A 72,089-nucleotide genomic window follows, 5' to 3' on the forward strand; every position below is an offset into this window, starting at 1 on the left:
GGGAGGATTGAAGACTGGCTGAAGATGGGGAACATGCAAGGAAACGCTTCGTCATCTGGACCGAAGAAATCCTTTGGTAATGACCAGCACAAGGATGAGGGTGAATCGAGTGCTGTACATGCCCAGAGAGGACACGGTAGGGGTCGTTACTACCAGCACACTGCTGCTGTAACTATCCCTGCTGGTAAACAGTCAGTCCGACAGCAACCTCAGACAACTCCACAGAAGATACAGGGAGCTGGGAGTCAAGTGAAAGGAAAGGGGGTTGATCGTCATTTTGACAAGCCACCCATGACGTATGCTCTTCTGTTTAAAAAGTTGATGGATCTGGGGATGGTTCAGCCAAGGATGTTAGCTCCATTGAGGTCAGATCAGAGGCCACCTAACTATAATGAGAACGCCAGGTGTGAATTTCATTCTGGTGCGCCTGGGCATAACATTGAGGGTTGTAGAGCCTTCAAGCATACTGTCCAAGATCTGGTGGATTCCAAGGCCCTCAATTTTACATTGTCATTGAATGCTGATGCCAATCCCATGCCGGCGCATGGTCAGACGATGGTGAATGCAATTGCTGAAAATTCAGATCGCGTCTGTGCGATGGGTGAAGAGATTGACAGTAACTGCAAGTTCAATAGTTGGATAAAGTCGTGCGTACCAAGAAGCTGGAAGGCTTAAACAGATCAGCACTGTTACTCATCTGGAAGAGTAATATTTTCTTGTTTTCAGTTTATTTGCATGAAAGCCATACGTGTTGCCCGACACGTAATGGTTCATTGTAAGGGCCACCTCATGTTCATAAATTTGCATTTTCTGCATCATGAATAAAAGGATGTTTTTCAGTCAAAAAAGCGGTGTTCCCTGTTTTTCATTTATTTTTGCAGTTTAAAAACAGATAAAAATGGCAATGTTTATTTTCATTTTTCCTTTTTGATTTGTCTCGTCCCGAATTCAAAAATATTCTCCGGATCTCTTTGATAACAATTTGGTTACACCTCATATGACTTCGACAAACCAATCTATCGTGCCGAAGAAGAAGACGAAGAAGATTGTGATCTGCTGGAATTAGCCAGGTTGTTGAAACAAGAGGAGAAGGTGATTCAGCCGCACGAGGAGCGGGTTGAGGTTGTTATTCCGAGCACCGCCGAGGTCAGGAAGTGAAATTAGGGCCGCTTCAGAGGCAAGCCGAGAGCAGAATGGTAGCCTTGTTGAAGGAGTATGTGGATACCTTCACCTGGTCGTGTCAGGATATGCCAGGGTCGGATACCGATGTCGTTGTGCACAAGCTACCATGGAAAGGAGACTGTCCTCTAGAGATGCGGAACGCCGATGCTACTTATCAGAGAGCCATGGTGACTTTGTTTCATGATATGATTCATCATGAAATTGAATGCTATGTTGATGACATGATAGCAAAGTCCCAAGCAGAAGAGGGGCATCTGGTGGATCTGACCAAGCTGAGTAAACTAGTGGAGACAATTCAAACTGAGGTTGAATTCAGATAAGTGCACTATCAGAGTGTAGGCCGGTTGTAGCGGTGTATTCGTCGCCATATGATTTATCAATTAAACCATAAGCAAAGCATACAATGAAGTTTCGAGTCGCCACCGCACTTTTATTTATCCAAAGGACTGGCTAAAAAGCGAACAAAAGCCTAAGAAGTTTTACACGTAGAAAACTAATAAAAGATCAGAGATTCCGGGTAAGGGGTAAGTTACGCAATGGGAAGGTGTTAGGCACCCACTACGTCCTAGGTACTCCTAGGGAGCCCTTTTCACACTTGTTGTAAAAGATTGTTATTTGTTAAGACATATGCATTGTGCAAACATGAGTGAGATGATGAGGAAAGAATGTACAAGTTTTATTGGGTTTGAGCGGATGAACCCGCTGCCTACGTACCTTCCATCAAAGGTAAGGATCAAAACACCGTAGTTCGGCTAAAAGATTTCCAAAAGTGAGTTGGATTCAATTTTAAACAATAGCACTGAGGCTTTTCATTATCAATGGGAGAACACTCGACCAAAACCAACATCCACCATGCGAGGATAGCTTCGACGTACGAGAGGGGTTAACCCTATTTTCGGTACGGAAGTCTTACTGTCAACTCACTAAAGATAAGGTGAGGTTTACATCAACCACAATGATAATTGAAACCTACGGCTAATGCATGAAAAGATTAATGGACATGGCCAAAACAAGTGAATGAGTGAAGTTAATTGATTGTGATTATGGAAGTGAAGTCAAAGTATGATTAAGATTAATTCAAAAAAAGTATTATGAAATGGAGTTTGAAAAAAAGTCAAGGACTTGAGTCCAGGTTTTTAGTTTGAAAACATGAAGAAGTTTGCACAATGTCTATGTCAAGTTTAAGATCGAAGTGTGAAAAGGTTCTAGGACACAATGAGGATGAATGAGTGAGGATGGAAAGTAAAGCTTCTCAGGAGGTTCACTTCTTGAGATCATATAGAGGATGATTCAAGGGTGTCCTTTGGAATGGAAAGTAAGTAAAGATAAAATAAACAAACAAATGATACCGGATGCCACTCAATGGTCTTACTCCAATCTCCCAAACAAAAGCGGATATCGGATACCAATAGCTGGGTTTACACCAATCTCCTAAAACAGAAACTGGATATCAGAGGCCACTCAATGGTCTTACACTAATCTCCTCAAAAAGAAAACAATGAAGAAATATGGAAGTCAACTGCCAGCTTGTGGGACTTAGGTTAACTCCACATATGATCATAGGAAAGCAAATGCCAACTTGTGGGACTTACAATTGCATCCTCTCACAAACAAAGAAAGCAGAACAGAGATGTCAGATGCCAACTTGTGGGACTTACTCTAACACACAGTATGATCTTAGGAAAACAACTGCCAACTTGTGGGACTTACAATTGTATCCCCACATACAAACAATACAACAAGCAAAGATAAGATGAGTGGCCAATGTGATGGACTTATACTCACCTCCATATCATAGGAACAAATGCCAACTCGTGGGACTTACAATTGTCCTCAATGGGTAAACAACAATGATGATGTCAAACAGACAAAAGAGATGCTCATGCATTAATGACAATTGATGGTGATAAATGCATAACATATAGGCAAGCAAATGCACATAGAGCAAGCAATCAGTCAATGAATAGCAAACAGCACACTCTATAGCCAAACAATTGGGGGCTCACACAAGAGGGTTTGACTTTGAAAGTCCACTGTAATGGGTGAAGGTCGCTCTTAACCTGGCCATTGAGGGGCTCAGGTGAAGCAGATGAATAGGAGATGAGGGGTGTGCCTCATTGCTTCTATCTCAGATAAGAGAGAGCATCAAATAGAAAGTGGGGGAGTTCAGAAAGATGGAACTCTTTCCCCATTATTGACTCGATCGGATCTTGGGTATTTATCTCAATGCTTCAACCAGGTACTGGGAGCAAAGAGAGGACACACTGAATAGTGGGGGATAGATTGCTTATCCCTACCTTCCACCAATTGCCTTACTTGAAGGACTTTTCCTGCTTAGGACAAATTTAAACAAACACAGGCATTGCCTCTTAAGGAGGACTTCAGACAGTTTGCCCGGTCAAATAACAGACCGGGTCTCCAGACTACATGAAGAAGAAGTAATTATACCTCAAAGCAAATGCTAAAAAAGCAAAGCAAGCAAGTTCAAAGAACTTAGGCAACTAAAGTACCTGAAAAAAGTCAAACTCATTAGTAAACAAGTCAACAGTCAAAATCAAAAGAAATGGATAAACAGTCAACCACAGGAGGTCAACTGTGCAAAGCAAGACTCAAGTTACATGAGTCACCTACAAAACAAAAGGTTAGCACAATATAGACAAACAAACATCAATCAAATTGGTATGATCTTGGAAGCACTATGCTCAACCTGAAACAGATAAACTCAACATAAGTCCAAAGGACCACTAGGACTAGCCTAGGGTCAAACATGAAAGAAAAAGTCAAGGCAGCAAGGAAAAGTCAACTCAAAGTCAAAGTCAACCAATTAGAAAGCAATCACAATTGGGCCCACAATCATATCATGCATTATGATCATTTCATGAACATTTGAAGTCAAAACAAAGCAAAGGATAGCATACAAAAGTCAACAGAATGACTTGCATCAAAAGTCAACCCAAACAATTCCAAAAAACATGAAATAAATCACACTCAATCCTAACATCTAACATGGTAGACATGTAAAATTTCATGGCATTTGGATGAGAGGAAGGCAGTCAATGAAATTCATGAAGTCAAACCAAATTCAAGTAAGCATGGTGAAAGTCAACAAGCATAGGTCAACTTCAAAAAATCATATCAATTTGAAAACAGAAGAGAAATGAATGAGATTAACACCAATGCAAAGCTCAAAGAGTCTAGTTATCACATATGAAATTTCATGGATATACAATGTGATTTGAGAATTTCACAAAGGATTTGGCAAGGCATGGCACAAAAAGTCAACAAATGACCAAGCATGGAAGAAAATTCACAATCAAATGGAAAACAGCAAGATTAATTCCAAGAAAATTCATACATCAACTAGACATACAAGGGATCATTCATGCAAAATTTGGGGTCATTTGGATGAGAGGAAGCATGTGAACAAAAATTGGGAAAATACATGATCATGGTATAGCACCAAATGTAACACATGACTTCAAAAATTCATAACCAACAAACCACAAATGGGAAATCCACAAACTTTATACCAAAATGAAGGCGAACATGTCTAGTTTCATCACAAAAAAAATTCAAAGTCATAGGATGCAACATGAGTATTTCACAATTGAAATGGTAAGATGTATCATTTATGCACACATGTTGGGAAAATAATTACCATAAAAAATTCAGCCAATGGAAAAATAAATAAAAATCACAATCAAAAACTAGACACATTTGTGATCATGATGGAAAAAGAATCAGAATTTTTGGATGAAAAGTGAATTGGAAATTAATTTGTGAAGTTAGATGAAAAATTGGATGAAGCATGAAACAATAGGCATGGCAATTGGTCAACACAAGTCAACAGAATGGCATTTCAGTAAATATTCTTTTCATTAATCAAAACGACACAGTTTTGGAGGGACACGGGAAATGTTCCTATTGGCTGTTGCCAATGGAACAGTGAACTTTGGCCAATAGCAAACAAAATTCTGGGTTCTCACGTACATGAACTAGGGTTTGGCAACATGTTCCTGGTATTTCCAACATCAAATACAAAATCCGACCGGCACAACAGCAACATGATAATAGTACAGGCAACAACAATGTTCATATTCTGGGTTTCTCATGCATAAGCTAGGGTTTGGCAATGGCATTCATCATCATCCGAGCAATCAATCGAAACAACATCAAATAAGTAACAGCATGCAAAACATTGATCATACAACAACCCAGCCTCCATGTCAGACATAACAACATCAACATATGAATTTAGGCAATGTTCAGAAGGTTGCAAACTGCAGCAAGGTTCGTGGTTCAACCATCACAACAACAGCATAGTATTTGGTTCATGCAACATTATCCAGCTACTAATAAACATGAGCATGAAAAGAAATTCTGGACAGGTTTTAAGCAGCAACAGCATGCATCATGCAATCGACCAAAAGTGGACTCCAACAAAAGCACTCAAACAGCAGGACATTGGCATTGCGAACACTCAACAACACAAGAGCTTGGCCAACAATTACAACAGCATAGCATAATTATGGACAAAGTGTTTGGTTTAATCAACAGCAGCCTTCATCATCCACATGTTATCATCATGAACAAAAGCAAACAACCAGCATGGTATTCACCATGGTATTACCAACACAAGATCACTTAGCATGGTACACAACAAGGTTCATGTAACTAGGGTTTGGCAATGACAGCATGCATTCATGGTATCTTCATGCAACATGAGCAAACACAACAGCCAATGTTCATGCAGCAAGAGTTTTAACAAAAGGCAGGGCAATCATGTAATGTCCATACAGCAATCAAACAACAGCAACATATATCAATTCCACTCCAAGGTTCATCAACATCAAACAAAATTCGAGCAAAAACACATAATAACATGGCACTGGTACAGGTTTGTTTATATGACCAACATCATGAGAAAATCAATCTCAACCAAAAGGCCCAATTTGCCTGGCAACTAAACATCATCTCCAAATGGCATTAAACAGAAAAGCAGACACAGTTCAAGGAGATATTCTAGGCAGATCTAATGGATTTAAGAAACAGCAGGCATGAACATTTTCATCGAAGCTCAGCATCAACCTATAGCATGGTCAGCAGCATAGCAGCAACAACATGATTATGCAGATACACGTAAAAACAGCAGGGGCACTTCATGGTATCTCCAAACATTCATCATTAATCAAGGAATTCAATAGCAGCATGCAGACACATGACATATGGTGTAGTAACCTCATGCACCAAATCCACACGGCTCATGCAAATTTGGACAAACCTAGGGCTTCTAGCTACAGGGTTTTAGGGAGCAATGCTTCATCATTCAATTTCATGATTGATCAAAATGAAATCATAAGCACACAAACAAACATGGCAATAAGCATCATCATCATGCAATCATCAATTGATATTTCAACCATATGGTAACAGCATGGCTCATGGAGTTTTCATCAAATGACATGATTCGACCAAGCACACAACAGCAGGGTATTGACATACTTCATGCAACATGAACAGAAACAATAGCCAATCTCTACAAGAACATGATTTCTGGAAAAGCCAGGTTTTGGTAGTAATGGTACCATGTATTTATCAACATCCAAACAAACAACAGCATATAGACAACATTCATTATCCAAGCAAAATCAAACCTCGTGGCAAGCAAACCTGGCAATGAAACAGTATGCCCATGCACATCTAAACAGCAACACACTAATACAACATTCAACCAAAATTCTGGACAGGACAGGTAGTTTAACAGCAGCAGGGTGTGAAATTCATGTTCATCAAAATCATCATCATTCTATAGCATGGCTGTCAGCATAAACAACAACCAACCATACACATTCATGTGGAAATTCTGGCAAGCTCTAGGATTTAAAACAGCAAGGCTCATCATTAACATCAACCAACAATTGTGAGCAAACAAAACAAAAACAGAATCCTCAATAATCCTGACCTATGAAACATTACTAGCATGTACATTGACTGACAACAATCCAAGCATAATCATGAGCTCATGTACTAGGCAGGGTAGGGTTTCAAGACAGCAGCAAACATTTACCATCATGCATTCGACCAAGAACAAAAATCCCAAAATCAAAAATCAAACGTGTGAATAGCATCAACAAACCTTCAGTATCACAATCATGGCATCAATTTTCAACAAATCATCATAACCAAGCTAAACCAACGAAAAATGCATTTGTTCACCAAAATGTAACTCAAGATTTCAGACGGCATACTCGACCATTTTAGTTCATTCAAAGCTTAAACCAACCTACTAAACAAGATGTACATGGAACATGGCATGGCTTTGGCTAATAAGGAATTCGAAAAAATACCAATGATGGAGCAAGTTGATGATGCAGTACAAAAGGAGGTGCTCCAGTCGACAAATGATGCTCAAAAGCACTCCCAAACAATACTTGGATGATGGAGGAAGCAAAGGTTGCTCGTGTTTTTTGGTGGTCTTCTCAGAATTTTCCAAATGCCAATTTGCAAGAAGAGAGTGAGAGTGTGTTCTGCTTGATAGGCTGTGTAAAATTAGGGCTCATTTGTGCAGAAATGAATCTTTATATCCTCTGTTTAAAGTCCTCTAATTAATTGGTAAGCTGGTTTAGTGGTAATGCTCCCATTTGCTAATTGTGTACAAGTGAAGTGGAGGTGTGATGGTTGTACGATTTGGGCCTGGACAGGCTGCCAACAGACTGTTCCAATTGCTGTTTTGTGCTGTACCTCAAAGGCTGTATCTTGCTTTGTTTACATGAAGCCAATTTGCAAAGTTTCCAATTTTGTACAAATGAAGTGGGGGGGTATGAAGTCTGGTCGAATGGGCCTTCAACAGGCTGTAAATGCTTTGCCAAATGCTATTTTGCTGTTGCTGCAGAATGCTGTACTTTGCCTTGCTTAATGTATTTCCATTTGCAACATTTTGCCAACTTGCATTTTGATTCAACAATGGAGTGTAATGGTGTTATGGACATGCTTTTAAGCTTGAGACAAGTCACAAATATGGTTTAAAACATTTCCCACTTGGCCAAGTCAAGAAAAAGTCAAAGAAGCAAAAAGTCAAAGTTTGGTCAAACTTTGAATTTTAAAGGAATAGGTCCAAAAATGCCATTTTGATTGGCAAGGTTTTAGATCATGAAATTTATATTTTTGGAAAGAGGATGAAAAATGTGGTTTGTAGGAAAAAACCCCACCAAATTTGGCTTTATGGTTTGGGAGATATGGCCCTTTGAAGTTCACAAATTGATGAAAATGATTTGATCATATCTTGACAACCACACATGGGATTTGAGAGTTCTTGGACTTTTTGAAAATGGGAGAACAAGATCTTCAACTTTCATGTTGGGCAAAAATTCATTTGAAGCTTGTATCATGATGCAAGTTGAGGATCAAGAAGTTTCTATTTTTTGCAGTTAAAATTACAGGTCCAGTTTCTATTTTGGGAAATCTTCTGATTTGCTTCAAATTCTTCAAATGATGTCCCAAGACATATGAACTCTTGATCATTGACCATGGTGCCCAAATTCCACAAGAATGGCCACCATCCACTGCTTTGATTGACTGTTGACTATCTAGGGTTTCTGACCTGGCTTTGCATTGATTGATAACATCTGAGCCTTCAACCCTTGACTTGAACATTTCAAATGATACTCCAAGACATGTGAACTTGTAGGACAAACCCTAGGACCTTTGCTCCTTGAGAAACAACTTTGCTTGGTTGGTTGACTGACCTCCTGATCAGTTTGACCTAATTCCTGCTTGCTTGCTCTTGAGGCAACTGGGGACAATGCAAATGCTATGCAATGTATCATGATATGTTATGACCTAATATGAGATGGTATGCACAATGATAGGTGCAAATTTGAGGTGCTACAGCTGCCCCTATTCAATCAGCTGGGAACCCGAACGGATGATAGCAACGGCTGTCAGACTTTCAGGGTAAACAGGGATTGAATACCGAAGAACCGTAGAATTTGCACAGACTGGAAATGACACAAAAGGAACCACGTCATTTACTGATGACGAACTGCATGACAGCTTCAGAAAAGCAAAACCATTTACCGATGGTGGAAGAACGGGAATCTCGATATTTACCGATATCAGCTTCAGCCCGACCATTTACCGATGGTGGCTGGGGAGAACAAACCTCTGAAAAACAAACCATTTACCGATGGTTAAAACTTTGATATTTACCGATATCAACTTCAGCACGACCATTTACCGATGGCTACTGGGAAATAGTTTGATGTTGAAAAGGAAGCAAAACCATTTACCGATGGTGGCTTCAAAGAAACTGGACATTTACCGATGGCTGCCGCAACTGGGAATTCGATATTTACCGATATCGAAGAAAACTGGGCCATTTACCGATGGCATCTCCGCTGGGGACTCGATATTTACCGATATCGAAAGAAAACTGGGCCATTTACCGATGGCATCTTTGCTTGGGGAGGAACAAAATCTTTGTGGTGATACCAGACAAACCGTTTACCGACGACTTCTGGGGATTTTGATTTTATTAGCAAGAGAACAAAGAATGACCAGACATTTACCGATGACTGGGATGAGACATGATGTTTACCGACATCGAAAGATGATGTTTACCGACATCAAAAAGAATGACCAGACATTTACCGATGACTGGGGTGAGACACGATGTTTACCGACATCGAAAGATGATGTTTACCGACATCAAAAGAAATGACCAGACATTTACCGATGACTGGGATGAGAAATTTATTGGTGAGAGACAGACGAATATTTGCAACTGAAAACCAGATAGGACATTTACAGATGACTCTACTGGGGATTTCTGTTGGGAATTATCAGACATTTACCGATGACTGAGGGAAAGACTCGATGTTTACTGACACCGAAACAATGGTGTTTACCGACACCAAAAAAATGACCAGACATTTACCGATGACTGGGTGGAACTCGATGTTTACCGACACCGAAACAATGGCGTTTACCGACACCAAAAAGAATGAGAAACACACGCGGGTACTGATATGACACTTACTGATATCACAAGAATAGAATCTGGGATATGTTGAAGCAAGGCTGATCTCTTGCGGGGGTCTCACTGGGGAGAAACAAATTTCTGTCACCATCGGGTGAGGAAATAAACCTCTGTCACCATCGGGTGAGGAAATAAACCTCTGTGGGGATAATCAAATTCTGAATGCTGTCGAAGCAACTGTAGCAGACTGGGTGCTGATGTTGGACAAAAATGATCCGCCTCTGCCGGGGGATACGATCTGATGTGGTTTCGAACACATGAATGCATATGTTTGAATTTTTCTATGGCGTAATGCTCCATATGGAATGGAAATGCTACGCAATTTTTGAGGATGCAATGATTACTATATGCGATGCAACATGATGAGAACTCTGCGGGGAGAAATACACAGGACGACTGTGCTGAGGAAATCTTCAAGACAAATCCACTAGGGAAAAAGAGGGCAACTGCTGGGGAGCCAACAATACAAATCCACTAGGGGAAAGCAAAGCAACACGCTGGGGAGCAATGAATCAACTCTGCTGGGGAAAACAGAGGGAAACCTACTGGGGATAGCCCAATCGATCCACAAAAATTCCGCTTGGGGAAATAAAAACTCCGCTGGGGAAGCTAAATCAGGCGACTCTTTGGGGATGAGGCTTCATGCAAACCTCAGATAAAACAGACTGCTTTGGGGAATAACTGCTACTCCGCCGGGGACGACCCACAATATTCACGAGTAGAAATCAACTCAGCTGGGGATGCGGATATCGATCTGCCACGATAACTCATCCAATCCTCTGGTAGGATAATCTCCGCTGGAGAAATGACTGCTTCGCTGGGGAAGGCTTGAACAATCCATAGACTAGGGTAATGATTCTGTCTGGGGAAAGCACTGCTGGAGAGTGCTCACAGGCGACGACCTTACCGGGGAGAATACTCACAGGTGACGACCTGCGAATCGGAACGACAGATGCCCCAGGGAGTACATGGACAAGATACGCTCAAGTGTCCTCAACATTCAAAATGATTTTCAAATGTTTTAATCTTTCTGCACGTCATTGTTTAGCCTTCATGTTTTTAGATGCAATGTTTATCAAAAATTCGGACGTTTTTTGCAAACAAAACAGTAAAAGTAAAAACAGGAGAGCAATTTATCTGAATAACGACTTTTATTGATTGAAAATGTGCCTGAAGAGGCAAATACATTGGGAAGCAATTCCTAGAAAGAGGTAATTGCGCACAAAAGGAAAATAAACTATCCTAATGGCAATGTGAACACGGCATCCACTATTTCCCAACTCTGTTATAACTCATAGATCATCAGTTTCCTCCCAATTCCTTGCTTTCTGAGAAGACTGACTGGACCGATCACATCTGTCGAGATGGTAGCTGACGAAGCATGACGAAGTACAGATAACTCAGACTGTAGTCTTCGCTTTAATCCCTCTTTTGCCTGGATCGCCCTTTCGGGTTTTCAATCCACCGGGATACCCATTTTTGCCTAAGCCGCCCTTGCGGGTTTTCGACTTACCGGGTGTACGTTTTTCATTTTTATCCCTAACTTTTGCCCGAACCTTTTCTTTCTGTTTTTTGGTTCGCCGGGATGCCCATTTTTGCCTGGACTATTTTGTTCTTTTTGTCCAGCGGGTCAATTTACGCGAAGTATTTTTTGACTACGTCTGAGTTGACAGGGGAAGGACAATCTTCACCGTCCATAGTTGTAAGCATCAAGGCTCCACCGGAGAAAACCTTCTTTACAACATATGGACCTTCGTAATTAGGAGTCCACTTGCCCCTGTTATCTGTACCGGGAGGAAGGATCCTCTTCAAAACTAGATCGCCAGTTTGAAATGTCCGAGGACGCACTTTCTGATCAAAGGCTCGCTTCATCCTTCTCTGATACAACTGCCCATGGCATACAGCTGCTAACCGTCTTTCTTCGATAAGGCTTAACTCGTTAAACCTTGTACGAATCCACTCGGCTTCGTCCAGTTTGACGTCCAATAGTACCCTCAGAGAAGGGATCTCCACTTCAACTGGTAGGACTGCTTCCATACCATACACAAGGGAGTAGGGGGTTGCCCCGGTCGACGTACGCACTGAGGTACGGTATCCATGCAACGCGAAAGGCAACATCTCATGCCAATCCTTGTACGTAACGACCATCTTCTGCACAATCTTCTTGATATTCTTGTTAGCTGCCTCTACAGCACCATTCATCTTTGGTCTGTAAGGAGAAGAATTGTGATGTTCAATCTTGAAATCTCTGCATAAGTCTTTCATCATTTTGTTATTGAGATTCGAACCGTTGTCAGTGATGATTCTCTCAGGAACTCCATATCGACAGATGATTTCTTTCTTGATGAACCGGGCAACCACTTGTTTGGTGACGTTGGCATAAGAAGCTGCTTCCACCCACTTTGTGAAGTAATCGATCGCAACCAAGATGAAGCGATGTCCATTCGAAGCAGTTGGTTCAATCCTCCCAATCATGTCAATGCCCCACATGGCAAACGGCCAAGGCGAGTTCATGACATTCAATGGGCTTGGTGGTACATGCACCTTATCAGCATAGATTTGACACTTATGGCATTTCCGAGCGTATTTGAAGCAATCGGATTCCATAGTCATCCAATAATATCCGGCTCTCAGCAATTTCTTCGACATTGCATGACCACCAGCGTGGGTACCAAACGAACCCTCGTGCACTTCTTGCATTAACATGTCTGCTTCGTGTCTATCCACGCATCTGAGCAGAACCATGTCAAAGTTCCTCTTGTATAGCACATCATCCTGATTCAGATAAAAGCTTCCAGCTAGCCTTCTCAGGGTCTTCTTATCGTTCTTCGACGCACCCTCAGGATACTCTTGAGTCTTAAGGAAGTTCTTGATGTCATAATACCACGGTTTATCATCAATGGCATTAACAGACTCGGCTGCAAACACGTATGCAGGCCTCTCAAGTCGATTTACAGCAACGTGTGGCACATGATTCCACCAATGAACCTTTATCATAGAGGATAAAGTAGCCAAGGCATCAGCCATCTGATTCTCGTCCCGGGGGACATGATACAACTTTACCTTCTTGAAGAACGTCAGTATTCTTCTGGTGTAATCTCTATACGGAATCAGATGTGGCTGGTTTGTATTCCAATCTCCATTGACCTGATTGATCACTAGAGCTGAATCTCCAAATATGTCGAGTGTTTTGATCCTCAGATCAATGGCTTCTTCTATCCCCATGATACAAGCCTCGTACTCAGCTTCATTGTTGGTGACGTCGAATGTCAATCTGGCAGAAAAAGGTATATGAGCACCTTTGGGATTGATCAACACTGCACCAACACCGTTACCGTTCATATTCACGGCCCCATCGAACATCAGTGTCCACTTGTCATCAGGATCCGGTCCTTCCTCGACAAGCGGTTCTTCACAGTCTTTCGTCTTTAGGTACATGATGTCTTCATCAGGGAATTCAAACATCATAGGCTGATAATCGTCGATCGGTTGTTCGGCAAGATAGTCTGACAGAATACTACCTTTGATGGCCTTCTGAGACGTGTACTGAATGTCGTACTCTGTTAAGATCATTTGCCAACGGGCAACACGTCCGGTGAGAGCTGGCTTCTCAAAGATGTATTTCACAGGATCCATCCTAGAAATCAACAGAGTAGTATGGTTCAACATATACTGCCTTAGTCGGCGAGCAGCCCAGGCCAAAGCACAGCAAGTTTTCTCGAGCAGTGAATATCTTGTTTCACAGTCGGTAAACTTTTTGCTCAGGTAGTATATGGCATGCTCTTTTCGACCAGACTCGTCATGCTGACCCAATACACACCCCATCGAAGTCTCGGTGACTGATAGGTACATGATCAGTGGTCTCCCAGGAACTGGAGGAATAAGGATTGGAGGGTTTTGCAAGTATTCTTTGATTTTGTCAAAAGCTTCCTGACAGTCATCATTCCATTTGATTGCCTGATTTTTTCTGAGCAGTTTGAAAATTGGTTCACATGTAGCAGTTAGATGAGATATGAACCTTGCAATGTAGTTCAACCTCCCTAAAAACCCACGGACTTGCTTTTCCGTCTTCGGTTCAGGCATCTCTTGAATAGCTTTGACTTTAGCTGGATCTACCTCAATCCCTTTCTCACTGACAATGAAGCCTAAGAGCTTCCCGGATCTCACTCCAAACGTGCACTTGTTCGGATTCAGCCTCAGTTTGAACTTGACCAGTCTGTCAAACAACTTCTGCAGATTTACCAGGTGCTCCTCTTCCGTCTGCGACTTCGCAATCATATCATCCACGTACACTTCGATTTCGTTGTGCATCATGTCATGAAAGAGAGTCGTCATTGCCCTCTGATAGGTAGCACCGGCATTCTTCAGCCCAAATGGCATAACCTTATAGCAGAACGTGCCCCAAGGTGTAATGAATGTCGTCTTTTCCATGTCCTCTGGCGCCATCTTGATCTGGTTGTAGCCTGAGAAACCGTCCATGAAAGAGAATACCGAGGACTGAGCCGTATTATCCACCAATACATCGATGTGAGGTAATGGGAAATCATCTTTCGGACTCGCCCTGTTCAGATCCCGGTAATCGACACACATTCTGACTTTGCCATCCTTCTTTGGCACTGGAACGATGTTGGCAACCCAAGGTGGGTAACTTGTAACAGCCAGGAAACCTGCGTCCCACTGCTTTTGAACCTCTTCTTTGATCTTGACAGCCATATCAGGACTAGTTCTGCGAAGCTTCTGCTTGACCGACGGGCATTCTTCTCTGAGAGGTAACCGATGCACCACAATGTCTGTATCCAAACCCGGCATATCTTGGTATGACCAGGCGAATATTTCCACATATTCTTTCAGCATCTCGATTAGCCTCCTCTTGACAGAGTCTTCTAAAGCGGCCCCGATCTTGATCTCTCTTCTGGCGTCCTCAGTACCCAGATTGACAATTTCCAACTCTTCCTGGTGAGGTTGGATGACCCTTTCCTCTTGCTTCAGCAGTCTGACCAATTCTGCAGGGAGTTCACAGTCTTCCTCACTCTCCTCTTCAGCTTGGTAGATGGGATTGTTGAAATCATACTGAGCCATAACAGAGTCGTTCACAGTGGATGCCAAAAGATCACTTCTGCATGTTTAATGTTTTGTTTTTAGAAAAAGATTTCAATAAAGTCACAAAAAAACAAAAACATTGCCATTTATTGTTTTGAAAAAAAAAAAAGTGGAAAACGGAAAATAGAAAGACAGAGATCTCAAAATTTGATTGAAAAAACGTCCTTTATTTATAAACATTGAGAACATGATGTGGCCCTACAATGAACCACTACGCCCTGGGCGGAACGTAGGGTTTTCATGCAAAATGATAAACAAAAGAAAATTACTCTGTCAGTAGAGTAACTTGGACCACATCTTCTGCTGTCCAGTTGTTGATAACCTCGCCTGGTGCACAAGGGCGGACCCAGACGTCTAAATCATGATCACTGTCTTCACTATCAGTAGCAAAGACGTCTCCATGGTTCATCAGCCCAGCGCTGGTGAAGGTGCTCGGACCTGCTTGTATGCTCTGCCCTGCTGCGAGAGGCTCGTACCCAATGCCGAATTTGTCTTCTTTTACAGGCAAGTCAACCATCTTGCCCCAGCCTTCAGCCTTACCGGAGTCAACAACCTCTTTGGCTTGCTTGTACGATGATATTGAAGCACCTGGCTTCCTCTGCTCTGCACAAGCTACACCTTCTAATGCCACAGTCTCGAATGCCTGGCACAGGGTTTCGTGAATCTCGCCATCCACCTCAACATACTTGAAAGAGGAAAGATGGCTCACCAGAATCTCCTCTTCACCGCAGACGGTCACAATCTGACCGTTCCAGACATACTTGAGTTTCTGATGGAGAGTCGACGAGACTGCTCCAGCGGCGTGAATCCAAGGACGCCCCAACAAACAGCTGTAAGCAGGCTGAATGTCCATCACATAAAACACGATGTCGAAGACTTCTGGACCTATCTTTACTGGCAAAGTGACTTCACCAAACACAGACCGTTTGGATCCATCGAATGCACGCACAATCAGGTCACTGGGAGTGAGCACGACTCCCTCAACATCGATTTTCTTTAGGATCTGCTTCGGAAGGACATTCAGGGACGACCCGGTGTCCACTAGCACGTGAGATAATACTGCGCCCTTGCACTCCATAGTGATGTGCAAGGCCTTGTTGTGATTACGACCCTCAGGTGTTAGGTCTAGGTCAGTGAAACCTACACCGTGCCTGGTACTCACATTTGCTAGAACACCCTCCAGCTGGTTGACCGATATCTCTTGCGGGACGTATGCCATATTCAGCATCTTGAGCAAAGCGTCCCGATGTGCCTCAGAACACATCAGCAAAGAGAGTATCGAGATTTTCGAAGGAGTCTGGTTGAGTTGATCAACAATCTTGTAATCGCTCTTCTTGATGATCTTCATGAACTCCTCAACATCTTTCTGAAAAGAACCCTCAGCCTCCTTCTGAGCCGGTTCTTCGTCAACCACTGCCTGTTTGCCCTTAGCTCTTGCGGATGACTCAGCAGCAGCATCCCTCACAGGCTGAGGCGCAAACAGTCGTCCACTCCTTGTGAAGCCTCCCTGTCCTCCGACATTGTCCACCACAGGACTTGTAACAGCAGGGATCCTCACAGGAGCACTGATCGTGACTGGAGCTTGGTTAACTGGCCTTGTCTGGTTACCAGCCCTCCTATCTCGGCGATAGGCATTGTCATAACTCCAGGGCACAGCTCTACTATTTTCATTCTGCCTTCTGCCAGGCGCAACAATAGTAGCAGGTGCTCTGATGGTTACCGGAGCAGAAATGGTAACCGGAGTATTGCTGGTGGTGGGTGTACTGACAGCCCCACGTCCTCTTCCTTCAGCCGGCTTATAAAAAATGGTGACAGTAGACACTGCCCCATTATCTCTGGTAGCACGGCTAAACTGTAGACAGCCTTCGTCCATTAACCTCTGAATACCAGCCTTCAACTGGTCACAACCATTGGTAGATTCTGAACAACCCACACAATCTTCATCGCAGCCCGGGTCAACACCCCCCTTCAACAATCGGCCCTTGACGATCAGTAAGGAAGTCTGGACATCTTCAACATTCACAACCAGATCTTCAGCTTCTCCATCTTCAATGTTATTAACCCTATGCCCTCCATGTTGTGGCATAGGATTGTTTACCACATTCGGAACCGGAGAGAAGTTGATTGTCTTGGAATCAATCAGATCCTGAACCTTGTGCTGAAACGCCCGACATCTTTCGGTATGGTGGCCTGGTGCCCCAGAGTGAAAGTCACATCTTACATTTGCATCGTAACCGGGTGGCAGTACGGTAGGAGTTGCCATCGTACGCAACTCTACAAACCCTAACCGGAGTAGTTCGGGTAGTAGCTCTGCGTAAGACATAGGTAAAGGATCAAATCTTCTATCAGGATTCAACCTCTGTCTCTGCTGAGGCTGGAAAGGACGTTGTTGTTGTTGCTGTTGTTGAGGTCGTTGCGGTTGTTGTTGCTGAACCCTTTGTTGTTGTTGTGGACGTGGTTGTGGTGCAGGAATGGTCACTGCAGCTATTGGACGGTACTGGTCCCTGTTTGTATTAGCTCTGTAACACCCCCTCTGTGCTGTACAGCATTGGTTTCTCCTTCTCTACGGCGAGGTGCCCCAGAGAAGGGTTTCTTTGATGACGACGAGGAACCAGTATCGTGGATCCTCCCAGCCTTGATCAGGCTCTCAGTTCTTTCGCCGCAGATTACGACGTCAGAAAAGCTTCCGAATGGGCAGCTTCCCATCCGGTCCATGTAGACACCTTGTAGAGTGCTAATGAACATGTCAGTCAACTCCCTTTCCAGCATAGGGGGTTGAACTCTCGCAGCTAGTTCGCGCCATCTCTGGGCGTACTCTTTAAAACTTTCATTGTTCTTCTGACATAAACTTTGTAACTGAGTTCTGGTTGGAGCCATGTCCATATTGTGCTTATACTGCCTGAGGAACGCCTCACCCAGGTCTCTCCAGCACCGAATTGAATCCCGCTTCAATTCCATGTACCAATCCAAGGATGCCCCAGATAGACTATCCTGGAAGAAATACATCCACATCTTCTCATCGTCAGTGTATGCGGATATCTTTCGGTAATACGCCTGCACATGGGTGCGAGGGCAAGAGGTACCGTTGTATTTGTCGAATGACGGCGCCTTGAATTTATGCGGGATCCTAAGTCCTTCAACTAATCCCATGTTTGTAACATCAAAACCGAGGGAGTTTTGACATTCCATTGCCCGGATTTTCTCAGCTAGGGCCTCTACTTTGCGATCTCTCGCATCATTTCTACCCAACATGTTGTCGTCTTCACTGAGCATTGTAAACAAATCCTCTTGTCTGTCAACAATTGGAATTCTATTACGGACCGGAGCATGGATGACTCTGGGACTAACAGCATCTGGAGCAATCGGTTGACCGTCGACTCGGATACCCCTCAACTCTTCACCCACAGCGTAGTTGTTGACGGGAATAGCAGCGGCAGGGACCTCGGGAACTGGGTTTCCTTCTTGCAGAGGCTGGTTGGGCGGGGGCAATGTAGCTTCTTGCCTCTGGACCATTGCTCGGAGTTCTTCTTGGCCTTGTGCGACCCCTTGCATCATGTGAATGAATTGGGCCATGCTAGCCCTCATCTCTGCCAACTCGGCTTGTACTTGGTCCATGTTACGTTGATGGTTGAGCCTCGTTGAGTAGCGGTGCGGCCTTTGGTCAGCTATCCTGTCTGGACACAGGAATCAAAGTGAGAAGATGGCCTGAGAACACCTGTTATGCAAATGAGATGAGTATGATGCATGCAATGCTTGTGCAAATGCTTTGTTTTCAAGGAACCCTTAGGGTATTGTTTGCAATATTTTGAATATTTAGACATTTTTGTTTGCTCACGGAAATATTTCATTCAATATATTTTGAGACAAAAAAATACAGCGTTTCTGATTCATTACAAAGAGAAAAGGTAAATAACATCCTATGGATCCCTAGAAGCTCGGGATGCTGGAAGACGGGAAGTGCACAACTTCTTGATCTCCCTCTCATAGGCAGCCTCCATGTCAGCTTTCTCTTTGGCAAGTCGATCATACTTCCTCTTCCAGAATTTGGATGACTGAGGAAGCAGAGAAGTCCAAGTGTCGTTCGGATCGTCGATCACTCGGTGCTCGAGAAATTCAATCATAGCATCCTTCTCCTTGAGCTGCTGCAGCAATTCCTCCCTCTCACGGATCCAGGCACGCGAAAGGTCCTCCTCTCTCAACTCCTCTACACGTTGGGTAGGGAGGGTTGAAGGCCCAGCCACATCCAACAGTGCAGGTCCTGGATGATCGTACGGCATCAGGTAGGTTGCAGCTCTCTGTCTGACCCAAGAAGTATAGGGCTCCAAAGCAATGCAGTTCTTTGGACCCAATTCATTCCTACTTTTCTTGTGAATACTGCGCCAAGCACGGACAAATCTGGCTTTCAGGCCTTGGGGATCTTTACCCTCCTGAAAGAACGCGCCTTCTAACAGAATGTTATTAGGTTTATCCTTCAGGGGGAACCCAAGCTGACGTCGTGCAAGAATAGGATTGTAGGTAATCCCACCACATGTACCAAGAAGAGGCACATTAGGGAATTCCCCACAATAGTCGATGATCTGAACGGTATCGTACACGCGATCATACCAGGTGATATCATCATTGGTGAGAGACATGAGTCTCTGAGACCACCGTAGACATCCCTTGTTCTCCTTGAAAGCAACAGTCTGCGGCAAGTGCGAAATAAACCACTTGTACAGCAGGGGTAAACAGCAGACAATAACTCCTCCATTCTTCATATTCCTCAAGTGCACGGAGACATATGTATCACCCAACAAGGTCGGAACTGGATTAAGGACTGCAAAGATCCTAATGGCGTTCATGTCCACGAACTTGTCGAAGTTGGGGAACAGCACCAACCCATAGATGAGTAGCACAAACAGAGCCTCAAAGGCGTCCTCACTCATGGCTTTCCCATAGAAGGTAGCTTGGGAAATGAGGAACTCGGAAGGAAAACCCTGAATTCCGCCTTTGGTAGTCAGATTAGCTCTAATCAGATCTTCATCTATGTGCAACAGACTAGCAATCTCTCGAGCAGATGGAATACTCTCTAGGCCACTGAACGGCACTTGATCCAGAATCGGAATCCCAATGAGGTGAGAGTATTCTTCCAAAGTCGGCAACAGCTGGAAGTCCGGAAATAAGAAGCAACGATGCAACGGATCGTAGAACTGAGCCAAAGTGCTCATCAATCCTTCGTCAACCTGAGTGGTGAGCAGAGGCAGAAGCTTCCCATAGCGAGCTTTGAAACCCAAAGGATCTAATACATATGATGTCAGATTCCTTAACTCTTTTACATCAGGCTGCTTGAAGCTGTATTTCTTTGTATGTCTTTTTGGTTTTTCCATTGTCTGAAAAGTTTGCAAATAAACCCTTTAAGTTCCTTGAACATTTTCTTTTTCTGATGATGACATGTATGCGGATGAGTGCATGAATGTATGAATGCAACAAACACACTCAAGAATCAAGCAAGTCACACCAAGCAAAGGTCGTGGGAAAGCTCTGTGTATCCCTAATATCAATCATCCATTTTGGTGGATTTAGGTTTTCACCCTATCGACACCCAAGTTCCATTGATATTAACGGTACATGAACCGGTTCAAACATCCCTAATATCAACCAGCCGCTTTGGTGGATTTTAGGTTTTGCACCTGATCCGGGATCCATTGATATTAACGGTGTTTGAACGACTCAACCACGAATCAAGGGTTTGTTGAGAGTCACGAGCATGGAGTCTCGGTTAAGAATCACCCAACGGGAGTGTACTAGGGTTTAAACCTGCCAGACATGTTCTATCAGAGGTTCCCATAATCATCGTTCCATCTTTCGAATATTATCGGAGGAACGAATACTCGTATTCCAAGAATATTCTCAAGAGAAACTCTTATGAGTGTAGTATCGCGTGACAATCGCATCAGAACTGACATCTGAACGACCTCCGCACTACGGTCCTAAAAAAAGGCCATGATGGGTTTGGTAAACTAAGGTCCTTGGCTTCTGCGGAACATGATTGAAAGAATAATGCCTAACCACAAATAACTTGTGTGACATTATTAGTTCAACATGACCTCCACCAAGTGAATGGGCTCGCAAGTCAACTGGCTAAGGAATACTTCACACCAGTCGACAAGACTATGCCATTCTCCTATCCTAGAGTGCACTCGAGTTCGGGTACAGAACTCATCTCACAGATCACCCAAACAAACAGCAATGTATGTCAAGCAATTCACACATTACAATCAATACAGTGATCCCAAATGGTACAAGAATAAATCAAATAACAAACAACAATATATCACAACAAAGGTGAAAAGTAGGCACTACCGCCAAGGAAACTAGTTTCCCCAGCAGAGTCGCCACTTTTCTGTAGCGGTGTATTCGTCGCCATATGATTTATCAATTAAACCATAAGCAAAGCATACAATGAAGTTTCGAGTCGCCACCGCACTTTTATTTATCCAAAGGACTGGCTAAAAAGCGAACAAAAGCCTAAGAAGTTTTACACGTAGAAAACTAATAAAAGATCAGAGATTCCGGGTAAGGGGTAAGTTACGCAATGGGAAGGTGTTAGGCACCCACTACGTCCTAGGTACTCCTAGGGAGCCCTTTTCACACTTGTTGTAAAAGATTGTTATTTGTTAAGACATATGCATTGTGCAAACATGAGTGAGATGATGAGGAAAGAATGTACAAGTTTTATTGGGTTTGAGCGGATGAACCCGCTGCCTACGTACCTTCCATCAAAGGTAAGGATCAAAACACCGTAGTTCGGCTAAAAGATTTCCAAAAGTGAGTTGGATTCAATTTTAAACAATAGCACTGAGGCTTTTCATTATCAATGGGAGAACACTCGACCAAAACCAACATCCACCATGCGAGGATAGCTTCGACGTACGAGAGGGGTTAACCCTATTTTCGGTACGGAAGTCTTACTGTCAACTCACTAAAGATAAGGTGAGGTTTACATCAACCACAATGATAATTGAAACCTACGGCTAATGCATGAAAAGATTAATGGACATGGCCAAAACAAGTGAATGAGTGAAGTTAATTGATTGTGATTATGGAAGTGAAGTCAAAGTATGATTAAGATTAATTCAAAAAAAGTATTATGAAATGGAGTTTGAAAAAAAGTCAAGGACTTGAGTCCAGGTTTTTAGTTTGAAAACATGAAGAAGTTTGCACAATGTCTATGTCAAGTTTAAGATCGAAGTGTGAAAAGGTTCTAGGACACAATGAGGATGAATGAGTGAGGATGGAAAGTAAAGCTTCTCAGGAGGTTCACTTCTTGAGATCATATAGAGGATGATTCAAGGGTGTCCTTTGGAATGGAAAGTAAGTAAAGATAAAATAAACAAACAAATGATACCGGATGCCACTCAATGGTCTTACTCCAATCTCCCAAACAAAAGCGGATATCGGATACCAATAGCTGGGTTTACACCAATCTCCTAAAACAGAAACTGGATATCAGAGGCCACTCAATGGTCTTACACTAATCTCCTCAAAAAGAAAACAATGAAGAAATATGGAAGTCAACTGCCAGCTTGTGGGACTTAGGTTAACTCCACATATGATCATAGGAAAGCAAATGCCAACTTGTGGGACTTACAATTGCATCCTCTCACAAACAAAGAAAGCAGAACAGAGATGTCAGATGCCAACTTGTGGGACTTACTCTAACACACAGTATGATCTTAGGAAAACAACTGCCAACTTGTGGGACTTACAATTGTATCCCCACATACAAACAATACAACAAGCAAAGATAAGATGAGTGGCCAATGTGATGGACTTATACTCACCTCCATATCATAGGAACAAATGCCAACTCGTGGGACTTACAATTGTCCTCAATGGGTAAACAACAATGATGATGTCAAACAGACAAAAGAGATGCTCATGCATTAATGACAATTGATGGTGATAAATGCATAACATATAGGCAAGCAAATGCACATAGAGCAAGCAATCAGTCAATGAATAGCAAACAGCACACTCTATAGCCAAACAATTGGGGGCTCACACAAGAGGGTTTGACTTTGAAAGTCCACTGTAATGGGTGAAGGTCGCTCTTAACCTGGCCATTGAGGGGCTCAGGTGAAGCAGATGAATAGGAGATGAGGGGTGTGCCTCATTGCTTCTATCTCAGATAAGAGAGAGCATCAAATAGAAAGTGGGGGAGTTCAGAAAGATGGAACTCTTTCCCCATTATTGACTCGATCGGATCTTGGGTATTTATCTCAATGCTTCAACCAGGTACTGGGAGCAAAGAGAGGACACACTGAATAGTGGGGGATAGATTGCTTATCCCTACCTTCCACCAATTGCCTTACTTGAAGGACTTTTCCTGCTTAGGACAAATTTAAACAAACACAGGCATTGCCTCTTAAGGAGGACTTCAGACAGTTTGCCCGGTCAAATAACAGACCGGGTCTCCAGACTACATGAAGAAGAAGTAATTATACCTCAAAGCAAATGCTAAAAAAGCAAAGCAAGCAAGTTCAAAGAACTTAGGCAACTAAAGTACCTGAAAAAAGTCAAACTCATTAGTAAACAAGTCAACAGTCAAAATCAAAAGAAATGGATAAACAGTCAACCACAGGAGGTCAACTGTGCAAAGCAAGACTCAAGTTACATGAGTCACCTACAAAACAAAAGGTTAGCACAATATAGACAAACAAACATCAATCAAATTGGTATGATCTTGGAAGCACTATGCTCAACCTGAAACAGATAAACTCAACATAAGTCCAAAGGACCACTAGGACTAGCCTAGGGTCAAACATGAAAGAAAAAGTCAAGGCAGCAAGGAAAAGTCAACTCAAAGTCAAAGTCAACCAATTAGAAAGCAATCACAATTGGGCCCACAATCATATCATGCATTATGATCATTTCATGAACATTTGAAGTCAAAACAAAGCAAAGGATAGCATACAAAAGTCAACAGAATGACTTGCATCAAAAGTCAACCCAAACAATTCCAAAAAACATGAAATAAATCACACTCAATCCTAACATCTAACATGGTAGACATGTAAAATTTCATGGCATTTGGATGAGAGGAAGGCAGTCAATGAAATTCATGAAGTCAAACCAAATTCAAGTAAGCATGGTGAAAGTCAACAAGCATAGGTCAACTTCAAAAAATCATATCAATTTGAAAACAGAAGAGAAATGAATGAGATTAACACCAATGCAAAGCTCAAAGAGTCTAGTTATCACATATGAAATTTCATGGATATACAATGTGATTTGAGAATTTCACAAAGGATTTGGCAAGGCATGGCACAAAAAGTCAACAAATGACCAAGCATGGAAGAAAATTCACAATCAAATGGAAAACAGCAAGATTAATTCCAAGAAAATTCATACATCAACTAGACATACAAGGGATCATTCATGCAAAATTTGGGGTCATTTGGATGAGAGGAAGCATGTGAACAAAAATTGGGAAAATACATGATCATGGTATAGCACCAAATGTAACACATGACTTCAAAAATTCATAACCAACAAACCACAAATGGGAAATCCACAAACTTTATACCAAAATGAAGGCGAACATGTCTAGTTTCATCACAAAAAAAATTCAAAGTCATAGGATGCAACATGAGTATTTCACAATTGAAATGGTAAGATGTATCATTTATGCACACATGTTGGGAAAATAATTACCATAAAAAATTCAGCCAATGGAAAAATAAATAAAAATCACAATCAAAAACTAGACACATTTGTGATCATGATGGAAAAAGAATCAGAATTTTTGGATGAAAAGTGAATTGGAAATTAATTTGTGAAGTTAGATGAAAAATTGGATGAAGCATGAAACAATAGGCATGGCAATTGGTCAACACAAGTCAACAGAATGGCATTTCAGTAAATATTCTTTTCATTAATCAAAACGACACAGTTTTGGAGGGACACGGGAAATGTTCCTATTGGCTGTTGCCAATGGAACAGTGAACTTTGGCCAATAGCAAACAAAATTCTGGGTTCTCACGTACATGAACTAGGGTTTGGCAACATGTTCCTGGTATTTCCAACATCAAATACAAAATCCGACCGGCACAACAGCAACATGATAATAGTACAGGCAACAACAATGTTCATATTCTGGGTTTCTCATGCATAAGCTAGGGTTTGGCAATGGCATTCATCATCATCCGAGCAATCAATCGAAACAACATCAAATAAGTAACAGCATGCAAAACATTGATCATACAACAACCCAGCCTCCATGTCAGACATAACAACATCAACATATGAATTTAGGCAATGTTCAGAAGGTTGCAAACTGCAGCAAGGTTCGTGGTTCAACCATCACAACAACAGCATAGTATTTGGTTCATGCAACATTATCCAGCTACTAATAAACATGAGCATGAAAAGAAATTCTGGACAGGTTTTAAGCAGCAACAGCATGCATCATGCAATCGACCAAAAGTGGACTCCAACAAAAGCACTCAAACAGCAGGACATTGGCATTGCGAACACTCAACAACACAAGAGCTTGGCCAACAATTACAACAGCATAGCATAATTATGGACAAAGTGTTTGGTTTAATCAACAGCAGCCTTCATCATCCACATGTTATCATCATGAACAAAAGCAAACAACCAGCATGGTATTCACCATGGTATTACCAACACAAGATCACTTAGCATGGTACACAACAAGGTTCATGTAACTAGGGTTTGGCAATGACAGCATGCATTCATGGTATCTTCATGCAACATGAGCAAACACAACAGCCAATGTTCATGCAGCAAGAGTTTTAACAAAAGGCAGGGCAATCATGTAATGTCCATACAGCAATCAAACAACAGCAACATATATCAATTCCACTCCAAGGTTCATCAACATCAAACAAAATTCGAGCAAAAACACATAATAACATGGCACTGGTACAGGTTTGTTTATATGACCAACATCATGAGAAAATCAATCTCAACCAAAAGGCCCAATTTGCCTGGCAACTAAACATCATCTCCAAATGGCATTAAACAGAAAAGCAGACACAGTTCAAGGAGATATTCTAGGCAGATCTAATGGATTTAAGAAACAGCAGGCATGAACATTTTCATCGAAGCTCAGCATCAACCTATAGCATGGTCAGCAGCATAGCAGCAACAACATGATTATGCAGATACACGTAAAAACAGCAGGGGCACTTCATGGTATCTCCAAACATTCATCATTAATCAAGGAATTCAATAGCAGCATGCAGACACATGACATATGGTGTAGTAACCTCATGCACCAAATCCACACGGCTCATGCAAATTTGGACAAACCTAGGGCTTCTAGCTACAGGGTTTTAGGGAGCAATGCTTCATCATTCAATTTCATGATTGATCAAAATGAAATCATAAGCACACAAACAAACATGGCAATAAGCATCATCATCATGCAATCATCAATTGATATTTCAACCATATGGTAACAGCATGGCTCATGGAGTTTTCATCAAATGACATGATTCGACCAAGCACACAACAGCAGGGTATTGACATACTTCATGCAACATGAACAGAAACAATAGCCAATCTCTACAAGAACATGATTTCTGGAAAAGCCAGGTTTTGGTAGTAATGGTACCATGTATTTATCAACATCCAAACAAACAACAGCATATAGACAGCATTCATTATCCAAGCAAAATCAAACCTCGTGGCAAGCAAACCTGGCAATGAAACAGTATGCCCATGCACATCTAAACAGCAACACACTAATACAACATTCAACCAAAATTCTGGACAGGACAGGTAGTTTAACAGCAGCAGGGTGTGAAATTCATGTTCATCAAAATCATCATCATTCTATAGCATGGCTGTCAGCATAAACAACAACCAACCATACACATTCATGTGGAAATTCTGGCAAGCTCTAGGATTTAAAACAGCAAGGCTCATCATTAACATCAACCAACAATTGTGAGCAAACAAAACAAAAACAGAATCCTCAATAATCCTGACCTATGAAACATTACTAGCATGTACATTGACTGACAACAATCCAAGCATAATCATGAGCTCATGTACTAGGCAGGGTAGGGTTTCAAGACAGCAGCAAACATTTACCATCATGCATTCGACCAAGAACAAAAATCCCAAAATCAAAAATCAAACGTGTGAATAGCATCAACAAACCTTCAGTATCACAATCATGGCATCAATTTTCAACAAATCATCATAACCAAGCTAAACCAACGAAAAATGCATTTGTTCACCAAAATGTAACTCAAGATTTCAGACGGCATACTCGACCATTTTAGTTCATTCAAAGCTTAAACCAACCTACTAAACAAGATGTACATGGAACATGGCATGGCTTTGGCTAATAAGGAATTCGAAAAAATACCAATGATGGAGCAAGTTGATGATGCAGTACAAAAGGAGGTGCTCCAGTCGACAAATGATGCTCAAAAGCACTCCCAAACAATACTTGGATGATGGAGGAAGCAAAGGTTGCTCGTGTTTTTTGGTGGTCTTCTCAGAATTTTCCAAATGCCAATTTGCAAGAAGAGAGTGAGAGTGTGTTCTGCTTGATAGGCTGTGTAAAATTAGGGCTCATTTGTGCAGAAATGAATCTTTATATCCTCTGTTTAAAGTCCTCTAATTAATTGGTAAGCTGGTTTAGTGGTAATGCTCCCATTTGCTAATTGTGTACAAGTGAAGTGGAGGTGTGATGGTTGTACGATTTGGGCCTGGACAGGCTGCCAACAGACTGTTCCAATTGCTGTTTTGTGCTGTACCTCAAAGGCTGTATCTTGCTTTGTTTACATGAAGCCAATTTGCAAAGTTTCCAATTTTGTACAAATGAAGTGGGGGGGTATGAAGTCTGGTCGAATGGGCCTTCAACAGGCTGTAAATGCTTTGCCAAATGCTATTTTGCTGTTGCTGCAGAATGCTGTACTTTGCCTTGCTTAATGTATTTCCATTTGCAACATTTTGCCAACTTGCATTTTGATTCAACAATGGAGTGTAATGGTGTTATGGACATGCTTTTAAGCTTGAGACAAGTCACAAATATGGTTTAAAACATTTCCCACTTGGCCAAGTCAAGAAAAAGTCAAAGAAGCAAAAAGTCAAAGTTTGGTCAAACTTTGAATTTTAAAGGAATAGGTCCAAAAATGCCATTTTGATTGGCAAGGTTTTAGATCATGAAATTTATATTTTTGGAAAGAGGATGAAAAATGTGGTTTGTAGGAAAAAACCCCACCAAATTTGGCTTTATGGTTTGGGAGATATGGCCCTTTGAAGTTCACAAATTGATGAAAATGATTTGATCATATCTTGACAACCACACATGGGATTTGAGAGTTCTTGGACTTTTTGAAAATGGGAGAACAAGATCTTCAACTTTCATGTTGGGCAAAAATTCATTTGAAGCTTGTATCATGATGCAAGTTGAGGATCAAGAAGTTTCTATTTTTTGCAGTTAAAATTACAGGTCCAGTTTCTATTTTGGGAAATCTTCTGATTTGCTTCAAATTCTTCAAATGATGTCCCAAGACATATGAACTCTTGATCATTGACCATGGTGCCCAAATTCCACAAGAATGGCCACCATCCACTGCTTTGATTGACTGTTGACTATCTAGGGTTTCTGACCTGGCTTTGCATTGATTGATAACATCTGAGCCTTCAACCCTTGACTTGAACATTTCAAATGATACTCCAAGACATGTGAACTTGTAGGACAAACCCTAGGACCTTTGCTCCTTGAGAAACAACTTTGCTTGGTTGGTTGACTGACCTCCTGATCAGTTTGACCTAATTCCTGCTTGCTTGCTCTTGAGGCAACTGGGGACAATGCAAATGCTATGCAATGTATCATGATATGTTATGACCTAATATGAGATGGTATGCACAATGATAGGTGCAAATTTGAGGTGCTACACCGGTAAGCTGCTGGGGGTTCATTGTAAGAGAGGAATCGAGGTTGATCCTGCTAAAAAAAAAAAAAAAAAAAAAAAAGTGCCTGAACCGAGAGCAGGAAGGAGAGGTTCGTGGTTTCTTAGAAAGATTGAACTATCTGTCATGGTTCACATCTCATCTAACAGCCACATGTGAACCCATGTTCAAGCTGTTGAAAAAAGAGATTAAACGGTCAGGTGAAATAATGATTGCCAAGGGGCATTGAAAAAATAAAAGGATAAGTTGCAGGAACCTCTGATTTTGATACCTCTGGTGGAAGGAACAATTGTTAATCTGTACTTGACGGCCTTCGAGGGGTCTACAAGGTGAAGTGGGTCAGCATGACGAGTCTTGTCGAAAAGAGCATGCAATTTACCTTAGCAAAAAGTTTACCGACTGTGAAACAATACATTCACTGTTCGAGAAAACTTGATGTACTTTGGCATAGGCTGCTCGCCGACTGAGACAGTATATGCTGGTTCATACCACTTTGTGGATTTCCGAGATGGATCCGATCGAGTATGGGTTTGAGAAGCCAACATTGACCGGACAGGTTGCGAGAGTGCAAAAGAATATTGACTGATCAGTATACTCTCAGAAAGCAATCAAAGGGTGTATTGTCTGATTACATAGCCCAGCAACTCGTGGAGGATGATCAACCGATGAAGTTTGAGTTCCCTGATGAGGACATCTTGAGGTGCTCTAATCGAAAGATTGAGAGTGACCGATCCCGGAGGAGGGGCCTGACCCTGAATCCGAACGGGTTCTGATGTCTGATGGGGAAGATAAGGTGAATGAGTTAGTGCTTCCCGGAGCACGATGGAATGCACCAACGATGGTAGCCGAGTACGGAGCTGGTGTCCTGGGTACCGTACCGTAGTACGTACATCTACTGGGGCAACTCCTTTCTCATTGGTATATGGAATGGAAGCCGTGTTACCTGTTGAGGTTCAGATTCCTTCTTTGAGAGTCCTGATGGACGTGAAATTGCAAGAGGCGGAATGGGTAAGGACCCGGTACGAAGAGTTGAGCCTAATTGAGGAAAAGAGGCTGGCAGCCATCTGTCATGGGCAGTTATACCAGCAGCGGATGAAGCGTGCTTTTGACAAGAAGGTGCGACCTCGGGTATATCACGTAGGTGATATGGTGTTGAAAAGGATCCTTCCTCCTCAAAACGATCGAAGGGGCAAATGGACACCGAATTATGAAGGTCCATTCGTGGTCAAGAAGGTTTTCTCTGGCGGAGCCTTGTTGCTAACGACCATGGATGGTGAAGATTTTCCATCCCATGTGAATGCGGACGCAGTTAAAAAATACTTCGTGTAAAGAGACCCGCTGGACGAAAAGAAGAAAATAGTCCAGGCAAAAATGGGCATCCCGGCGAACCAAAAAACAGAAAGAAAGGTTCGGGCAAAAATTAGGGATAAAAAGAAAAAAACTGTACACCCGGCAAGTCGAAAACCTGAAAAGGCGACTTGGGCAAAAATGGGTATCCCGGTGGACTGAAAACCCGAAAGGGCGGTCCAGGCAAAAGAGGGATTGAAACGAACAACTGCGTCCAGTATGATCGTTTGCGCTTTGGTTAAAGCATCATGGATAATGCCCGGTAGGAATCAGTCGGAATCGTCTCATTCGGAAGGCAGAAAGCATGGAGAGTCTGAGGACATATGGGGTGTAACCGAGTTGGAACTCGATGAGATCACGGGTTTCACATTGCCATTAGGATAGATTTTTCCTTTTGAGCGCAATTACCTCTTTTCAGGAATTGCTTCCTTTGTATTGCTCAGCTTGAGCCACCCATTTTCAAATCAATAAAATGCAAATTCAGTCAAATAATTTTGTTTTTGTTTTTCATTACTGCTTTGATTGCAAAAACATCCAGATATTTTTGATAAAGAATCTTGCATTTTTAAAACATACAGGTTCCTTCCAATGCATGTTTATAAGATTGAAAGCTGGAGATCTTATTTGGAAGGTTGAGTGACCCAAGTGTTGAAATCTTGACACGCCTGGGGCACGGTTTTATCTAACGGTCTGTTTTGCAGGAACTGTTGGATATTCTTCACTCACTTGCAGGTTGTGATGTGGAAGCTTTATAACAAATCCCCAGAGAGTTCGCTCAGGAACGAAAATGGCGAAAACGTTGAGACGTACGACGATCCTTGATAATAATCAAGAAGACTCTTCAAAGTCGGAAGGTTTGAAAGTATGTAATTCCCCGCAGAGTCCGATCAGGAACGAGTGCATGAAGAAAGGACGGAGAGACGACGAGACGTCCGACGACCTTTGGAATTAACCAAGAAGACTCTTCAAAGTCGGAAAATTGAAATTTCTGTATGATTCCCAGGAGTACGTTTCCGTCGAGCGTGGAGCGATTGGGAATACAAGATGATGGAGCAGAAAAGGTCCAGACGAGTCTGGGAATTCTCAAAAGTGGAAGGTCGATACGAGATTGGGAGGTGGATACCGTGGTTCGACGAGTCGACGGGTGTTCTGTACCAACTTTTCTCATTTCCTCAGCTAGGTCCCCAAGCAGAGTCATAGGACTAGCTCCCCAGCAGATCCAAGGTCTGTGGATTTCTCCAGCCGAGTCAGGATGGTTGTCCCCGACGGGTTTACGATGTTGTTTCCTCAGCAGCCAGGCCCGAAGGTTGCTATCCCCGAGTGGAGCGGGTTTCAATGAAATATATCTCCAACAGTGTTCATCCTACCAGTGGATTGGACAAGTTCCCGTAGCGGACGGATCTTTTGCATCCCCAGCTGAGTTGATTCTACCTATAGATTGCATGGGTTATCCCCAGCGGAGTAGCATTCGTTGCCCTAGCATGGTCAGGATGGTTGTCCCCAGCAGGTGATAGATTGCTATTTCCCCAGCGGAGTATCTGTGAGCATTTCCCCAGTGAAGTCAGCAGGTATCTGTGAGGGTTTTCCCGAAGCGGAGTCAGGATTGATATCCCTAGCAAGTCAAGACTGTTGTATCCCCACAAAGCGTTGGTGGTGCTTATCCCCAGCAAATTCCCGAGCGGATTGGGTGCAAAGGAGGTTCTTCCCAGCAAGGGTTGCCTTTTCCCAGCAGCAGTGCTATTCCCCAGCAGGGTGGAATTGAAGCAATGGCGAGTTCCTCAGCAGAGTGTCTCGTGCTTCCCAGAAGAGTCCCTTGAGGGGGATACTTTTTATGCATTCATCATGTAGAGTAAGCATAGCATATTGCATAGAAAGAATAATAAATCGCGTAGCATTTCCATAATTATGGAGCATTACGCAGAAAAAGATCATGCATCATTGTTGCAAGCATAGAGCTAGTCTCAAGCCGTGGTTACCGTTTGAGAGGTGGTTGTGCCAAGAAGCGAAGATGTTACTCTGTGGAGTTTAGCATCAGGACGTCAGATCAGCAGTGTTCCCCAGTAGTGCGATATTGGAGGAAATGTTTCCGTCGGACAGAGATGGAAATAAAATCAGAGGACGTTACGCGATCAGCGCGATTCAAGCCGTGGTTACCGCTTGAGGATTGGTTTTATCAGACAGTGAAGGTGTTACTCCGAGGAGTCTAGCATCATGGTTTTAATCAAGAATATTCCCCAGTAGTACGATACTGGAGGGTAAGTTTCTGTCGAGCAGAGAGGGGAATGTTAATCAAGAAAGTTTCGGGGTCCAAAAAGAAAAAACAAGAAAGAAGATAATCCCCAGCTAAACGCGAAGTGTTTGTCTGCCAGGGTTGAATAGAGAGCAGTCGGCTCAGGGCTTGTCATTCTCAGCATGGGTCGTTGTGGCAATCCGGCCAGTTTCCGATTTCCAGATCGAAGAGGTTCTCAACAGTCAGGACGAAGAACTTGTGGCATTCCGGCCAGTTTCCGATTTCCAGATCGAAGAGGTTCTCCACAATCAGGACGAAGAACTTGTGGCACTCCGGCCAGTTTCCGATTTCCAGATCGAAGAGGTTCTCAACCATCAGGACGAAGAACTTGTGGCACTCCGGCCAGTTTCCGATTTCCAGATCGAAGAAGTTTCCGATTTCCAGATCGAAGAAGTTTCCGATTCCCAGATCGAAGAAGTTCTTAACAGTCAGGACGAAGAACTTGTGGCACTCCGGCCAGTTTCCGATTTCCAGATCGAAGAAGTTTCCGATTTCCAGATCGAAGAAGTTTCCGATTCCCAGATCGAAGAAGTTCTCAACAGTCAGGACGAAGAACTTGTGGCACTCCGGCCAGTTCCGATTTCCAGATCGAAGAAGCTCACGATGATTAGATCGATGCCGCTTGCGGCAATCCGGCCAGTTTCCCGGTATCCAGACCGAAGTGGTATCCAGACCGAAGTGGTGTTCAGACCAAAGTGGTGTTCAGGCCAAGAAAATGAAAAAGAAGAGAAAATTTCGGGGTTCAAGAAAATGAAAAAAGAAAGGAATAATAATCCCGAGCGGATGAGTGGTGTTCAGGCCATGGTTATCCCTGCGTTACCATTTATTTTGGTATCCAGGTCGACGTTTATGTTTTGGGGTTCAAGTTGAGTTTTTCCGTTTCGGACGGATTTTTTTTCAGAGATTGTTTCTTCGCCGATGCTGACAGGCGTTGTTAATTATTATCCCATCAGAGTGCAAATTGTTCGTCTGTTCTTGGTATTCAATCACTCTTCATCCTGATCATCCGAAATCCGAGGCTATTTCGTATCGACAGGTTCACAGTGGATTGAATAGGGGCAGCTGTAACACCTCAAAATTTGCCCTCCTCTCTTGGGACTAGCATTAACATATATTGCATTACATTTTTAGGTCATTAGGCATTGCATATTGCATATCATGTGGATACATTGTGCAAGCCATCTTCTCAAGTCTTGATCAGAAGATGAGGAAGTCAGAAGGTGCAAGCCAGGGTTTTATTGATTGATCATGGGCCATCTGAGGATTGGGCTGTGAATTAGGGTTTTGTGATTCTCAAAGGATATTGATCTTCATCTTGATTGCAATGATACATCATCATCATCATGGTTGGATGTCATCAGAAGATTGAAGAAGATTCCTTGAGATTAGGGTTTTTGACCACTGGTCAACCCTAATCAGTTGTATTGGGCCAGTCTGGGCTGGATCAGGAGATGGGGTTTGTGATGGTTATGGGGATCATTCTTTGATTATGTTGTGTTTATTGAGGCTAGGGTTTCACCCTTGAGCCATTTCAGTTGAAGATTGGGGCTCAATTTGATCTATGCATTGCCAGATTCATCTGTCAGATGAAAAGTCAACTGTGGTCAACTGTACATGATCTGATGGATTTGGAGGTGGAAATGAGTTGGATACACTTCATTCATGTTGGAACAAGTGTTAAATGACATCTCAAAGCTTAAGAATGAAGAAAATCAAGTCAGGACAAAAACTGCCAAAAATAGAAAGTGACTTGTAATAGAAGTTTCCAAAAATGGAAAGTTTTTGACCTCAAGACCACGTGTCCAAGGAAGCTTCAAATGAAAATTTGTTCAACATGAAAGTTGTAGATCTTGTTCTCACCTTTCCAAAAAGTCCAAGAACTTGAAAATCCCATGTATGGTTGGAAAGTTATGGCTCAGTGAAATTCAAAAATGACCCATAATCAGGAGGCCATAATTTCCACATGGTTTGTCCAAATTGCAAGTTCTTTATATGCACAAACTCCATTTGACATGTACTTTCATGGTGCATAATTGGATTTTTCCAAAAGTGGTCAATGCAAAAAGTCAATTTTCAACTGGACAGTTAAATTGGACTAGGGGCAAAATTGTCCAACTTTCAAAATAATTGGAATTTTGAGATGGGACTTTTTGCAACACTTTCCAAATGGTATTTTAAGCTTGTTTGAATCATTATTTCATGACTAGGCTTCATAATTTGGGATTTGGCTTGAAAAATGGAAGTTGTAAAATGGACAAAATGCAAACACAAGGTGAAAATGAGAATGGCCTAACCAATGAGCATGAGACAAGTTTCAACAGCTCACACATGACATTTGGAAGTTGTGTGAGCTGTCAAAACAGGTGGCAATGAGCTGTCATTGGAAATTCCCATTTTGCCCTCGCTTGAAAATTAGCACTTTCATTAACAATTCCAATTTGCATAATGATATGATTAAGCTTGGTTTAAACACACATATATATTCTTAATCACTTGGTAATCATAACAGAATTTCACATTCCCCAAAATTGGATCTCAAAACCTCTCAAATTCATCAAAATCTCAAGAACACCATAAACACACAAATTCATCAATCTTCACCAATTGTTGATCAATCTTCATAATTCCTTTTGCATCGAACTCCAATCATCATCATATACATCTGTTTTGGGAGATTGAAGGAAAAAGAGCTTGGAATCGTGGTTGTCAATACAAGATCCATCAATGGTGAATTCGAATTTTGAGCAGTAGAAGCCATGGCAATTGATTCTGAGCACATCATTCATCTTCATGGAGCTTATGTGGCATCTGTTTCGCATCAAGACAGCTTGAAAGCTTCGATTTCCACACGGCCATAACAGGTATCACCAGAATTCGATCATCATGATTTGCTTCATGCTTATGTGCGTTCTATAGGTCATGTTATGTAGATTACAGTGATGTGTTTGGTTTGTGAAATAGATGACCATAGCTTACGAGATCTGGAATTGAAGTTTTAATGTCAAACCCTAGGTTGCTCGATTCAGGAGTTTTAGGAACTTTTAGCCAAAATTATGTTGATATTCGTGTTGTGTGTTCTTAGACGGTTCGAATGATCATATGCTTGCTCATTTTCGTGTTGGTTTTGTGTTCTTCGATTTCTGGAAGTTCTGGGAAATGTTGCGCTGAAAGTGATGATGAAACATTGTTTGATCTTCAATTGTGTTCAAATTTTTGAATTGTGTGTTTCCCTCCCCCGCGCCAGTAATTACAGAAATGCCATTGTGCAATTTTAATTATTTTAATTAATTGTTAAAAATTCATTAACACCTTTAAAAATTCATAGAAAATCATAGAAAGATCAGAAAAATGTGGAAATTTTTGTGTTGACTTTGTTGTTGAGTGTAGAATTTGTTTGACCTATTGGTCAAAGTTGTGCATGGCAAAAATATTGTTTGACCTAGGCTTATTTCACATGTGCTCAAAGTTGATACATTTTACCATTTGGTTCATGAAATGCTCATAGTGTTAAATAAATTCTTGAAATTTTTTGTGGTAATTGTGGACTGGATGATGTTTATTTCCATGTAAATTTCATGAATTTTTGATACCTGGCCATTGAGATATGAATTTTGGAACTTAAGTGTGACAATTTGTGTCACCTCTCTTGGTGTCAACTTGCTGGATTTAATTGAGTGGTCTATACTTGGTGAAATGATGTGAAATTTTGCATGATGGTTGATTAACATGTTGAGATGTTGTATGAATTTTTGTGGAATTTTACATTGCATTTTCAAATTGATTGTGATTTTTCATCTCTGTTGGTCAAATATGCAAGTCCATGTGATACATGTTTGTAATTTTGATGTGAAATGCTCATATGGTATTGGATAATCATGAAATTTGGCATGCTTGTAATAGACACATTGTGTGACATCCCTGTTTTGGTCTCATCCATTTCTTTTTTGTTTTCATTGAGTTATGAATTTTTGAAGTGGATGTATGTGTTGATGTTGTGATTTGGAGCCTATAATTGTGTCTGTTTTTGTTGATTTTTATTGACATGGTTACCTTTGCCCAATTAAGCTGAAATTTGGTGTGCCATACCTGGATTAGGTCCTGTTTAGGTGTAAATTATTTGAGAATTTTTAGATTTGTTTTGATGTGGATTTGAATGCAATAGTTCTGTTTGCATGTTTGGTGCTTCATTTGAACTAGTTTGAATTGTTTTGTGCATGAAATGAGTATAATGAATGATATGGACATGAGACCAATGGTGTTTGCTTTTGTTTGACATTAATTTGACTTTGGTTGGTGAATACCTTGCTGTTTAGGAATTTTTCTTGCCTTTGGACCCTAGGCTTAGCCTAGTGGTCTTGTTGCTAATGTTTGCTTGATTTTTCAGGATCAATAGCACAATGCACATGGAGAATGAATCAAGTTAAATGCAATTGATGTTGTTTGATGTTTGTACACTAACACAACTTTGTTTTGTAGGTTGTGAAGTTTGGGATTGAGCTTTGGGCTTGCTTTGTTGTGCATTGATCTGTATAGATTAACTGATTGAACTTTTGCTGTTTAGTTTGTCTGTCTGAGTACTAACTGTGTTTGACTGTTTCCAGGTACTTTTAGTTGCTCAGTTCCTTGTGAACTTTTGCTTTGCTTTGCTTAAGCAACTTGCATTGAGGTATAACTTCCTAACTTCATGTAGTCTGGAGACCCGGCTGTTACCGGGCCGGGCAAATAAATGTCTGAAGTCCTCCTTAAGAGGCAATGATTGTGGTTGTTTATTTTTTGTGCCAAGCAGGTGAAAGTCCTTTAAATAAGGCAATTGGTGGAAGTTAGGGATAAGCAATCTATCCCCCACTATTCAGTTGAGTCTTCTCCTTGCTCCCATTACATGGTTGTAGCATTGAGATCACAAGCCCAAGATCCGTGCAGTGCACGTTGTGTCAGAGTCTCTGAGTATAGAAGGGTTCCCCTATTCTGGACCCATGCTCATTTGTCAGAAGCTCTCCCTGGTTAGGGATAAGAGCTGTGAGGTCTGATCCTCACTTCACCCTTCATCTGCTTCACCTTAGCCTCGTAATGGCAAGGTTAAGAGCAAACCTAGCTCGTACAGACGACTCGCTTCGGCAGTCAAACCTATTGTGTGAGCCACTTGTTTGGTTATAGTGCGTGCTGTGTGGATATCTGTTTGAGATGCTTGTTCTCATTTGATGTATGCTTGAATTATGCTGTATGCTTGTGTGCTTACTTCTTTCCTGGATAGGGGTAGTTTGCTTATGCAAGTATGATAGAAACCTGAACTTAGGGTGACTTTGCATGACAACATCTAGGCTCGAGTCGTAGTCTCCCTAGTGTCGTGTCTTCCCCTGGTTTCTGGTTAGCAATTTAGTCCCTTTCAGGGGAACTACATCGCCCTGATCCTTGTTCCAGACGAGGTATGTAGGCAGGTGGTCGTGCGAGACCACTCCGGGCAACCTTTTTCTTTTTTGCGTGTGTTTACATGTTATCTGATTGTGTGTTTGGTTCGGATGCCGACGTAAGCCCAGTGATTGGCTGTCGGGCTCCACGTTTGCCCTTGTGAGTGTGTTTTGGTTCGGATGCCGACGTAATTCCATCAAGTGGTTGTCGGGCTCCATGTTTGCCACCCTATCTTGTTTGTATGTTTTGTGTTGTTTGGCGTGCGTAAGCCGAACTACAGTGGCTCTGATTCTTGTTCCAGACAAGATATGTAGGCATAAGGTGCGATACCTTATCGAGCTCCCTTCTCTTAACCCCACCTGCGTTCCCTGTGTGTGTGATGTTTAGCAACCTTTTCTTTTCTTAGAACGTGGATCCCGTTGAGTACGACGGACGTGAGGGGTGCTAATACCTTCCCCTTGCGTAACCGACTCCCTTACCCTTTCTCTCTGGTCGCAAGACCATTTCCTTTCCAGGTTTCTCTGAGCGTTTCCTTTCCCTATTTTGGGATAAATAACGCGCAGTGGCGGCTCTGTGTTGTGTTTTTGTTTTGAGCTTCGCCGGTTGATTTTTCGCAGGATGCGACAGCTGGCGACTCTGCTGGGGAGCTTCCGATGTAGACCTATGCTGGTCCATCGTCCCTAAGCGAGTCCTTCCTAGCGTTCTAGATTTGGTTTGGGTTGCTTGTTGTGTTTATTTATTGCATTTATTATTCTAACCAGTGTGTATATATTTGCATTAATGTCTGCATGCATCATACTATCATGTTGTTGCCGTCCTCTTTGCAGGTGGTTCCTCTGTGTGGGGTGGGTGTTCTGAGTGGGGCTAAAACCCAGGCCCGAGTATACACCTAGGATTAGTGTGGTCTCATGTCGCCTCTTTCATGTTAAGTCAACATGTGCCTGGCGGCGTGATGTACCACAAGCCGGACGAGGCTCATTTGGTAGTGCTCATCTTTGTGGATATTCCGCTTTGTTTGAGTTACTCCATCTGGGTTATTGACTCTGGTGACCGATCATTTCCCGGATCTTTGGTTTAGACGGTCTTAAGGGAGCTACAATGGCACACCCGAAAGGGCAAACCCATTGAGTATCTTTGCCCGATTGTCGAGACTATTATCCGCCTTAGGATGACCTGTTTAGAATTTACCTGTGAGGGGAGGGTTGATTCTGTCAGATGCATGATCAGATGGTGACTCAGTTGGTGACTTTTTGTTCCGTGGATCAGAGTCCTATTTATAAGTCGGATTTATGGCCATTTATGTCAGAGACGCCGGAGTGCTGTCCGAGATTTATCAGTGGGGATCCGTTTATTTCAGGATTCCCCGGGCCGAGTTATTTATCAGTGGGGATCCGTTTATTTCAGGATTCCCCGGGCCGTTTCAGATGATTGTGGGTGTCTGCTCAGGGACTGATGGTGATGATGATGGTGTATCTTTCTTCCGTTTATTTCGGAACCCGTGGGTCAGATTTGTGGTTACAGTTTCCTCAGATGGTTGTGATCAGTCCAGGGATCCGAGCTGTAGTTCAGAGCAACAGATGATCAGATGACTTGGAGGATGGCCCAGTGCATTGCATACATCTGCATCATTCTCATTTTGCATTCATCTGCACTAAAACTCACGTCTAGCCATATGGGGAGTATTATTGATTGAGAATCCGGTTGAGAGACATCTTGAATTTCAGAATATGGATGTCAAAATATTATCTGTCTCGATGAAACCAGGATCGAAAGACAGAATCTTCCTCATATGGATAGACGTTGCATTCATGCATAATAACTTGTTTTCTGTTTTGCAGGTGTCAGTTTCTAACCTGTTTGATTGACACAGGAATGATGAATCCGTCCAACGCCGACATTCTCGAGCTGAAAGAGAGGATGGGAGAGCTGATCAGTGTCATGCAAGAGTTCGCCTTGGGGCAGAAAGTAATTGCCAAAAAGGTGGGGAGGATTGAAGACTGGCTGAAGATGGGGAACATGCAAGGAAACGCTTCGTCATCTGGACCGAAGAAATCCTTTGGTAATGACCAGCACAAGGATGAGGGTGAATCGAGTGCTGTACATGCCCAGAGAGGACACGGTAGGGGTCGTTACTACCAGCACACTGCTGCTGTAACTATCCCTGCTGGTAAACAGTCAGTCCGACAGCAACCTCAGACAACTCCACAGAAGATACAGGGAGCTGGGAGTCAAGTGAAAGGAAAGGGGGTTGATCGCCATTTTGACAAGCCACCCATGCCATATGCTGCTCTGTTTAAAGAATTGATGGATTTTGGGTTGGTTCAGCCGAGGGCAATGGTTCCGATGAGAACAGATCAGAAGCCCCCTAACTATGATGAGAATGCCCAGTGTGAATTTCATTCTAGAACACCGGGGCATAACATTGAGGGTTGTAGAGCATTCAAGAATGTTGTCCAGGACCTGGTGGATTCCAAAGCCATTAGTTTTGCATCATCGCCGAATGTTAATGTTAATCCCATGCCGGCGCATGGTCAGGCGATGGTGAATGCAATTGCTGAAAATTCAGATCGCGTCTGTGCGATGGGGGAAGAGAATGACAGTAACTGCGAGTTTGATGGTTGGATAAAGCCGTGCGTACCAGGAAACTGGAAGGCCTAAGAAGATCAGCACTGTTACTCAGCCTGAAGAGTAATGTTTCTTGTTTTCAGTTTATTTGCATGAAAGCCATACGTGTTGCCCGACACGTAATGGTTCATTGTAAGGGCCACCTCATGTTTGAATTTGCATTTCTGCATCATTAATAAATGGATGTTTTTCAGTCAAAAAAGCGGTGTTCCCTGTTTTTCATTTATTTTTGCAGTTTAAAAACAAATAAAAATGGCAATGTTTGTTTTCATTTTTCGTTTTTTGATTTGTCTCGTCCCAAAGTCGAAAAATAATTCTCCGGATCTCGTTGATAACAATTTGGTTACACCTCATATGACTTCAACAATCCGATCTATCTTGCTGAAGAAGAATACGAAGAAGATTGTGATCTGCTGGAATTAACCAGGATGTCGAAACAAGAGGAGAAGGTGATTCAGCCGCAAGAAGAGCGAGTTGAGATTGTTAACCTGTATACCGCCGAGGTCAGAAAGGAAATGAAAATTGGGAGCCGCTTCGGAGGCAAATCGGGAGTAGAATGGTAGCCTTGTTGAAAGAGCATGTGGACGCCTTCACCTGGTCATGTCAGGATATGTCAGGGTCAGGTACCGATGTCGTTGTGCACAAGCTACCATGGAAAGGAGACTGTCCTCTAGAGGAGCAGAACGCCGGTGCTACTTAGCAGAGAGCCATGGTGACTTTGTTTCATGACATGATTCATCATGAAATCGAATGCTATGACATGATAGCAAAGTCCCAAACAGGAGAGGGGCATCTGGCAGACCGAGGCAGGTCGTTTGACCGGTTGAGACAATTCAAACTGAGGTTGAATTCGAATGAGTGCACTATCAGAGTGCGGTCCGGTAAGCTGTTGGGGTTCAGTATGAGGGAGGAATCGAGGTTCATCCTGTAAAAAAAAAAAAAAAAAAAGAACAAAAAAAAATGCCTGAACCGAGAATGAAAAGAGAGGTTCGTGGTTTCTTAGAAAGATTGAACTACCTGTCATGGTTCTCATCTTATCTAACAGCCACGTGCGAACCTATATTCAAGATGTTGAAAAAAAAAAGATCAAACGGTCAGGTGAAATAATGATTGCCAAGGGGCATTGAAAAATAAAAGAAAGTTGCAGGAGCCTCTGATTCTGTTGCCTCCCTATGGAAAGAGACTGTTAATCTGTACTTGACAGCCTTCGAGGGGTCTACGAGGTGTATTGGGTCAGCATGACGCGTCTTGTCGAAAAGAGCATGCAATTTACCTAAGCAAAAAGTTTACCGACTGTGAAACAATACATTCACTGTTCGAGAAAACTTGATGAACTTTGGCATAGGCTGCTCGCCGACTGAGACAGTATATGCTGGTTCATACCACTTTGTGGATTTCCGAGATGGATCCGATCGAGTATGTGTTTGAGAAGCCAGCATCGACCGGACAGGTTGTGAGAGTGCAAAAGAATGTTGACGGATTTGTGATCCGCTCAGAAAGCAATCAAGGGGTGTATTGTCTGATTACATCTCTCTGCGACCCGTGAGGTTATCAACCGATGAAGTTTGAGTTCCCTGATGAGGACATCTCGAGGTACTCAAATCGAAAGATTGAGAGTAACCGATCCCGGAGGAGGGGCCTGACCCCAAATCCGAACGGGTTCTGATGTCTGATGGGGAGGTTAAGGTGAATAAGCTTTTGTTGCCCGGATAACGTTTGAATGCACCGATGGTGTGATTGAGTAGGAAACTGGTATCCTGGGTATTAAACCTCGGTGCATCTACTGGGGCAACTCCTTTCTCATTGGTATATGGAATGGAGGTTGTATTACCTGTTGAGGTTCAGATTCCCTCGTTGAGAGTCCTGATGGACGTGAAATTGCAAGAGGCTGAATGGGTAAAGACCCGGTACGAAGAGTTGAGCCTGATTGAGGAAAAGAGGCTAGCAGCCATTTGTCATGGGCAGTTATACCAGCAGCGGATGAAGCGTGCTTTTGACAGGAAGGTGCGACCTCGGGTATATCACGTGGGTGATATGGTGCTGAAAAGGATCCTTCCTCCTCAAAATGATCGAAGGGGCAAATGGACACCGAATTATGAAGGTCAATTCGTGGTCAAGAAGGTTTTCTCTGGCGGAGCCTTGTTGCTAACGACCATGGATGGCGAGGATTTTCCATCCCCTGTGAATGCGGACGCAGTTAAAAAATACTTCGTGTAAAAGAGACCCGCTGGACGAAAAGAACAAAATAGTCCAGGCAAAAATGGGCATCCCGGCGGACCAAAAACGGAAAGAATGGTTCGGGCAAAAATTAGGGATATAAAAGTGGAAAAATGTACACCCGGCAAGTCGAAAACCCCACAAGGGCGACTTGGGCAAAAATGGGTATCCCGGTGGACTGAAAACCCGAAAGGGCGGTCCAGGCAAAAGAGGGATTGAAACGAACAACTGCGTCTTGCATGATCGTTTTCGCTTTGGTTAAAGCATCATGGATAATACCCGGTAGGGAGCAGTTAGAATTGTCTTGTTCAGAAGGCAGAACGCATGGAGAGTCTGAGGACATATGGGGTGTAACCGAGTTGGAACTCGATGAGATCACGGGTTTCACATTGCCATTAGGATAGATTTTTCCTTTTGAGCGCAATTACCTCTTTTCAGGAATTGCTTCCTTTTGTATTGCTCATTTGAGCCACACTTTTTCAATCAATAAAATGCATATTCAGTCAAATAATTTTGTTTTTGTTTTTCATTACCGCTTTGATTGCAAAAACATCCAGATATTTTTGATAAAGAATTTTGCATTTTAAGACATACAGGTACCTTCCAATGCATGTTTATGAGATTGAAAGCTTGAAATCTTATTTGGAAGGTCGAGTGACCCAAGTGTTGAAATCTTGACACGCCTGGGGCACGGTTTTATCTGACGGTCTGTTTTGCAGGTACTGTTAGATATTTTCACTCACTTGCAGGTTGTGGTGTGGAAGCGTTGTAACAGATCCCCAGAGAGTTCGCTCAGGGACGAAGGAATGAGAATGACGAAGACGTTGAGACGTACGACGATCCTTGATGGTAATCCAGAAGACTCTTCAAAGTCGGAAGATTTGGTAGTCTGTAGAAATTCCCCGCAGAGTTTGACCAGAAACGAATGGATGGGTAGAGAAGCAGTGAGAGACGTCGAGACGTCCGACGACCTTTGGAATTAACCAAGAAGACTCTTCAAAGTCGGAAAATTGAAATTTCTGTATACGTCCCAGGAGTACGCTCTCTCGTCGAGCGCGGAGCGACTTGGAATATAAGATGATGGAGCAGAAAAGGTCCAGACGAGTCTGGGAGTGCTCGAAAGTGGAAAGCTGATACGAGTTTGGGAGGTGGATACCGTGGTTCGACGAGTCGACGGGTGTTCTGTACCAACTTTTCTCATTTCCTCAGCTAGGTCCCCAAGCAGAGTCATAGGACTAGCTCCCCAGCAGATTCCAGGTCTGTGAATTCCCCAGCCGAGTCAGGATGGTGATATCCGGCAGGTTTACAAGGGTGTTTCCTCAGCAGCCAGGCCAGAAGGTTGCTATTCCCCGAGTGGAGCGGGTCTTTTTCAATGAAATATATCTCCAACAGTGTTCATCCTACCAGTGGATTGAACAAGTTCCCGTAGCGGATGGACTTTTGCATCCCCAACTGAGTTGATTCTACCTATGGGTTGCGTGGGTTGTTCTCAGCGGAGTGGCATTCACTTCCCTAGCAGGGTCAGGATGGTTATCCCCAGCAGGTGACAGATTGATGCTTCCCCAGTTGCCAGACCTGAAGGGGGCTATTTCCCCAGCGGAGTATCTGTGAGCATTTCCCAGTGAAGTCGTCAGGTATCTGTGAGGGTTCCCAAAGCAGAGTCGGGATTGATATCCCCAGCAAGTCAAAGACTGTTGTATCCCCACAGAGTGTTGGTGGTGCTTATCCCTAGCAGTTTCCCGAGCGGATTGGGTGCAAAGGAGGTTCTTCCCCAGCAAGGGTTGCCTTATTCCCAGCAACAGTGCTATTCCCCAGCAGGGTGGAGATCGGAGTATTGACGAGTTCCTCAACAGAGTGTCTCGTGCTCCTCAGAAGAGTCCCTTGAGGGGGATACTTTTTATGCATTCATCATGTAGAGATAGCATAGCATATTGCATAGAAAAAATAATAAATCGCGTAGCATTTCCATAATTATGGAGCATTACGCAGAAGAAGATCATGCATCATTGTTGCAAGCATAGAGCTAGTCTCAAGCCGTGGTTACTGTTTGAGAGGTGGTTTTATCCGCAAAAGCGAAGATTTTACTCTGTGGAGTTTAGCATCATGACGTCAGATCAGCAACGTTCCCCAGTAGTGCGATATTGGAGGAAATGTTTCCGTCGGACAGAGATGGAAATAAAATCAGAGGACGTTACGCGATCAGCGCGATTCAAGCCGTGGTTACCGCTTGAGGATTGGTTTTATCAGACAGTGAAGGTGTTACTCCGAGGAGTCTAGCATCATGGTTTTAATCAAGAATATTCCCCAGTAGTACGATACTGGAGGGTAAGTTTCTGTCGAGCAGAGATGGGAATGTTAATCAAGAAAGTTTCGGGGTCCAAAAAGAAAAACAAGAAAGAAGATGATCCCTAGCTAAACGCGAAGTGTTTGTCTTCCAGGGTTGAATAAAGAGCAGTCGGCTCAGGGCTTGTCATCCTCAGCATGGGTCGTTGTGGCACTCCAGCCAGTTTCCGATTTCCAGATCGAAGAGGTTCTCAACAGTCAGGACGAAGAACTTGTGGCAATCAGGCCAATGTTCCGATTTTCAGATCGAAGAAGTTTCCAACGATCAGGTTGAAGTACTTTATCCGGTGTTCAGACCGAGGCGGTAGTCAGACCGATTTGGCGTTCAGGCCAATGTTCCGATTTTCAGATCGAAGAAGTTTCCGACGATCAGGTTGAAGTACTTTATCCGGTGTTCAGACCGAGGCGGTAGTCAGACCGATTTGGCGTTCAGGCCAATGTTCCGATTTTCAGATCGAAGAAGTTTCCGACGATCAGGTTGAAGTACTTTTTCCGGTGTTCAGACCGAGGCGGTGTCCAGACCGAAGTGGCGTTCAGGCCGATTTTCCGATTTTCAGATCGAAGAAGTTTCCGACGATCAGGTTGAAGTACTTATGGCATTCAGGCCAATGTTCCGGTGTTCCGACCGAGGCGGTATCCAGACCGAAGTGGCAGTCAGGCCAGTTTTCCGGTGTTCAGACCGAGGTGGTATTCAGGCCAGTTTTCCGGTGTTCAGACCGAGGTGGTATCCAGACCAAAGTGGTGTTCAGGCCAAGAAAATGAAAAAGAAGATTTCGGGGTTCAAATGCAGAGATCCGAGGGTCGTTTGCGCAGAGAAAAATTTCGGGGTTCAAGAAAATGAAAAAAAAGAGCAGAGAAAAATTTCGGGGTTCAAGAAAATAAAAGGAAGAGAATAATAATCCCGAGTGGATGTGGGGTGATCAGACCATGGTTATCCCTGCGTTACCATTTATTTTGGTATCCAGGTTGACGTTTTTCAAGACTGCTTCTTCGCCGATGCTGACAGGCGTTGTTAATTATCATCCCATCAGAGTGCAAATTGTTCGTCTGTTCTTGGTATTCAATCACTCTTCATCCTGATCATCTGAAAGCCGAGGCTGTTCATATCGACAGGGTCACAGTGGATTGAATAGGGGCAGCTGTAACACCTCAAAATTTGCCCTCCTCTCTTGGGACTAGCATTAACATATTGCATATCATTTTAGGTCATTAGGCATTGCATATTGCATATCATGTGGTTACATTGTGCAAATCATTCTCCCAAGTCTTGATCAGAAGATGAGGAAGTCAGAGTGCAAGCCTAGGGTTTATTGACTGATCATTGGCCATCTGAGGATTGGGCTGTGAATTAGGGTTTCATGATTCTCAAAGGATATTGGTCTTCATCTTGATTGAAGTGATACATCATCATCATCAGGGTTGGATTTCATCAAGTGTTGGATCAGCATTCCTTGAGATTAGGGTTTTGACCACTGGTCAACCCTAATCAGTTGCATTGGGCCAATCAGGGCATAATCGGGAGATGGGGTCTATGATGGCTATGGGGTTCATTTTATGATTATATGGTGCTTATTGAGGCTAGGGTTTCACCCTTTGGCCATTTCATCAGAAGATTGGAGCTCAGTTTGATCAGTGCATTGATAAATTCATCTATCAGATGAAAAGTCAACTGTGGTCGACTGTACATGATCTGATGGATTTGGAGGTGGAAATGAGTTGGATACACTTCATTCATGTTGGAACAAGTGTTAAATGACATTGCAAAGCCTAAAAGTGAAGAAAATCAAGTCAGGACAAAAACTGCCAAAAATAGAAAGTGACTTGTAATTGAAGTTTCCAAAAATGGAAAGTTTTTGACCTCAAAGCCACGTGTCCAAGGAAGCTTCAAATGAAAAATTGTTCAACATGAAAGTTGTAGATCTTGTTCTCACCTTTCCAAAAAGTCCAAGAACTTGAAAATCCCATCTATGGTTGGAAAATTATGGCTCAGTGAAATTCAAAAATGACCCATAATCAGGAGGCCATAACTTCCACATGGTTTGTCCAAATTGCAAGTTCTTATGCACAAACTCCATTTGACATGTACTTTCATGGTGCATAATTGGATTTTTCCAAAAGTGGCCAATGCAAAAAGTCAATTTTCAACTGGACAGTTAAATTGGACCAAGGGCAAAATTGTCCAACTTTCAAAATAATTGGAATTTTTGAGTGGGGATTTTTGCAACACCTCATGAATGGTATTTAAAATTTGTTGGAATCATCACTTCATGGCTAGGCTTCATGGTTTGGGATTTGGCTTGAAAAATGAAAGTGTAAAATTGGACAAAATGCAAATACATGGTGAAAATGAGAATGGCCTATCCAATGAGCATGAGACAAATGGAGACAGCTCACACATGGTATTTGGAGGTTGCATGAGCTGTCAAACAGGTGGCAATGAGCTGGCCTTGGAAATTCCCATTTTGCCCTCATTTGCAAAATTAGCCATTTCATTAACAATTGCATTTTGGTTAATGACATGATTAATCATGGTTTAAGCTATCATATATAAACCTAAACACATTCTAATCATAACAGAAAATCACTTTTACCAAGATTGGATCTCAAACTCATCAAAATTCTCTCAAACCCTCAAGAACACAAAAAATCTTCAAATTCATCAAACTTCATCAAATCTCAACCAATTCTTGAAATTCTTTTTGCACCCACTTCCTCTAATCACCATCACCAACTGTTTTTGGAGATTGAAGAGAAAGAAGCCTTGAATCGTGACTGTTCCAAGAAGCTCCATCAATGGTGAAATCGAATTTTGAGCGATAGAAGCCAAGGCACGTGGATTTGGATGCATCAATCATCTTCACTATAGCTCTTCTTCATCTGTTTTGTGGAAGTGAGGCTCGAGGACAGCACGAATTACACTGCCATTCCAGGTTTGGCACTTTTTCGAATCTTAAGATATGTTAAATGTGTATGTGCGTTTGGAAGATCGTTTCACGTAGAGCACGTTGATAGTTGTAGTTTAGCAAATGATGAACTATAGGAGAAGAAATCTGGAATTGAAATCTTGATGTCAAACCCTAACCTCTTCGATTCGCATGATATAGGAACTTTTAGGAGAAATCGAGTTGATATTCGTGTTCCTCATGTTGAGACGGTTCGAATGACCATATGCTTGCTCATTTTTGTGTTGGTTTCGTGTTCTTCGAATTTTTGAAAATCTGGAAAATGTTGTGATGAAGACGATGACAAAAGCTTGTTTGATCTTGTTTTCTGTTTGAAAATTTGAAAATCATGTTTCCCGCTCCCGCCTCAAATAATTACAAACTGCCATTGTGTAATTCCAATTAATTTATTTAATTCATCAAAAATTCATATCACATTGAATAATTCATAAAAAATTGTAGAAAATTCAGAAAAATATGGAAATTTTTGTGTTGACTTTGTTGTTGAGTGTAGATTTTGTTTGACCTATTGGTCAAAGTTGTGCATGGTATATTTTTGGATGGACTTAGGTTTGTTTCACATGTGCTCAAAATTGATACATTTTACCATTTGGTTCATGAAATGCTCATAGTGTAAAATAAATGTCTGGAAATTTTTGTGGTAATTCTAGACACATCAATGGAGATTTACATGTAAATTTCATGAATTTTTGATACCTGGCCATGGAGTTATGAATTTTAGAACTTAGGTGTGACAATTTGTGTCACACCTCTTGATGTCAACTTGAGTGATTTAATTGAGTGACTTATGACTGGTGAAATGAAGTGAAATTTTGCATGGTGAATCATTAACATGTTGAGATGTTGTATGAATTTTTGTGGAATTTTACATTGCATTTTCAAATTGATTGTGATTTTTCATCTCTGTTGGTCAAATATGCAAGTCCATGTGATACATGTTTGTAATTTTGATGTGAAATGCTCATATGGTATTGGATAATCATGAAATTTGGCATGCTTGTAATAGACACATTGTGTGACATCCCTGTTTTGGTCTCATCCATTTCTTTTTTGTTTTCATTGAGTTATGAATTTTTGAAGTGGATGTATGTGTTGATGTTGTGATTTGGAGCCTATAATTGTGTCTGTTTTTGTTGATTTTCATTAACATGGTTCTATTTTCCCAATTAAGCTCAAATTTGGTATGCTAGACCTTGAATAGTCCCTGTTTAGGTGTAAATTATTTGAGAATTTTTGGAATTGTTTTGATGTGGATTTGAATGCAATAGTTTTGTTTGCATGTTTGATGCTTCATTTGAACTAGTTTGCCTTATTTTGTGCATAACATGAGCATGATGAATGATATAAACATGAGACCAATGGTGTTTGCTTTTGTTTGACATTAATTTGAGTTTGGTTGGTGAATACCTTGCTGTTTGGTAATTTTTCTTGCTTTTGGACCCTAGGCTTGGCCTAGTGGTCTAGTTGCTAATATTTGCTTGATTTTTCAGGATCAAAAGCATAATGCACATGGAGAATGAATCAAATTGATTGAAATGGTGTTGTTTGATGTTTGTACACTAACATAACATTGTTTTGTAGGTTGTGAAGCTTGGGCTTAAGCTTTGAGCTTGCCTTGTTGTGCATTGCTTTGTATAGTTTGATTGATTGAACACTTGCTGTTTATGGTTTGTCTGTCTGAGTACTAACTGTGTTTGATTGTTTCCAGGTACTTTTAGTTGCTCAGTTCCTTGTGAACTTTTGCTTTGCTTTGCTTAAGCAACTTGCATAGAGGTATAACTTTCTAACTTCATGTAGTCTGGGAGACCCGGCTGTTACCGGGCCGGGCAAATAAATGTCTGAAGTCCTCCTTAAGAGGCGATGATTGTGATTGTTTAATTTTGTGCCTAAGCAGGTGAAAGTCCTCTAAAGAGGCAATTGGTGGAAGGTAGGGATATGCAATCTATCCCCCACTATTCAGTTGAGTCTTCTCCTTGCTCCCATTACATGGTTGTAGCATTGAGATCACAAGCCCAAGATCCGTGCAGTGCACATTGTGTCAGAGTCTCTGAGTATAGAAGGGTTCCCCCATTCTGGACCCATGCTCATTTGTCAGAAGCTCTCCCTGGTTAGGGATAAGAGCTGTGAGGTCTGATCCTCACTTCACCTCTCATCTGCTTCACCTTAGCCTCGTAATGGCAAGGTTAAGAGCAAACCCAGCCCGTACAGACGACTCGCTTCGGCAGTCAAACCTATTGTGTGAGCCACTTGTTTGGTTATAGTGCGTGCTGTGTGGATATCTGGTTGAAATGCTTGTTCTCATTTGATGTATGCTTGAATTATTTTGTATGCTTGTGTGCTGGCTTCTTTCCTGGTTAGGATAGGCTTGCTTATGCAAGTAGGATAGAAAACCGAACTTAGGGTAAACGATGCATGACAACACTAGGCTCGAGTCCAGCTCCCTAGTAGTGTGTCTTTCCCCGGTTTCTGGTTAGCAATTCAGTCCCTTTCAGGGGAACTACATCACCCTGATCCTTGTTCCATACGAGGTATGTAGGCAGGTGGTCGTGCGAGACCACTCCGGGCAACCTTTTTCTTTTTTGCGTGTGTTTACATGTTATCTGATTGTGTGTTTGGTTCGGATGCCGACGTAAGCCCAGTGATTGGCTGTCGGGCTCCACGTTTGCCCTTGTGAGTGTGTTTTGGTTCGGATGCCGACGTAATTCCATCAAGTGGTTGTCGGGCTCCATGTTTGCCACCCTAGCTTGTTTGTATGTTTTGTGTTGTTTGGCGTGCGTAAGCCGAACTACAGTGGCTCTGATTCTTGTTCCAGACAAGATATGTAGGCATAAGGTGCGATACCTTATCGAGCTCCCTTCTCTTAACCCCACCTGCGTTCCCTGTGTGTGTGTGATGTTTAGCAACCTTTTCTTTTCTTAGAACGTGGATCCCGTCGAGTACGACGGACGTGAGGGGTGCTAATACCTTCCCCTTGCGTAACCGACTCCCTTACCCTTTCTCTCTGGTCGCAAGACCATTTCCTTTCCAGGTTTCTCTGAGCGTTTCCTTTCCCTATTTTGGGATAAATAACGCGCAGTGGCGGCTCTGTGTTGTGTTTTTGTTTTGAGCTTCGCCGGTTGATTTTTCGCAGGATGCGACACCCCTGCGCGGGTATTGGAAGAGAAGGTTCTTTGCAATAAGGCTTATGTCTATCAAAAGGTTATTTTATGGGGTGGTAGCATGATTCCCCGACACTCATCTTGAACTCTGCATTTGCTGACTTGCGAAAAAGCTTTTGCTTGAACTGCTTGAAAACATGGAGAGGACTCGCTCCTGTATGGCTCATCTTGCCCCAATCTGATGGGTCTATGCAAAATGTTTACCTCAAAAGGATTTTGAAAGCAATTGTACCGTAATTTTGAGATGGATTGCCCCAGAATTTTGATCTATGAAAGGATGTATCCTTGGTTAACCGACTCTTGGAGTGGTTGACTTTTATGTGCTCTTGAGGTAGCTTGCCCCGGTATGAGCATTGAAGCGATTTTAACTCACCCTAACTGAACATTGAAGGGGTCTGCCCCTGGCCCACAGAACCTCTAGGTGATCTGCCCCTAGTTAATAGAGTCCTGAGATGATTTGCTCTGGATCAACTGATTCTTGAAATGATTTGCATATTTATTAACAGATGTTAGGGGACTGTTTCAAGCTGACCAATTCTTGGAGTAATCTTCCTATGACCAACTGATGTTTAGGTGGCATGCCTCAGATTCATAGGTTGTGAGGTAGTATTGATTCGGGTTAGCCAACGAATGTCCAAGTTCCTCTAATTGTTCCTTATTGTTGGAATTTCCCTGACGTCAAGTACTGTCTTGCAGTTAAAATCGTTTGTTCAGAAATGGTAATTTTAATGCAATACTCATGCAGGTTTTGAAAAGAATTATTATTAAAATGATGTGATAGTGTGTGGCGAATGAACCATTTTAATCCAAACGCAATGATGATTTAACAATGCGAAGGATACAACAAGAAGATTGTACTAAAGTAAAAGATTAACAAATTTTTAGGAGTCAGTTTACGCAACCTTGTTGTAGTATGCTTTCAGAATAAATCCTACTTCAATTAGGTCTTTTAAGGGTTGTAGCGTGGATTGGTTCATGGTTATTGAAACAAAAGGATATAAGGCTCGAAGTTTTGTTTTAACCCACCCATTCTTCACGATGATCTCCAATCCTATGTTCAATTAATTTGACACACACTTACTCTTACGAGATTTCAGCAGTGTAAGATCTTTTTGAAATGACAGTCACTTTATTTTGCTCTTCATGGATTTTGGTGACCCTTTGATTCTTGATATTGTGGTCACTAAATCTTGTTTTTATTTTGTTGAGGGTTTTCGTGACCTCCTTTGATTTTTGTTTTGATCCTTAACTTTTGCATGAACCACTTTTGAAGCTTTAGTCCATCGGGATTGCCCCTATTTTTGCCTAAGTCGTATCTTTGGGTGTTCGACTTAGCGGGCTTTTTTGATTTTATTTTTTAGAATTGTGACTGTCGAGTCCTTGGTCATTTGAAGAATAATTCGACATAATCTTTGGATTTTGCATGGTTCCTTCTATGCTTCGGGATGTGTGCAAATAATATCATGTGGTTGATCTACAGACGGGATGCTTCGTCTTGTAATTTGAATGTTTAGTCAGATTAACTGAACACTACCCTGCCCCAGATTTAACGTAAGGTTTTTTTAGATCTGAAAGAAACTTCTACTTCTAGGCTCGAAGTGGTTGACTAGGGATTAACTCCTTATCTCTCCAGTGTTTGGGGATTTGAAACAATGCCTATACATCATCAGTAGGATTTTATTCGAAAGCATACAGTCATCAATTATGGGTATTTTGTTTTCGTCATCCTCCCTCAAAAGTTATGATAAAGAAAAGTGAACGGGAGAAACACTGATGTATTTTTTTGTCTAAGAGAAGAAAAATGAGCGAATGCGAGATAATTAATTCAAAACATGCATCATTACTTCATCAATATTACCATTAAAAACAACAATGTTTAAACACAAGCAGCTTTTAACAACAAAGAAACTACAAATGCAAAAATAGAAACAAATCAGTCCAACGATTGCAAGTGTTGAGGATGTCTTCCTGTCTGAATTACTGGCATTAGGAGATACTCTATGAAATCTTTGAATTCATTCTAACGAGAGGTTTACGTGCACCAACAGGCTTCCTTCTGAAAATGATATGTACCTTTTATCGATCAATTGTTGCACTTTAGCCTTGAAAGCATTGCAGTCTTCAGTTGAATGACCTATTGTTCCGGCATGATATCTACATTGCACATCAGGATCATATCCAGGTGGGTATGGTTCTGACAATGGCCTGAGAGACTTAGGCTCCACCAGCGAGCTTTGAATCAGATATGGCAGAAGATGACTGTATGACATAGGAATTGGATCAAGAGGAGCATTCCTTCTTTCCAGGTTATTTCGAGGCCTATGTTGGTTCAGATGCTGATTCTGATATCCTTGACCACGAGATCTTTGATTTGTATGAGGAACAGTCCATGGTTGCTTGAATGGTGCTCTAGGCCTTGCCGGTTGCCTATGAGGATAATGTGGTGTTGGAAATGGTGATTGCTGAGAAGGTGAAGAACCATAAGGTCTGGCTGGTGCATCGTGAGAATACCCAACATCTGCCATGACTGCATTTATTTCATCATCCTCTTCCTTTTGGGAATCGCTGAGGGATTCTGTCTCGCTAGCTTGGTTGCTCGAGGCACCTTGGATTCTTCCATTTTTAGGGCACTCTCGACGCGTTCTCCAATTGTCACTAAGTGAGCGAAGTCTGATGTTGTGCTGCTAATCATCCTTTCGAAGTAGGGACTTTTCAGGGTGTCCCTGAATAATTCCATCAATTCTTTGTCTAAGAGTGGTGGCTCAACGCAAGCCGCTAACTCTCTCAATCTTTGGGCATACCCTCTGAAGGATTCATTGTCTTCCTGAGATAAGGCTCTTAGCTGCATGCGGTCAGGAGCCATGTTCAAATTATATTTGTATTGCTTCAAGAATTCATTAGCTAGGTCCAACCATGATCTAACATGATTCCTTTCTAACTTCATGTACCAACTTAATGATGCCCCAGTCAAACTGTCCTGGAAATAGTGAATCATCAACTTATCATCGTGGACATGAGAGGTCATTTTTCGACAAAACATCACCAAATGGTGCCTTGGACATCTATCCCCTTTGTACTTCTCAAATTCCGGTACTTTGAATTTTGGGGGTATAACCAGGTCAGGTACCAAACACATGTCTAAAGCATTCAGTTCAAGAGTATCTTGTCCTTCTATGACCTTGAGTCTTTTCTCTAGCACGCAACATCTTTTAGCAATCTCATCATCTTGTGGTTGTTTAGCATTAACCACTAGGCTTGTTCCATGGGAATCTGGCATGGAGAATGCAAAACTGTGATACTCAACAGCATCATGATGTGAGGAATCTTGAACAACATGACGTTCTTGTACAATAGAGTTATCAACTGGGGTTCACACAAGCTGAGGTTGGGTAGGACCATTTACTGGAGCTGGAATAACATTCTCTACGACTGCAGTCTGTTGAATGTTGTCCTCCCTCTTTTCTAGAGCTATCATAGCCTCCACAAGTTGGTCTATCTGGTTTTTCATCGAGTCAACATCTCCTCTTAATGCAATGTGATTTTGCTCCAATGGATCCATGGTTTTTCAAGAGCTACTTCAAGTCTGATATGAGTTTTGGGAATTCAACTGCGGGTTATGGACGAAGGATGGATGAGTTTTTTGTATTTATTTTTGTGTGGAAAATGATATGAAATGTATGATGATGAATGCAAATGCAATGATATGTGTATGAAGGTAGTGACATGTTTAGGATCACAGGTTCAAAGTGTTCTCAGATGGATGAGCATAACGGGTGAATGACATGTATCTCTGAATAATGTAACCCCAAGGGTAGGCTCTACAGTTGGTAGGTTCCTAGAGTCACAGATATTTCTTGAGAACGTCACTGCCGTGACGAAGACTCGTCGGACAATAATATCCTTAAGAAGATCTCGTCTAGGTGAGGTCTTCGTATTGTCCCAACAAGGAAGACTCTATGGGGATTCTACTACACGAGTCTTGAGTCCAGGGTTCTAACAAGGTTCTCAGAGTCATAGATAGAGGTTGGAAATATTATTGTAAGATAACAATACGTCCAAGGGATCTCATCTGATTGGGGCTTTCGTATTAACCCAACAAGTCTGAAACTTCGTAGGTTAATACTACATAACCGCCGGATATAGTGGGTTAAAAGTTCCCTAGTGTCATTGATCCAACTTGAAAATACTATCGTCGTGACGAAGACTCGTTGGACAATAATATCTCAAGAGAATCTCCTCTAGGCAGGGTCTTCGTTTCTTCCCAACAAGGAGGACTCCTTGTGGGCGCCCATTACGCAACCACCAACTTAATCTTATGGTTTTCCTCAGACTCGGGTGGAGAGCCTATCTCACGAAGTATCACCAACCAGAGAACCCCTAATAAGACATAATCAATAAATCACAATATAATAATTATGACAGAATAATAATAGCATAATAAAAAATAACAGATAAACAAACAAGATTAACACACAATACAGAAACTGAACTAAATTAGGCCTCACTCTCTTTTGCTTGGAGCTATGTCCCCAGCAGAGTCGCCATCTGTCGCATCTCGAAAAATACGATTCCTCGCGATGGTCGCGGAAAAAATTACGTTCGAACAGAGTCGCCACCGAACTTTATTTATCCCAACAAAGGGATAGGAAAATATCGATAAAACCTTTAGGAAAGAGAATAATGGTCATCGCAACCATATTCGGGTTCAGGGGTGGATTACGTAAGGGGAAGGTATTAGCACATCTTACGTCCGTTGTACTCAACGGGAACCTTTTAGTTCTAATTTGCGTTAATTTATGTTTGTTTGTTATCTCTGGGTTATACAATTATTAAACAATAGAAATGGATAAGAACCTCAGAAAGGGAAAGGGGAGGTTTTCATTAGTGTGCTCGCGAAGATACAGCAATCTCCTGCCTACGTATCCTTATGGTATAATAAGGAAATCAAAGCATTCGTAGTTCGGGGAACTACGGCCGGTTAGTGTTTTTTAATGAACAACTGTTTAGATCGCGTTCTAAAGGCTAAATGTTGGCTTGTCCACTCTCGGCGGAGGCTTAAGCACTAGTTTGTTGTGCGCATTAGAAAGGATTAAATGGTGTTCTTTCTGAAAATAGTTTTGGTCACACGGGGGTGATAAGTTGAATTAATATGTTTGTTGTTTTGTTTGATTGGTTTCGATCGCACGAGGGAGAGGAAAGGATATGTTTGATGTGTTAAAGTATTTTGGTTGGATGACGATTACTTGGATGGTCGAGTAAGACAACTCGTATCCTAACAGTCGGGAAAGGGAATAGAAGACTCTATACCACTTTCTTTTTCATCCTTAATTGTAAAAGGATTTAATAAAAATTAAGGTGTTTTGAATGGATGACGATTACTCGGATATTCGAGTAAGATAACTTGTATCCTAATAATCGGAAAAGGGAATAGAAAACTCTAGACCACTTTCTTTTTCATCCTTAATTGTAAAATAAGTTTGATAATAGTTAAGGTATTTTAAATGGATGATTATTACTCGGACAGTCGAGTAAGACAACTCGTATCCTAATAATCGAAAAAGGGAATAGAAGACTCTAAACCGCTTTCTTTTTCATCTGAGTGGTTATGAAAATAAGTTTACGTATGGTTGATGTATTTTTAGAATAGACGATAAGTACTTGAATGACTGAGTAAGACAACTCATATCCAAGCATTTGAGAAGAGGAATTGAAAACTCAAGACCATCTCCCTTTTTGTACAATTTGTTAAGAAAATGATTTGGTTAAGTTGTATGTTTGCGGGGAAATGACAATTATTCGACTGGCCGAGTAAGAGAACTCGTATTCGACCAATTGAGGAGTGAAGTTGAAAACTCAAAGTCAACTCCCTTTTCATTTAGTTTACTGCGAAGATATTTTGACTTAATCGGAGTTTGGAAGTTTGTGGAAGAACGACAATCATTTGACTAACCAAGTAAGAGAACTTGTATTCAAATAATCGAGGAGAGAAATTGAAGACTCAAAGTCATCTCCCTTTTCATTTCCAAATGAAACAGTATTTGATTGTGATTAGGTATTTTAATTTAATTTGAATAAAAATATTCGATATTGGATCGAGGTTTGAATATATGTGTTTGGGAATGAATTGAATTTTATTTAGTGAGTCAGTCATCTACTCGATAAATTAAAATCGAATAGGTCTCATTGTAAGAAAGTCCAAGAGTAAGATATATGAGGTTGATGGCGATGCTAAAAGCAATCGACTTACAAAGGTATGAAAAAAGAGGCTCGATTGAATCGAGAATTGTGTGACTTTAGTGGTTTAAAAGTGGTTTGGAATTGAATTTATTTTATGAAATGATAATGAAAAATGATCGTGAAATAAGTCGGTCAACTTTTGATTAATAAAATTAATTAATTAAAATTTAATTAAGCCATCTAATTGAGGTAATTATAATTAATTATCAAAACTATTCGATTAAAAATTAATATAATCAAATAATTAAGTTAGTTAAAATTAGTTAACAAAATTATCTAATTAATCAAGACTTTAATTAATTAATTGATTTTTAAAAAAAAGAGACAAGTGACAACATTGAATACTTAGCTAATCGAATTGAATCGGTCGCAATGTGCTCATCAACTGGTTTATACATAGCGACAACAGAGTTGAACTGTCGTATGTAAAGATTGAAACACGGTGAAATATTCTATTAATTTATTGAAATTTGGCGATATACCGACATGAAATTGTCGGATCTGTGGATTTAAAAATCCAATTAAAAAATGCAATTAATTTAAAAACAACAACTCACAATTATTTATAATTTTTTCACAATTTTTATAAGACTCATAACTAGCAAAATTTACAATAATAATCAATTGAAATCAATATATTATATCATCCACTTTAATAAGTTGGACTATGTGGGCATGTGACTTTTATAATCACACAAACAAACAAAGAAACTAAGACAAATAGAAATGAATTTTATTCTTCTTCACTAGTCTAGTACAATATTTGTGGTATATCACTTAAAACGTGCATCAAAATCAAGTCCCTATCTAACACAAAGTATTATTATATTTCCACAAATCTCATTAAATTATACACATATTTAAACTTTTCTACATATTAACACCAATCAATAATTGACATGTGGCCAAGTTATACTAATATAATATAATAATAAGTTAAACTAAAATTTTAATATAATATAACAATAAGTTAAACTTAAACTATTATAACTAAAACTAATATAACGTTATAATAATAATTTAAAACATATTGTATGCTGTATAATAACATGACATTGCAGTGAAAAGAAAAAGTAGCATTATCATTAAAATGCAGAAATGCAGGTATAAGGAAACGCAAAGAACTCACACACATATGAAACTTTAACTGCGACTTCTTTAACGTGCTTGATCCGGATCTTTTCAAACATGAGTAAGGACGCGTTATGGTCGCCAACACCATTTTGACGCAGATCTAGGTTGTTCATGGTGGGTTTTATGGTTTGAGTGTATGAAGCAAGGTATACACGGTTAAGGGTCGGAAGGGGCGTCGCCGGAGGGAGCGTGACGGTTAACAGCGGATTGTTGGTGGAGGGATATGCGGTTGGAAAGACGAAGGAGGTGGTCTGGTGTTGTGTTTGGAAGGGCGGTGGCGAAGGTGATGTGGGATGTCGCTTGGAAATCACGGTTGTTGGCGGAAATGGAGGTTGCTACGTGAGGAAAAGAGGATGGGTTGTGCGAACGGGTTTGTGTGGTTGATGGAGAAGGCGGTCGGCGATGGAAAGGAATGGTGTCGTCGATGATGGTTTGCGGTGGGTGTGTTTGAAGAAGAAGAGGAACAGTCCTCTCTTCTTGCTTTTTTTCTTTTTACGTTTTTCTTTTAACCAGTAAAAAGATAGAGAGCGCTGGTTTCTAACGGTTACTCCGGGATCGCCGGTTGTCTCGGTCGGAACTCCACGGCTTTGGGGTGGTTGGAGCGGAAGAGGAGAGTTTCTTTCTCTTTTTTTATTTTTGTCTTTTTCGTTTTTTTCTTACTGACAGTGAGTGAGTGGTAGTGGGTTAGAGAGGTAGTGTCCTTTTATTTATTTCTTTTCCATCTTACCGTTGGAAGCTATGTACTGGAGAGAGAGAGAGAGAATTTTTTTTACTTATTTTCAAATTTTCTTAAATAATAGTATTAATTAAATCCTAATTTTTGAATGGATAAATGGGATAAATGTGGATTGCTAATAATGGCCACTGATTAATTTGAACCGATGGCTTGGATTGAATCAAAGAAACACACCAAGAAACACACACTATTTAAATAAATCAAAATGCATATAATGCATTTTTTTAGATGATTTAATCAATTGTAGGACCAAGATACAAGGGCGTTTCCTATGATATGACATGTCCCATTTGTGTTTTTTCGATCTGTTTTACTACCTGCATAGTCTGAGTCAAAATAACCAAGTAAGTCATATATATTACCTTTGGGATACCATAAGCCGACATTCGTTGTTCCTTTGAGATATTTCATGTTTCTCTTTACGGCGACAAAATGTGATTCCTTTGGATTGACTTAAACTAGTCACAAAGACAAACACTAAACATTATGTCAGGACGGCTTATCGTCAAATATAGTAGTTGTAAGACCCCAATTTTGTCCCTAAGATCCCTCATGGCATCATATCATAGCATTCCATTGCCTCAAGGATCATTGGACACCTTGCTTCCTTCCCTGTGGGTGGGATCTTTCTTGAGAGTGGTTCTTTATCACCAAGCATTGCTTGCATTTGTATATCATTGTTTTTCTTTTAATCACTAACCAAAAATATACAAAAATATGTATTAACCTTTGTTACTTGCAGCTTAAGCAGTCAATAGGTCAAGGCATTCAAGTGAATCCTTTGTGCAAGAGATGAGGTTTTCCTTGAGATATGGATCATGTGATCATTATTTTGAGCTTATATGAGCTAGAGGTTCATTGTGAAGCAAATTCCCCAGGTGGTTGAGGCCCAAGTTCATCAGAACATTTTCAGGTCATCTAAGGGCCTATGCCAGTCAACTGAAAGTCAACTGTGATTTTTGAATGTGGAAATTGAGTTTCTTCATCCCATTCATGTTCCAACAAGGCTTATTCATCATGACAAACCTTTATCTTGAAGAATTTGAGGTCAAGTCAAAAGTTTCCCAAAATGGAAAGTGACCTATAATTTCAAGTTTCCAAAAATGGAAAGTTTTTGGACCAACTTAAACTCAACTTTCCAACATCAAAGAAGCTTCAAATGAATTTTTGTCCAACATGAAAGTTTAAGATCTCTCTCTCCCATTTCCAAAAAGTCCAAGATCATGAGCATCTGATGAATGGTTGAGGAGATATGATCAAATCATTGCCAAGTGTACATGGAACTTCAAAAGGCCATAACTTTTGACTCATAACTCCAAATGGAGTGCTCCTTTTTGCATAATTCTTCTCATGACATGTATTTTACAAATCATTCATCACATTGCATGAAAATTCATCACATGATCATTTGCTATTTCATGACCATTTTGGAGGGAAAATGCTAAATTTAAAATTGGTGCATTACATGAACTAATTTCCATTGCCATTGTGTTCATAAAATGATTTTGAGTGAATTTGATCATGCATGTGGTACTGTTCACGTTTGCATTTACCATGCACCCTCCATTTTCAAATTTTGGTCACACACCCTATTTCACCTGATCACAATTAACCAATGCTTAATTTTAATTAGGATGAGATTAGGACAGAGTATATAAACTAAAACCTAACAGAATTGTGGAGGATTCACCATTTCTAGATCTAAATTCTTCTTCCCTCCAAATTTCTCTCTCCATTGAAATTCAAATTTCTTCCATATAGCATTGTGATTTTCTTCCATATTCTTGTTCTGTGATATTGATTTGGTGTAGATCAAGCTCTTAATTGCAATTTTTGGTCAAGATTCGTGTGGTGCAAGCTCAAGAACACAAACATGGAAGTTCAAATATGAGCTAGATCTGAGCAATTTCAAGCTTCAATTCACACATCAAGCTTCATAACATCAATATAGGATTGGATTTGCAGCTTGCCAGGCCTTGAATCGTGCGTTTACTCATACTGCTCTTCAAGAGGTAGGTTTTTTGAACCTCTTAATTCTCCAAACTTTTGCCATGATAGTGTAGATCTTATGTTGCTGATCAATCTCGTGAAAATTTCGTGTGAAATGGTGGCTTATTGGCTGAGATATGCTTGATTGAAGTTTTGTACATCAAACTGTTTTGATTCGATTTGCATTTGTTGTGAGGAATTAACATGAATTGATACTGGATTCTTGTTGTACATAGCATAAGCTTTCGAATGGTATAAGTATTATTGAATTCTGGAAAAAAAATTGTGTGAGGTTATTGTTCCTTCACCGTCTTCACGAAGAAGACGGTGTTTTCCACCGTGCATGGCTGCGAGCGCCGCCATATGGTTCAGGATGAGTTGGCTAGGACTTTGTCCTCATGTGCATGCCTCGTTGGCTATTCCATTGGCCAGTGTTCTCTTGACTAGCGCCACATGCGCTTTCACTGATGACTGGATGCCAGCAGGATTAATGAAGTTGTGCGTTTCATCCAGACACGCTTTGATTCCGTGCCTTTGTAGTTTTAATATTTTATTTCATTTCAGCGCATTTTTAAATGTGACACGCTTCGATTCCGCCTGGCCACACTATTTTCAAATTAATTCCTTCTTTTGCCTTTCCCTCCATATTTGCCTATGCATGATCACTTTTATTTCAATATTTTTTTGCCAACTTCAAAAATTCATATCAAATTGAATAATGATCCAAATAATTCCAAGTTTTTTTCTACATGATCCTTGAAATGTCTTCTATTTTTTGATGTGGATTTATGGAATTGTGCATGGCGGGATTTTTAATTGTGCTAGACTCTTTGAACATGTACGCCTTTGTACCATGTCTCATTCATCCTATCATAAAATGCTCATACATGATCCAAATGCCATGAAATTTTGCATGATGATTCTTAACATGTTGGTAGATTTGTGTGATTTTATTTGGAATTTTTTGTTATTTCCTTCTCTGTTTGGGACACATGTACTTTAGGTGTGACAATTTGTGTCACACAATTGGATGTCTAGCTTGTGCATTTTTGTATCCATGTTATTTGAACTCTGATGATTTTGATTTTTGGTATGATGATTGTGTTTGATGTGTTGAATGCTCATAAAAATTTCCATAATTGTTTGAGTCATTTCTGTTTTGATGTGGAATTTTCATTCTTGATGATCAATTGTATGCACCTCTTGCTTGCCTTGCCTTCTCATGCTCATGAAATGATGTTGCTTGATGATTTTGACTTGGTCCTTTTTAGGACATGTTCTTACTTGTTTAAACATGCTTCATGTTGAATTTTGGTTGCTGTTTTGGCTTTTTGATTCACTTTTGACCCTAGGCTTTGCCCTAGGGGTTTGGACTCACATTTTGAGCTGTGCATTTCAGGTTCAAGTAATAAGTCCTAATGGATGATGTTGATCTCATGAGTTGAGATGCATTTTGTTTTGTTTAAATAATGTTGATTGTGTTGTAGGTACTTGGGAGGCTAATGCACTTGAATTGTTGACTTACATTTATGTATATTGGTTGCCTCACTGTTGACTGTTGTCTGTTGATTGTTTGTCTGAATGTGAATATTTACTTGTTTGATTTTCTTACAGGTACTTTAGTAGCTTTAACTCATTACTTGAGTTGCTTTGCTTTGCTTGGCTTGTGGTTCGCATACCACTTAGGTAAATTCCTATTCTCCATGTAGTCTGGAAGACCTGTCATGTTCTTTTGGCAGACACCTGTCTGAAGCCCTCCTTAAGAGGCCATGTATTTGATTGTTTATATTTGTGCCAAGCAGGTTAAGTCCTCTTAAGAGGCAATTGGCAGATAAAAGGGATGTGCAATCCATCCCCTGCTATTCAGTTGAGTCTTTCATTATGCTCACACTACATGTTGATGCTTCTGAATCTAACCCAAGATCATTGTATATAGAGTCAGTCATGTGGAATAGAGTTCCTCATTCTGAACTCCCACATTTTCTTTGATTCAAGCTCACCCAGGCCAGGGTTAAGAGCTATGAGGTCTAATCCTCATTTCCCATTTCATCTGCTTCACCCTAACTCTCAATGTTAGGGTTAAGAGCTCAAAACACCCATACAGTACTGGCTTGTTTGTTGAGGTTGATATGACCCCTTGACTAAAGCCTAATCCTGATTGAGCCTCTTGATTGTGTATAGTGTGTGCTAATTGATTGAGTGTGATTGTTTGTGCTTACTTTGCATATTGTTCTTGCATACTGCTTTTGCATGTTGTTGCATATTGCTTTTGCATTTGTTCTTTGCTTTGCTTGAGGAGTCAGATGTAAGACCATTGATTGACCATCTGTTTCTTGTTCCTATTGGGGAGCTGGATTTAAGACCATTTATTGGCACTCCATTTCCTTTCCTGTTTTGTTTTTGTGGAGTCAAGTGTAAGACCATGGATTGGCTACCTGTTTCCTATTTTGTTTCTTTTTGTGGAGTCCGGTGTAAGACCATTGATTGGCTATCTGCTTCCTGTTTCTGTTTCCTTTTGTGGAGTTGGATGTAAGACCATTTATTGGCACTCCGTTTCCTATTTGTTTTTGGAGTTGGACGTAAGATCATTTATTGGCCATCCATTTCCAGTTTTGTTACTCTTTGAACCTGCTTACTTGCTTATTGCTTTGTTGTCTATTCCAAAGGATGGTACTTACTTGGATCATCTACATATGATCTCAAGAGGTGAACTCCTAAGAAGTCTTACTCTTCATTCTCCCACCTTTTTGTTCTTTAAACCTCCATTTGCATGTTAAACCAAACCAGAAAACTATTGTGCAAACATTTTCACCTGTTTTCAAAACTAGAAACCTAGGCCTTATGCCTTTGATTTTCAAACTTCATTTTTATAATACTTCTTGTGAATTGAATTCTAATCATACTTTGACTCATTTTTGTGAATAATTCTAATTGACTAATTCCACTCATTCAATTGTTTTGTGGCTTTGTCCATTATTTAATCAAGTTTTCATACATTAGCCATAGATCTTAGTTATCTTAGTGGTTGATGTGAATCTCACCTTTTGTCCTTAGTGATTGAATTGTAAGACTTCCTTGATTCTTATAGGGCATTAGTCCCTCACTAGCAAGTTGAAGCTGTTCTCACATGGTGGACTTGTGGTTGTATAGGTTGAGTTTTCTCCCGTGGATAACGAAAGACCTTAGGGCTTTTGTTTTAAAATCAATTCACCCATGTTTTGGAAATCTTTTAGCCGAACTACGAGGTTTTGATCCTGTAAGGGTACGTAGGCAATGGATTCATCCATCCAAACACAAAAATAATAAAATTTGTATATTCTTCTCTCATCCTCCCAATCATGTTTGCACAATAAATATTTTCATAAATAATCATCTGATACAACAAGTTGGGAAAAAGGTTCCCTATAAGTACCTAGGATGCATTGGGTGCCTAACACATTCCCTTTGCATAATTACCTCCTTAACCAGATCTCTGTACCCTTTTATTAGTTTTCTTTGTAAAACTTCTTAGGCTTTTGTTCGCTTTCTAGCCATTCCTTTGGATAAATAGAAGTGCGGTGGCGACTCTATCTTTGTATACTTTGCTTTTGATTTAGCCAATAAATCATAAAGTGACGAATACACCGCTACAATAGTGAACCAATCATACCTCGATACTTTGTGATATCAATTGAAACACCGGATTCATCTTGATCAACATAGGTTCTGAATCCCATTGGGGTAGCCATTGATTTGCAATTATCCATGTCAAATCTCTTCAATAATTCTTAGCAATATTTGGATTGGTTGATAAAGATGTCAGTTTTTAGTTGCTTAATCTGAAGTCAAAGAAAATAGTTCAACTTACCCATCATGGATATCTCGAATTCTCCTTACATCATCAATGAGAATTCTTCACAAAGATCTTTGTTTATTGAATCGATTATAATGTTGTCGACATAAACTTGAACCAATAAAGTGTTACCTTTTATTTTCTTAATAAACAATGTCTTGTCAACTTTACCCTTTTCCAAGCCTCTTTCGCAAAGAAAATTGCTAAGTCTATCATACCATGCTCTTGGTGTTTGTTTTAAGCCATAAAGATATTTCTTCAACTTGAAGACATGTGAAGGATTCTTGAAGTCTTCAAAATTGGGAGGTTGTTTAACATAGACTTCTTTATTCATGTAGCCATTTAGGAAAACACTATTGATGTCCATTTCGTATAACTGAAAATTTAATGAACATACATAAGCAAGTAATAAACAAATAGCTTATAACCTTGCAACTGGAGCGAATGTTTCTTCAAAGTCAATCCCTTCTTCTTGATTGTACCCTTGAGCAACCAATCTTACTTTGTTTCAAACAATTATACCATTCTTATCAAGCTTGTTTTTAAACACCCATCTAGTACCTATGATGTGTTTACCACTTGGCCTAGGACAAGTTCCCAAACTTGATTCGTTTCGAATTGGTTTAACTCTTCTTGCATTGCAAGTATCCATTGATCGTCTTCTAAGGCTTCATCAATCTTGGAGGTTCGATTTGTGAGACAAACGTCATATTTAAGCATGCATCTTTAAGATTTAATCTTGCTGCAACGCCTTAACTTATATTATCAATAACCTTATCAATTGGGTGATCCCGATTGTAAGACCCCAATTTTGACCCTAAGATCCCTTGTGCAATTTTATCATAAGCACTAGCATTGGGATCATACCTTGGCATCCTCCTTACCCCTCTATCATTGAGTTTGTTTTGGAGAGATCACCGAGCACCATGTGATTGTATCATACTTGTATATTATCATTTTACTAACCAAAATACCAAAAATATGTCTTTGCATTTGCCTAACTCTTTTGTAGGTAGGGTATGATCACATTGTATTATCAAGTTCATATCTAGGGTTTGAGGCCCTCATGACAAAAATCATAACCATGAATTGATCCAAGAATGGTTATAAGCATCATATATGGGTTCCATTGATTCCTACATGTTATATTGAACAGGTTTTCTTCAATAGTTTGAAGGTGATTTGCCTTGGAAACCCTAGTTTGACTAGGTATCCTGAGTAACTTCTCCAACAAGCCATCTCACTAATTGATAAAATTTCTCAAGGGACACCTAAAAATTCATCATCTTATGCATATATTGAAATTCTAGTAATAGACTATCGATGTCACATTGGATGTTATAACATCCAATTCTGCGCAGACAGGAATGATGCAGAAAGTAAATGTAAAGGGCAGTAAATAACACAGAGAATTATTTACCCAGTTCGGTGACAAACACACCTACGTGTGGGGGCTACCAAGCCAGGGAGGAAATCCACTATAAGAGGTATTAATTCAGGACTTAAACCAATTGTTTAATCCTATCACTTAAGACCTACCCAATGCAATTTCAATCTAAACTAAGACCTGAGTTCCTACTCACTCCCCCTCAATCACAACAGTGATTACAACCTTTAATAAGTTTAAAGTCAGTGGTGAAGTTATACTTCAAACAACTCTTAATTATGCTTAAATGCTTTAATCAAGAAACACAACACTCACGCTTAAAAGCTTAGAGTGACACAACAATTACAACTCAATGAACACCCTAGTCCAATGCAATCATCTAAGTGATAATTGCTTAGCTCACAAGTAAACCCTAATACAAGACACAATAAACATACAACAAGGAAATACAATGATGTATTTACTTCTTCACACTCCAAAACCCCTGAATTCCTGAAAATAGGATTACCATCCTTTTATAATGCAGCACTTGGGCCTTGTACTTGAATTTCCTAAAATTAAAGTTAAGTAAGTTATCCTAATTTCCACATATTAGGGTGCTAACAAATAGGCTATATGCTAGGCCTCTTAATTGTAGCACAGTTGTTAGTTTCCTGGATTTTAGCACAGCTGCTAGATTCCTGAAAAATAGCCTGAGATAAATACTGAAGCATAACTGAAAAACTAACTAGCCTACACTTTAGTATATGCTCTCAGGAATGTATGTCATAACATTTAGTTTGGCATCCAGACAATAGGATATATGCTAGGTCTCTTACTCAGCTGTTAGTTTCCTGAAAAGCAGCCTAAAATAAATACTAAACTGTAACAGAAAAACTAACTAGCCTATAATTCAGTATCTGCTTGATATATCAACTGTAGATGATTGATTTGTAATGATTGATTTGCTTGATATATCAATTGCTTGCTTGTTTGGTGATCTTTGTGAGATGAGTTTTATACCCGAACTCGAGTGCATTTTATGATAGGAGAATGGCATAGTCTTGTCGACTTGTGTGGAGTTATTCCTTAAGTTGACTTGCGAGTCCATTCACTTGGTGGAGGTCATGTTGAATTAATGATGTCACACAAGTTATTTGTGGTTAGGCGTCATTCTTTCAATGTGTGCCGTAGAAGCCAAGGACCTTAGTTTACCAAGCCCATCTTGGCCTATTTTTAGGATGTAGTGCGGAGGTCGTTCAAATGTCAGATTTGATGCGATTGTTACGCGATACTAAACTCATAAGAGTCTCTCTTGAGAATATTTTTGGAATACGAGTATTCGTTCCTCCGATAATATTCGAAAGATGGGATGATGACTATGGGAACCTCTGGTAAAACATGTTCGGCAGGTTTAAACCATAGTACACTCCCTTTGGGTGGTTCTTAACCGAGACTCCATGCTCGTGACACACAACAAACCCGTGATTCATGGTTGATTCGTTCAACTATCGTTAATATCAATGGAACTTGGGTGTCGATAAGGTGAAAAACCCTAATCCACCAAAATGGATGATTGATATTAAGGATGGTTGAGTCGTTCGTATATCGTTAATATCAATGGAACTTGGGTGTCGATAAGGTGAAAAACCCTAATCCACCAAAATGGATGATTGATATTAAGGATAATACGGGTTATCCCATGACCTTTGTCTGGTGTGCTTTGCTTGATCCTTGAGTGTGATTGTTGCATTCATACATTCATGCATTCATCTGCATCCATATCATAAAAAAAATAAAAAAAATTCAAGGAACTTAAGGGGTTTATTTGCAAAATTTTCAAATATGGAAAGACCAAAAAGGCATACAAAGAAGTACAGCTTCCGACAACCCGATCTGAAAGAGTTAAGGAATCTGACATCCTATGTATTAGATCCCTTGGGTTTCAAAGCTCGTTATGGGAAGCTTCTGCCTCTTCTGACTACTCAGGTTGACGAAGGATTGATGAGTACTTTGGCGCAGGTCTATGATCCTCTGTATCACTACTTCTCTTTTCCAGACTTCCAGCTATTGCCTACCCTTGAGGAGTATGCTCATCTTGTGGGTATTCCGATTCTGGATCAGGTGCCGTTCAGTGGCTTGGAGAGTATTCCTGCTTCTCAAGAGATAGCAGACTTGTTGCACATAGATGAATCTTTGGTTAAAGCTCATATGACTTCCAAAGGTGGAATTCAAGGTCTCCCTTCTGAGTTCCTCATCGCTCAAGCTGCTGTTTATGGGAAGGCCATGAGTGAGGACGCCTTTGAAGCCATATTTGTGCTTCTCATCTATGGACTGGTATTGTTTCCCAACATCGACAAATTTGTGGATGTGAACGCTATTAGGATCTTCTCGGTTCTTAATCCCGTTCCAACTCTGTTGGGTGATGCCTATGTCTCTTTGCATTTGAGGAATGCAAAGGGTAGTGGCGTTATTGTGTGCTGTTTGCCTCTGTTGTATAAGTGGTTTATTTCTCACTTACCTCAGACGATTGCTTTCAAGGAGAACAAGGGATGTCTACGGTGGTCCACGAGACTCATGTCTCTCACTAATGATGATATCTCTTGGTATGATCGTGCATATGATGGTGTCCAGATCATTGATTCTTGTGGTGAATTCTCCAATGTGCCTCTTCTTGGTACATGTGGTGGAATTAGCTACAACCCTATATTAGCACGTCGTCAGCTTGGGTTCCCCCTAAAGGATAAACCTAATAACATTCTGTTAGAAGGTGTATTCTTTCAGGAGGGTAAAGATCCCCAAGGCCTGAAAGTCAGGATGGTCCGCGCTTGGCGCAAGATTCACAAGAAGGGTAGAAGTGAGTTGGGTCCGAAGAACTGCATTGCTTTGGAGCCGTATACGACTTGGGTAAGGAAGAGAGCATCTGAGTATCTCATGCCTTATGACTATCCGAGACCTACACCTTTGGTTGTGGCTGGGCCTTCAACCCTCCCTAACCAAGGCGTAGAGGAGTTGAGAGACGAAGACCTTTCACGTGCCTGGATCCGTGAAAGAGAAGAGTTGCTTCAACAGCTTAAGGAGAAGGATGCTCTGATCGAGTTCCTCGAGCATCAGGTCATTGATGATCCTGATGATACTTGGACTTCTCTACTTCCTCAGTCTTCCAAGTTCTGGAAAAGGAGGTATGACAGTCTCGCCAAAGAGAAGGCGGATATGGAAGCAGCATATGAGAGAGAGGTTAAGAGGCTTCGTGCAGCTTATCTTCCGGCATCCCGAGCTTCTAGGGATCCATAGGATGTTTATTTTCCTTTTCTCTTGTAATAATTGACAATGTTGTACTTCTTTTTCTCAAATATATTTGATGAGATATTTTCCATATGCGATTAAATGCTTAATATTCAAAATTGCAAATAATACCTTAAAGTTCCTTCGAAAATAAAACAAATCATATGCACGAGCATTGCATGCACCATTTGCATAAGCAGGTGTTTGTTCCGATCTTCTTGTCTGTGGCCTAACTCTGTGCTCTTCATTTATTTTGAAGACAAGCTGACTCATCGGTACTACACCAGAGCCAACTCTGCAAGATTAATGGATCATCTCGAACAAGAGAATCGTGAGCTGAAAGAGGAAGTCGCCAGACTGAGCGCTTTGATGGAGCAATTCCTGGCCGCTCAGAATCAACCGTCTCCAACACCTGCAACTCCTCCCCAGAGGACTGTTATTTCTGAGGTTGTCTCGTCAACAGTGCCAGCTGCCAGTGCTCATTTTGTGCCAACAGCCATGCCAACCGGGTTGTGAAAGCTTTTGATGGGTCACGTAAGACCGTGATTGGGGAAGTTGATCTCCCAATCAAGATTGGACCAAGTGATTTCCAGGTTACCTTTCAGGTTATGGATATCCACCCATCTTATAGCTGTCTCCTTGGTAGACCATGGATTCACGAGGCTGGCGCCGTGACATCCACCCTACACCAGAAGCTGAAATTCGTTAAGAACAAGAAACTGGTTGTGGTAGGGGGAGAAAAGGCTCTCCTGGTTAGCCACTTGTCTTCTTTCTCATACATAAATGCTGAGGATGAAGTTGGAACGCCTTTCCAAGCTTTGTCTATTGCTGAGCCAATGGAGAAGAAAACTCCTTCATTTGCTTCCTATCGTGACGCGAAACTGGCCATTGAATGTGGTGCAGTTGCTGGTCTAGAAAAAATGATCGAGCTTGAAGACAACAAATCCCGGGCTGGCATTGGCTATTCTTCTGGGGTCTTCAACGACAAAGGGTTGTTCAAGAGTGGAGGTTTCATCCACGCCGATCAAGCTGAGGAAGCTGCTGCTATTCTGGAAGAGGATGCAGAGGATACTGACAATTTTGTCATCCTTGGCGGGATCTGCCACAATTGGGTCGTTGTGGATGTTCCTACGGTCATTCATAAGTCAGCGTAATATGTTTGTTTTGTTTAAAAACCCTTCTCCCATGCCAAAAGGAGAAGTGATGACATTGTTGGCATCATTTATACAATGATATTTCATTCAATAAATTCATGTTAAACGTTTGTTTTTCCATTTGTTTTCACTTTTTGCTTTTTTGCATGAAATTGGTGATCACAAAAAACCCTAAAAACAAGAATAAAAGCAATCTTTTCATCTGCATAATGACTTGTTTGTTTAAATTCTAAAGTTTTTCATTATCCAAAATCATTATGCAGGTTGATTCTAAAACCCATTGAACATAATGATCCAACGTCATCTCCCAATTTTGAATTCCCTGTATTCGAGGCAGAGGAAGATGATGTTGAAGGGATTCCTGATGAGATTACCCGTCTTCTTGAGCACGAAGAGAAGATCATTCAGCCGCACCTTGAGAATCTGGAAACAGTCAACTTGGGGTCTGAAGATTGTGTTCAGACAGTGAAGATTGGGGCACTCCTTGAAGAGTCTGTCAAGAAGGGGTTAATCAGTTTGCTACGAGAATATTCCGATATCTTTGCTTGGTCGTACGAAGACATCCCGGGTCTAGATACAGATATTGTGCAACATTTCCTGCCTTTGAAGCCTGAGTGCGTGCCTGTGAAGCAGAAGCTCAGAAGAACTCATCCAGATATGGCAGTGAAGATCAAAGAGGAAGTTCAGAAGCAAATTGATGTGAGGTTTCTGGTGACTTCCACATATCCTCAATGGGTGGCCAATATT

This window comes from Lathyrus oleraceus, chromosome 7 (genome assembly GCF_024323335.1).
Source record: "Lathyrus oleraceus cultivar Zhongwan6 chromosome 7, CAAS_Psat_ZW6_1.0, whole genome shotgun sequence".
NCBI classification, from domain to species: domain Eukaryota; kingdom Viridiplantae; phylum Streptophyta; class Magnoliopsida; order Fabales; family Fabaceae; genus Lathyrus; species Lathyrus oleraceus.